This window comes from Musa acuminata, chromosome BXJ2-10 (genome assembly GCF_036884655.1).
Source record: "Musa acuminata AAA Group cultivar baxijiao chromosome BXJ2-10, Cavendish_Baxijiao_AAA, whole genome shotgun sequence".
Classification (NCBI taxonomy): domain Eukaryota; kingdom Viridiplantae; phylum Streptophyta; class Magnoliopsida; order Zingiberales; family Musaceae; genus Musa; species Musa acuminata.
The window spans coordinates 2,447,516-2,519,604 of NC_088347.1; the positions used below are offsets into that span (position 1 = coordinate 2,447,516).

A 72,089-nucleotide genomic window follows, 5' to 3' on the forward strand; every position below is an offset into this window, starting at 1 on the left:
TCAATTCATATTTTTCTCCCCCTTTGTCATCAACAAAAAGCATGATAGCATTATCAAGCATATAAAGGAAGTCATGACACATATATTTTGCTTGACGAAGGAAAGTCATTTTCCAAAGAGTTTTCATAAGAGTGTACGGGAACATCCCATTTTTAGCATACAACCTGAAAAATGAACTTCTTACATGCATTTGGTTAAAAATATTTGTCACATAATTTGCAACATGTTATTTGATCAAGCGTTGTCAAGGCATGTAATAGCATTCGAATAATTTTGATGTAGTAACACAATTATTTTAAGTGCAGCATTATATCATATTGCATAGCAGGATTTTTATTTCAGCAAGTGTAGCATTGCATCACATGGTAAGATATCAGCTCGTATGATGCAAATTTTTGTTTGATACATGGCCTGATAGCAAACATATTAGCAATAGCTACCATATCAATGTCATGCTGCTGACTTATCAACTTACATTGGTATGTTGCTTCATATTTTCAAGGCATAGGCTTTTAAACCTTTTTAGTTTCAGTAAAAAAGACGAGATAAACAACAAGAGATGTTTGCAAATATGCTTACATAGATAAAGATAACCATATCAGGGTAACATATGTACAGCATATCAGGTAACCATAAAGACAAAGTCCTTCATGAATAACATAAGGAGTTTACAACATGTCATATCAAAAACATCAGATGTTTATACAAGCTTATTCATGAGGTGGAAGATTAAAGTGCCTAAATAAAGAGTCAAATTGTCGATGGATTTGTTGTAGCTCGGTTAGGATTTGATCTTGTCGAAGTTCAAGCCGTTCTTGTCGTTGCTCAAATCGGTCCATCCGAATCCTGATATCTTCGATGGATGATGTGTGAGTTTGCTCAACCGGATGTGTTTCCTCAAAGGGACAGATCGGAGGAGAGTGGGTACTCCTAAAGACTGGGGTTTCCGGCTCTGGTTCAGGTTCAAGCTGAGGGGGATCAGTTCTTCTAGGCATTCTAACCCAGTTACCGTTTCTATAGTGACATCTCAGTCGGTGAAGTAGATTTTTGTTTATTATGCTGTATCTATCTGATTTCATTACTTCTTCTTCTGGTGGTATTTGAATGTCGTAAGCTTTCATTATTCTAGTAATAATTCCACCATATGGGAGCATCATATCTTTCGTAGATAATTCCAACATGTTTTGTTGGATCAGATAGCCAAGACAAATGTCACGTTCTTTCATAATTAGGTACATAATTCCTAATTCCAATTGACTCACTTCATCATGATGGTATTGCTTAGGAAGAATTATACTAGTCATGATATGATGAAGTATCTTAGTGTTAAAGGGCATTAGATGTTCACAACTTTTAGGAATAGATTCAACGTTAGGATTGGCAAGGATTGTTCCTAAGGCTTCAACGTAGGATGTTTCAATAGTTTTTTCATCCCATGATCCTTTGAAGTAAAGTCCTATGCTTTTCATGGGAATACCTATCATATCACAAATGAACCTATCAGTGATTGAAATGTGTTGTCCTAAGAGATAGGTTGATATCCTTTCTTCATCATCTTTTTGCATGTTGTTATAAAACAATCTAACTAGTCTAGGATAAATGGGTTCGTTGATCTGCAAGATGGGAAGTAGATTAAGGTTTGCAAACCAATGGATAGTCTCTACATTTCTTAGTTCATTCAGATCTACGTATTTTCCTTTATTGATGCTTCTTAGTTCGAAGGAGAGAAATTTTTCAGCATGGTTTTTGGAATCAAAAAGAGTGAGATCAAATTCTTCTACTACTCTCCTCTTTCCCTTGTCCCTTGAGGATCTTCTAGATCCCATTACTACTTTGTGAAATCTTCAAGAGAAGGAAGGATTCTTGATGTTTTGCTCCGAAATGGGAGGTATTTGGAAGGCTTAGAGGAGTGAGGTGGGAATGGAGGAGACTTGGAAGAGTAGAAGAGGAAATGGGGGTGAGTTGGGGTCGGTTTCTTAGCCGGCCCTAGCGTGATTTTAAGGGGCAGAGCTACTGGCGGTTGCACCTCTGGCTGGAGCGGTGCAACCTCTGGCAACCCGTGATGGCTGGAGGTGCAACCGCCAGCTGGAGAGGTGCCACCGCCTGCAGCAGGTGAGTACTTAGGATGATTTGATTTGGGAGAATTTGCCTTGAGGAGAGTTTCAGAGCAATTTATGTTTGTTACATGATTTCGTATGAGTTTTTATTTAAGGAAGAAGCTCTTTGTAGGATAGATCTTTTAACGTGCATACGAATGTTTGTTTGGTGTCCCTTTTAAGATCATGACATGTTTAGTTTCTACAAGAATTAATTCGTAGATGAACAGGTTTTGAAGATCAAGGGGGTATGTGAATTTGGATATCATAAGTTTCTAATCGTATCGTATTTGTGATTTCATAGTTTCCACTTGTTACTTAAGCGTTGCGAGTTCCTTTTTGATTCTTGGTTTATGATCATTGAGAGTTAAGGAGCAGAACATTATTTCTTGCTCCGGCCTAGACTTTTAATGTTTTTATAGGAACGGATGATCTTTAGGAACCCATTTGCTTTTGGGTGCCTCATAAACAGATCTATATTTTCTATCATGTTGCATAGAGTTTATCATGGTTCCTTTAGGAACCCAAACTAATTTGTTTGGACTTGTTTTCTTGAATGGACAACAATGTGTCTTGTGTCCAGATTTGCAACAAAAGTTGCACTTGGTTTGGTGTTGAACGTGTAAGATGGGGCCTCTTACAAAGGTAGTTGGATTTCGGTGAGGACTCCTCACAAATCCAATCCCACTTCTTTTGGGAGCATGACCCTTGTTTGTAAGGATCATGTTTAATGACTTGCTACCAACCTCGAATTTCTTCAAGGTGTCCTTAAGTAGCAAGTTTTCTTTTTGTAAAGTTTCTAAATCATGACATTTGATACATGAATTTAAATTATCATGATGTTCGACTTTTAACTTATCAAACTCACAAGTAAGATTATCATGTACCTTTTTTAGCAACTTGTATTTTCTATTTATAACTTTGCATTCATCAAATAAATCATGGAAGGCATTTAATAATTCATCGAAAGATAAATCAGCATCTAATAAATCCGTTACCTCCTCTTCGATGGCCATAAATGCGTAATGAGCAACTTGCTCGGTGTTGGATTCTTCTTCCTCAGATGCGCTCGAATCATCCCATGTTGCTTGGAGCGCCTTCTTCTTTGTTGTTCTTTTCTTGACTTGGGGACAATCACTTTTGTAATGTCCCGGCTTTTTACATTCATAGCAGATTACTTGGTCCTTCTTAGGTTCAAGTTTATTTTTCACATCGTTTTTAAACTTGTTTCTTTTGAAGAATTTTTTAAACTTTCTTGTCAAAAGTGCCAAGTCATCATCACAGTCCTCATCACTTGAGTTTTCTCTCAAGTGGCATTCAGAAGTTTTAAGTGCCATATCCTTCCTGTTCTTTGGAAGGATGTCTTCTTGCTCTTCATGAGCTTTGCATGTCATTTCGTAGGTCATTAATGACCCGATTAGTTCTTCAAGAGGAAAATTTCGCAGATCTTTTGCCTCTTGAATGGCGGTGACTTTAGGATCCCAACTCTTAGGAAGGGATCTTAGTATCTTATTAACAAGCTCAAAATCCGAAAAGCTCTTTCCGAGACCTTTTAAACCGTTGACGACATCCGTGAAACGGGTAAACATGTCGCCAATGGTTTCACTCGGTTTCATTCGAAAAAGTTCAAAAGAATGTAGCAACAAATTGATTTTTGACTCTTTCACTCTACTTGTGCCCTCGTGGGTCACTTCAAGTGTGTGCCAAATATCAAAAGCAGTTTCGCAAGTTGAAACACGATTAAATTCGTTTTTATCTAGTGCGCAAAATAAGGCATTCATAGCCTTTGCATTAAGAGCGAAAGCCTTCTTCTCCAAATCGTTCCAATCGATCATTGGAAGAGAAGATTTTGAAAATCCATTTTCAACAAGGTTCCATAGTTCAAAATCCATAGAAATAAGAAAGATCCTCATTCGGGTCTTCCAGTAAGTGTAGTCCGTTCCACTGAACATGGGTGGACGTGTAATCGAATGCCCCTCTTGGTTTCCGGCGTATGCCATCTCTCTTGGGTTTTAATCCTTTAGAGAGTTAACCAGGCTCTGATACCAATTGTTAGGATCGAGAGCACTAAGAGGGGGGGGGTGAATTAGTGCAGCGGAAATCTTATAATAATTTAAAAACCAAAAAGCTGCGTTCGTTCAAAAACTATTGTGATGCAAAAGCAAATTCTCAGTTTGTATCTAAGTGCAGTTTGCGTCTAAGTGCAGATTGCGTTTAAGCGCAGTTTTGCGTCTAAGCGCAGTTTTGCGTTTAAACTCAGATTTACGTCTAAATGCAGATTTACGTCTAAACGCAGATTTACGTCTAAACGCAGTTTTACGTCTAAACGCAGTTTTACGTCTAAACGTAGATTTACGTCCAAACGCAGTTTTACGTCTAAACGCAGATTTACGTCTAAACGCAGTTTTACGTCTAGACGCAGATTTACGTCTAAACTTTGAAACTCGTTTGTATACTAACTGAAAGCAGTATGCAGTTGAAATCAAGACGTAAACGTGAACTGAAATCTGATGATTGAGCGAGGAAAGCCGATTTACGTCTGAATGCAGTTTTACGTCTAAATGTTGAAACTCGTTCTTAAAATCGTAGAGGACAGATTGCAGTTATTAATAGGATTAAAATGTAAGCGTAAACTGCAAGGAAGCTCGTTCGTAAAAGCGCGGAAAACAGTTCTACAGAATCAATCGTAAACGTAAGCTGTAATGTATGAAAATATGAAGTTACGTCTGAATGCAGATTTGGAAGAACAGCTCTTAGAACTTGTTCGTGGAAGCGCAGAGAGCAGTAGTGATGAGGGAGGTTTGCAGTAATGATAAAGTACTCGAAATTAAACGCAAACCAGAGATTTAGAGTGGTTCGGTCAGCCTTGACCTACTCCACTTTTGGCTTCCTCCACCGATGAGGTTGCCGACGTCAACTAGGTGCCTTCCTTCAATGGGCGAAGGCCAAACTTCCCTCTTACAATTTCTCTCCTTTTGACAGGCTTAGGAGACAACCTTTACAGACCTTTCTCTCCTCACTTTACAATTGAAAACTTGAAGAACAGAAGGAGGAGACTTAAAGGCTTTACAACACTTTTGAGCTCTTTAGAATCACAGAAAAGATCACGATTTTGGTATGGGTCTGTTATCTTTTCAGTGCTGAATGGGTGGGGTATTTATAGGCCCCAACCCAATTCAAAATTCGAGCTCAAAACGATCAAATCGATCAAATCCCAGAATTCTGGGATCAGGCGGTTGCACCTCTCGACTGGAGAGGTGGCACCGCCTGGCAGAGCTCGAAGACTGAGCTCTGCCGATTGCTTCTCTCTGCCAGAGCTCGAAGACTGAGCTCGATGGTTGCATCACCTGGCAGAGCTCGAAGACTGAGCTTGGTGGTTGCATCACCTGGCAGAGCTCGAAATCTGAGCTTGGTGGTTGCATCACTTGGCAGAGCTCCAAACTGAGCTCAAGCTGATGCACCATTCTGCCAGAGCTCGAAGACTGAGCTTGGTGAATGCATCACCTGGCAAAGCTCGAGACTGAGCTCAGGCTGATGCACCACTCTGCCAGAGCTCGAAGACTGAGCTCGGTGGTTGCATCGCCTGGCAGAGCTCGGAACTTGAGCTCTGGCGGTGCAACCTCTTGGCTGGAGCGGTTGCACCTCCCAGCCTTGCAACCCTGGCGGTTGCACCTCCTGGCTGGGGCGGTTGCACCTCCCAGCCTTGCAACCCTGGCGGTTGCACCTCCTGGCTGGGGCGGTTGCACCTCTCAACCCCACAGCCCAGGCGGTTGCACCTCCTGGCTGGGGCGGTTGCACCTCCTGGTGCAATCAGGGTCCGAATGGTTCACTCCATTCGACCCACTTTGAATCTTTTCAGGGGCCCAATTGCCCCAAGATTAAGCTAATGGGATCACCTCCCATTTTCATGCTTAATCATCGTGCTAACTACGAATATCTCTAAGACAACTTCTGCAGCTTTGCTCCGATGCGTCAATCGCTTCTTCCGGCGAGTTTCCGGCCAACTTCCGTCGATCAACCGATAACCTTCGGTGATCCTTCTGCGGACATCCGGCATACTCCTGGACTTTGCGACGATCCACTTGGCGAGTTCCGACGAGCTTCGCTTGGCAAGCTTCTGGACTTCTCGGATCTGTTCTCTCTGAACCTCCGACGACCGTCCGAACTTCCGTCGAACTCTCGAACTCCCAACGTGATCATGATCTTGACTCCGGCGCAACTCCTGCTGCTTGTCTTACTCTCATCGTAGTTAATCCTGCACACTTATCTCAACACATAGATTAGATAACAAATGACAATTGACTTCATCATCAAAATCCGAGATTCAACAATCATATGGGAAGATATCAACTTTGTAAAATTACAAATTGAGCTCTAGATATCTTAACATTAATGTAAACATTTCAAGTGCATAGCAATCATAGTAATCATAGCAATTCTATCATCAATTTACCACATATTTCTCCCCGTTTGTCATCAACAAAAAGGAGAATGATTCAAGCGTATTGCAAGCATAGTAATAAGTGTAGTAAAGATTCATGTTATTTTTCAACCATAAGAGATCATTCATACAAATTATTTTTCAAGCAATCATGACATGGTATCATTCAAAAGTCCATTAAGGAGATAGCTTTCATTACTTCTTCCTTATTTGTCATTAACGTTTTGCATGAAGGAGGAAAGCCATTGTGAACTAACTTTGAATGAAGTTAAAAATGATAAGAGATTAAATCATGCTTCATTTTTACAAGAATCAAGATATACATGTGAAATTAAATTCTTGCATGTGTTCATTTAAAAAAAATCTTCCTTCATCAAGAAAGAATTCATATGAATGAATCATTTCATCAAATCCCTTTCTCGATTAAAAATTCAAAGATAAATCCATGAGAGATTAATTTTCATATGTCAAAAATCATGAAGCATTGATATGAAATAAACTTGATACATTGATATAAAATCATTTAGGCTCATGAAAGCTCCATTAAGTCTGGAAGAGAAATACAAAATCATTAATTAGGACAGTATTGTTAGGATCAAGAAAGTCCAAAAATGAAATTCATGCATTCAGACAAAGTTTTGCAATAGCTTTTCAAACACAATCATGGAGGTAAAACATGCTCATCATCATGGAAATTTTTGCATCCAAAACACACAATTTCCAACATGTTATTGAAGTATATACATAAAATTCATATGATGAGATTTAAATCATTAAGTGATTGATTCATAGAATCAAGAAAGTCAGAAAAGTAGATTCAACAAATTCATGCATTCGGACAAGGTTTTGTTATGGCTCTTCAATCATAATTATGAAGCAAAATTATTAGCATTTGTAGTACTCAAAGATTAAGAATCCAATGTATGAAATCATAATGAGAGTATAACATGCTCATCATGGAAACTTTTAGCACCAAGGCACAAAATTTTCATTTTTAAAGTAAGCACGTTATTCAATCATATCAACTTGGTATAAAATTTTTATCATGGAATTTAAGTGATTAAGGAAAATTCGAAAACGAGGTTCAATCAACATTAATGTCCCTTACTTTATAAATGCTCACCAAATAATACATTAAGTCATAGATACCAATGGTTAAACATATCAAAGCGAGTGGCATTGTGATCAAGGTGAGTAGCATAAAGAGTTTATAACAACATAATTTTACAACATAATTTTACAACATGACAAGAAGTAATTGTGTCCACATTTTCTAAGTACATACATATGCTCATTCAGGTGGTGAAAAATTAAATGCCTAAACAAAGAGTCAAATTATCGATGAATCTGTTGTAGTTCAGATAGGATTTGATCTTGGCGATGTTCGAGCCGATCTTGTCTTTGTTCAAAGCGATCCATCCGGATCCCTATGTCTTCGATAGATGATGAAGGAGCTTGCTCAATTGGATGTGATTCCTCAAAGGGACTAGTTGGAGGAGATTGATTACCCCTAAAGATTGGTGTTTCTGGTTCAGGTTCAGGTTGAGGGGGATTGGTTCATCTAGGCATTCTAACCCACATACCATTTCTAAATATACATCTCATTCGACGAAGTAGGTTTTTATTTATGATGCTAAATCTATTTAGCTTTATAACCTCTTCATCGGGTGGTATTGTAATATTGTAGGCATTAAGTATTCTAGTGATTATACCACCATATAGAAGCATCATGTCCTATTTAGATATTTCTATCATATTTTGTTGGATAAGATAACCAAAATAGTTGTTAAATCCTTTTATAATCCAGTACATGGTCCCTAGTTCTATTTGACTTACTTCATCATAATGGTATTGTTTAGGGAGAATGATACTAATTAGAATATGATGAAGTATTTTTATGTTTAATGGTAATAGATGTTCATAGCTTTTAGGAATTACCATTAAGTTGGGATTACCGAAAATTATTCTTAAGGCATCAATATATGTGGTCCCAACTGTTTCATCGTCCCATTGTTCTCTAAAATAATAACCTCTATCTTTTACAGGGATGCCTATTATGTTACAAAGGGATCTATCCGTAATAAATATATAATATCCTAGAAGATAGGTAGACACCCTTTCTTCTTCATCTATATGTAGATTGTAATAAAACAACCTAACAAGTCTTGGGTAGATGAGTTCACTTATTTGTAGGATTTGGAGAAGATCTAGATTTACAAACCATTGAATTGGCTCTAAATCACTTAGTTCATCTAAGTCAACATACTTTCTCTTATGAACATTTCTAAATTCTATGGAAGCAAATTTTTGGGCATGTAGATTTGAATCAAAAAGTGTGGAATCAAAGATTTCTTCTAATCTCCTCTTCCCTTTATCCCTAGAGGATCTTCTACAACCCATAAATATTGCTATTTAGGAAGATAAATAATGAGCAAGAGTAGATGATACAAAATAGAAATCAAAAGACCTCTTGGAGAACACTTTAGTTGAGATCTTCAAGAGGATGAAGGATTGATTCTTGATCTTGCTGGGAATAGGCAGTTTTGGGCAGCTAAAGGGGAGGAATGGAGTTGGAGGAGAGTTTAGAGCTGCAAGGAGGAGAAGAGAATGAGTTGGGGTCAGTTCTACTACCGGCCCTAGCTCGAGTTTAAAAGGGGTAGGTTGCGAACAATGGCACCACTGGCTGGGTGGTGCAACCGCCTGCCACTCGTGACAGCCGGCGGTTCTATCGCTAGCTGGGCGGTGCCACCGCCTACAGGCAGTGAGCACTGCATTCAGGGGTCTGTGGGCTGATGTGGGTGTTTTCAATTTGAAGGGAGTGTTTGTTTATGAAGCACACAACCATAATTACATAATCATGTAAAAATTCACATCACAAGATGAGAAAATTTGTGCGTTCATGATCAATCTTGTGAAATACATACTCTACTCAAATGTCATATAGAGCTTATATGTCTTTAATATGTTCATGACTTACATCATACAAATTTGTATACAAACTTGGCTTGCAAGACGACGTAAGTTCATGATCTTGTGAGATATAGTTGGATCCAGAAAAATTGAGGAAGGAAGGTATCTGATGAATTCAGAAAATCCGAAGGATATGTGAAGGGGAATCATGCATAAGAGTTTATAGATTTCAAAATTTTAGGGATTATCAAACTTAAGTGTTTATCACGCAAGATTGCATCATTAACATATGGTATATTAGTATCATTTTGTAATTGATTCTATTTATCCTCTTTTTGTCATTTTAGCTAGAGAGCGTTATGAGTCATTTTGGATCTCTGGTCAAAAACCTTGAGCACCCAAAAAGCAAGATATCATCTCTTGCTCCTAGCTTGTGATAGTATATATTTGTGAAAAGGATGATTTTTAGGTACCCATTTAATCTTAGGTGCCTCAAAAACCGATCTAAATTATTTGTCATCTTTCATGAAAGTCTTTATGGTTCCTTTTAGAACCCAAATTAATTTGTTAGGACTAATCTTCTTGAATAGACAATGATAAGTTTTATATCCATGTTAGCAATAAAAGTTACACTTGTTTTGGCCCAAAACATGCAAGATAGGGCCTTTAATGAAAGTGGTTGGATTTTGGTGAGGACTTCTCACAAATCCGATTCCACTTCTTTCAGGAACGTGACCCTTATTTGTAAGGATCATATTCAAAGACTTGTACCAACTGTAAATTTCTTCAAGGTGTCCTTAAGTAACAAGTTCTCCTTTTGGAGAATTTCTAAATTATGACATTTCGTACATGGAACTAAACTACCATTATGTTTAATTTTTAATTTATCGAAATTATTAACAAGAATATCATGCTCATTTTTTAACAATTTATTTTTGCTACTAATTATTTTACATTCATCAAATAAATCATGGAAAGCATTTAACAATTTATCAGAAGATAAATCTGCATCAGTTAAATTTGAGACCTCCTCTTCGATTGCCATGAGTGCATAATAAGCAACTTGCTCGGTGTTGGACTCCTCTTCTTCGGATGTGCTTGAGTCATCTCATGTTGTTTTGAGTGCCTTCTTCTTTGGTGTTCTCTTCTTAGCTTGGGGACAATCACTTTTATAATGTCCCAACTTCTTGCATTCGTAGCAAATAACTTGGCCCTTTTTGGGTTTAAATTTATTTTTAGTATCATTTTTAAATTTGTTTTTTTTAATAAATTTTTTAAATTTCCTTGTTAGAAGTACAAAGTCATTATCAAAGTCCTCATTACTTGAGTTTTCTCTCAAGTGGTGTTCTTGAGTTCTAAGTGTCATATCCTTCCTATTCTTTGGAAGGGTGTCCTCATGCTCTTCATGAGCTTTGCAAGTCATTTCGTATGTCATTAATGACCCGATTAATTCTTCAAGAGGAAAGTTGTTTAAATCTTTAGCCTCTTGAATAGTAGTGACTTTAGGGTCCTAACTCCTTAGTAGGGATCTTAGAATTTTCTTAACGAGCTCGAAATCCGAAAAACTTTTACCGAGTGCTTTTAGACCATTGACGACATCCGTAAAACAAGTGTACATATCACCTATGGTCTCATTCGGTTTCATTCGAAAAAGTTCATAAGAATGTACTAAAAGATTGATTTTTGACTCTTTCACTTTACTCGTGCCTTCGTAAGTCCCTTCAAGTGTATGCCAAATATCAAATGCAGTTTCACAAATCAAAACATAATTGAACTTGTTTTTATCAAGTGCATAAAATAAGGCATTCATAGCCTTTGCATTTAGAGTGAAAGTCTTCTTCTCCAATTCATTCCAATCGATCATTAGAAGAGAAGACTTTGAAAATCCATTTTCAACAATATTCCAAAGTTCAAAATCCATGAAAATAAGGAAGATCCTCATTCGGGTCTTCCAATAGGTGTAGTCCGTCCCATTGAACATGGGCAGACGTGTAATAGAGTGACCTTCTTAGTTTCCAGCATATGCCATCTCTCTTGGGTTTTAATCCAACTGAGAGTGAACCTACTCTAATACCAATTGTTAGGATTAAGAGCACTAAGAGGGGAGGGGTGAATTAGTACAGCGAAAAACTTTCGTCGGTTCAAAAATGACTTTCGTATGAAGAAATCTATTTTCGATGAAAACCATTTTGGAAAGAACTTTAACTTAAGATCGAAATGGAAGTATAGTTGATGTAAAGTAATTGAGGTAGTTTGTAGTTAAGATAAAGAGCAGAATGTAAATGCAAACCGTGATTTAGAGTGGTTCGATCAATCTTGACCTATATCTACTTTTGGCTTCCTCCTCCGACGAGGTCACCGACATCCACTAGAGGCTTTTCTTCAATAGGCGAAGGCCAACTACTCTTTTACAGCTTTTCTCCTTTTGACGAGCTTAGGAGACAACTCTTTCAGATTTTCACTCCTTTCTTGAATGATCAAAACTTAGAAGGAAAGAGGGAGAAGAACTTCTAGCCTTTTACAACACTTTTAAGCTCTCAAAGTCTCAAAATAAATGCAAGCTTTCAATTGCCCTTTCATACAGAAAGGGTAGGGTTTACATAGGCCCCAATCAGTTTGAATTTGGAGCTCAAAAGTGTCATCTCCTGGATTTTCGGGGTCCTGGTGGTACCACCGCTAGAGCTGGGTGATATTACTACCTGACATTTGACACTGAGCGGTACTACCGCTCAGTTTGGGTGGTACTATCGCCTGACATCGCTCGGAGACCGAGCTCAGGCGGTACCATCACTGGTAGTAATAACTACTGGTGGTACCACCGCTTGACAGGGGCGGTACTACCGCCTAGAATTCATGGGAGACCAAGTCTCTTGGGCGCTGGTACCACTTGGCAGGAATTTTAGGTCCAAATGGGCTGATCCATTCGGCCCAATTTGGGTCTGGTAAGGGCCCAATTGGCCCCAGATTAAGTTAATGGGATCACCTCCTAATCCTAACTTAATCTACATGCTAACTATTACAATTAAGACATTATAACTATAATTTATGTTCCGGTGCGTCAATCGCTTCTCCCGACGAGCTTCTAGCGAACTTTCGGCGAACATCCGACGAACCCTCAATGATGCTCCAGCGGACTCCCGGCAAACTCCTAGACTTGCGACGATCCTCTTAGTGAGTTCCGACGAGCTTCTTTGGTAAGCTCTTGGACTTCTCATATTGTTCCCGTAGAACCTCCAACGACCGTCCGGACTTCCAACGAACTCTCGAACCCCCAACATGATCTTGGTCTTAACTCCGACTCAACACCTGTTATATGTCTTACTGTCATCGTAATTAATCCTACACACTTATCTCAACATATAGATTAGATAAACAAATGACAATTGACTTCATCATCAAAATCCGTGATTCAACACAAAATCATTTTTATAGTCTAAGAGATTCACAAAAGCATAATATACATAGATTCATTAATCTTATATTGAAAAATCAATAAGATAGAGATGGAAAATGTATTCCTTTTTTATATGTTTTATTTGAAGTTGTTTGTTTAATATAAGCATGCCTTTATCTTTTTATGTTAAATAAAAACATGTATCAACGTTTATGATCGAAAAATAAATTTTATCATAAAAACTATCAAGACCAAAAAATATAATACATTAAACATAAGGCTTCTTCACACAAGAGATTTGATTCATCATTTTAATTCCAATGATAATATATTTTTCTTTTTATGTGTTTCATTTTATGTGATTGATTTCATATAAGTATACTCTTATCCTTTTTGTCAAATCAAAACATATATCATCATTTAAAATGAAAGTACACGATTTATCACAAAAATCATCATATATAACTTCAAAATAAAGTCATCAAGCATTGTACCAAAACTTTCAATAAAACAACAAGCATGATTTCAATTAGCATTTTCAATCAAAGTCGAAAATCATCAATTTATATGCATATTATTTTAAAAAAACATACATAGGATTAATTATTAGATTTAAATCTAACATTTTATTGTATTTTCATAAAATATGCAATTGTCATTATCATTATCAAAATTACTAGAAAAAGAAAATCATGATCCCCTTTTATTTATTTATTTATTTATTACATTTTATATACTAATTTAAAAACAACATATGAAATGTATGAAGTAATTTTAAAATAAAGTAAAGAGATTTTGGTTACCTCGTTGTTCTTCATCTTCAGATAGACTTGATTCATCTTAAGCCACTTTGAATATTTTCTTCTAACTTCTTCTTTTTAAGTTTATTTTTATTCTTTAATTCTTGGTTTAAGAATTTTTTAAGCTTTAATGATAAATTGAGTTTTTGCTTGAGTGGTCTTCATTTGTTCTAAGTATTAAATTTATTCTGTAATTTGGAAGATTGTTCTCAAGCTCTTCATAAGTCATACAACTCATTTGATAGGACATCAATGACATAATCAGTTCTTCAATAGAAAAATGATTCAAGTCTTTTGATTCTTGTAATGTCGTAATTTTAGGATCCCAACATTTTGGAAGGGATCTTAATATCTTGTTAACAAGTTCAAATTTTAAAAAACATTTGCCAAGAACTTTTAAACTATTAACGACATCCGTAAAACGAGTGTACATGTCAACAATAGTTTTGCTTGGCTTCATATGAAATAACTCAAAATTATGCATCAAAAGATTAACTTTAGAATCTTTTACTCTACTTGTGCTTTCGTATATGATTTCAAAAGTGTGCCAAATATCAAAAGTTGTTTCGCAAATAGAAACCTGATTGAATTTATTTTTGTCTAAAGCGTAAAATAAAGCGTTCATAGCTCTAGCATTTAAAGAAAAAAAATTTTCTCCAAATCATTCCATTCGTTTATTTGAGCATAAGCTTTTGAAAACTATTTTCAATAATATTCTATAAATTCAAATCTAAAGAAAGCAAAAAAACTTTTATTCGAGTTTTCTAATATGTATAATCCATCTCATTAAACATAGGAGGATGAATAATAGAAAAGTTCTCTTGAAAGCAAAAAAAAAATCATTTCTCTTATGTGTTAAACCAAATGAGAAATAACGAGGCTTTGACACCAACTATTAGGAAAGAGTCGGCACTAAGAGGGGGGGGGGTGTGAATTAGTGCAACGATAAAAATATCGATTTTAAGGAAAATGAAAAGGAAAGTAGAAAGGTCCATTAAGAAGGGAAAGGGCAAGGTCAAACCAGGTAAAGCAAAGGTTGCTAAGAAAGACCCAGCAAAGGACAAAGACCAGTGCTTCCACTGTGGTAAAGATGGGCACTAGAAGAGAAACTGCAAAGAGTACCTTGCAGAAAGGGCGAAACAAAAGCTTGATGAAGCTTCAGGTACATTCATGATCAGTCTCCATTTGTCAGACTCTTATGATAACATATGGGTATTGGATACCGGTAGTGCTTATCATATATAAAATTCGTTGCAGGTTCTGGCAAGGCCTAGGAGACTAGAGAGAGGCGAGATGAACCTAAAGATGGGTAATGGAGCAAAAGTTGCTGTAGTAGCTATTGGCGAGGTCGCCCTACATCTGCCTAGTGGAGCTTTTATTGCATTAGATGCATGTTATTTTGTTCCTTCTATTATCAAAAACATTATCTCCATTTCATGTTTAACAATTAGTAGATATAAATTTGTTTTTGAGAACAATGGTTGTTCGATATTATTAGATGATAAGATCATCATGAAAGGAACATTGCATAATGGTTTATTTATATTAGACACCACTCCACATATCATGAATGTAAATGTGTCCAAAAGAAAACGAGATGAGTTGAATAGTGCATACCTGTGGTATTATAGGCTAGGTCACATCCATGAAAGAAGGATTCAAAAGTTGCTAAATGATGGATATCTAGATCCATTCGACTATGTGTCATATGCAACTTGTGAGCCTTGCATTCGTGGAAAACTAACCAACTCTCCATTTAGTAGAACTGGAGAGAGAGCCGCTGAGTTGTTGGAACTCATACATAGTGATGTATATGGACCCATGTCAACTCATGCCATTGGAGGTTACTCCTACTTCATTACAATTACTGATGATTTCTCAAGGTATGGATATGTGTACTTAATGAAGTACAAGTCCGAGGCCTTTGAGAAATTCAGAGAGTATAAGAATGAGGTGGAAAACCAGACTAGAAAGAGTATCAAAACTCTTCAATCAGATCGAGGAGGTGAGTACTTAAGTACAGAGTTCACTCAGTTCCTCAAGGACCATGAGATATTATCCCAATGGACACCTCCTTATACACCTCAGCTCAATGGTGTCTCTGAAAGAAGAAATCGTACATTATTAGATATGGTACGGTCCATGATGAGTTTCGCTGACCTACCCATCTCATTATGGGGATATGCCCTAGAAACCGCAGCTTACCTTCTGAATAGAGTTCCAACTAAGTCGGTAGTGTCTACACCATATGAGATATGGAAAGGGAAGAAGCATGATCTTAAGGTTGTTAAGATTTGGGGCTGCCCTGCACATGTTAAAAGACACAACCCCGATAAGTTAGAATCAAGGACAGAGCGATGCAAATTTGTGGGATACCCCAAGGAAACTTATGGGTATTATTTCTATCATCTCGAGGACCAAAAGGTCTTTGTAGCTAAGAGAGTAGTGTTCCTTGAGAAGGAACACATTCTTCGCGGAGATTGTGGGAGAATGATAGAATTGAGCGAGGTTGGAGAACCAAGCTCAATCACCACTCTACAGCCCGAGTCTGTTCAGGTACCTAATACACAAGTTTCAACTTTACGCAGGTCTGATAGAGCATCCCATCCTCCTGAGAGATATGTGGGATATATTAGAGGAGAGGATGCAGAGGATATTGATCCTTAGACCTATGAGGAGGCTATTATGAGTATAGACTCCAAGAAGTTGCAAGAAGCCATGAATTCTGAGATGGATTCTATGTACTCTAATAAGGTTTGGAACCTAGTTGATGCGCCCGAAGGTATTGTACCCATCGGTTGCAAGTGGATCTTTAAGAAAAAGATCGGAGTAGATGGAAAGGTAGAGACCTATAAAGCAAGGCTAGTGGCTAAGGGGTATCGTCAAAGGCAAGGTGTTGACTATGACGAAACCTTCTCACCCGTAGCAATGCTAAAATCCATCAGAATTCTATTGGCTATTGCAGCACACTATGATTATGAGATCTGGCAGATGGATGTGAAAACTGCATTCCTCAATGGGAACCTCGAGGAGAAGGTGTATATGATGCAACCTGAGGGATACGTGTCTAAGAACTGTCCAAATAAGGTGTGTAGGTTGCTTAGATCCATTTATAGATTAAAGCAAGCTTCCCGAAGTTGGAACATAAGATTTGATGAGGCAATCATATCTTATGACTTCGTTAAGAACGAAGATGAGCCTTGTGTATACAGAAAGGTAAGTGGGAGCGCTATCACCTTTTTGGTGTTATATGTGCTAGTCATAGGTGCCCAGTGTTAGGATCGAGAGCACTAAGAGGGGGGGGGTGAATTAGTGCAGCGGAAATCTTTCAGCGATTTAAAAACGAAGGCTGCGTTCGTCCGATAAAAACGATTTCGATGTAAAGGCCGATTCTAAGATTACTTAAGATTGAGCGCAGTTTACGTCTAAGCACAGTTTACATCTAAATGCAGTTTGCATCTAAATACAGTTTACGTCTAAACGCAGTTTTGCGTCTAAACACAATTTTACGTATAAACGTAGTTTTGCGTCTAAACTCAGTTTACGTCTAAACGCAGTTTTACGTCTAAACGTAGTTTTACGTTTAAAAGAAGTTTACGTTTAAAACACAGTTTTATGTTTAAACACAGTTTGCGCAGTTTACGTTTAAACGCAGTTTTACGTCTAAATGCAGTTTGCGTCTAAACGCAGTTTTACGTCTAAACGCAGTTTTACGTCTAAACGTAGTTTGCGTCTAAAATAGTTTTAAATGGATCTAAACTTAGAAGCTAGTTCATAAAAGCGCAGAAGACAGTTTTGCAGAATCAAAACGCAAACGTAAGCTGATCGTACGAAAAACACAGATTTACGTCTGAATGCAGATTCGAAAAGATCAGCACTTAGAACTTGTTCGTAAAGGCGCAGAGAGCAGTAGTTATGTAGGAGGTTTGCAGTAATGATAAGGTACTCGAAATAAATGTAAACCAGAGATTTAGAGTGGTTCGGTCAGTCTTGACCTACTCCACTTTTGGCTTCCTCCTCCGACGAGGTCACCGACGTCAACTAGCTGCCTTCCTTCAATGGGCGAAGGCCAACTGCCCTTTTACAGTTTCACTCCTTTTGACGGGCTCAGGAGACAACCCTTACAGATCCTTTCTCTCATCTCTTTACAATTCAAAAGCTTGAAGAACAGAAGGAGGAGACTTAAAGGATTTACAACAATTTTGAGCTCTTAGAATCACAGAAAGAATCAAGATTTCGGTGTCGGTCTGTGTTCTTTCTGTGCTGAATGGGTGGGGTATTTATAGGCCCCAACCCAGTTCAAATTTGGAGCTCAAAACGATCAAATCCCGGAATTCCGGGATCAGGCGGTTGCACCTCTTGAGTGGAGAGGTTGCACCGCTTGGCAGAGCTTGAAGACTGAGCTCAAGCGATTGCACCTCTCTGTTAGGGAGGTTGCACCGCCCAGTCTAGCTCGAAGACTGATCTCGGGTGGTGCCACCTCTGTTAGGGGTAGTTGCACCTCTCTGCCAGAGCTCGAAGACTGAGCTCGGTGGTTGCACCGCCTGGCAGAGCTCGAAACTTGAGCTCTGGCGGTGCTACCTCTTGACAGAGGAGGTTGCACCGCCCAGTCTCGCTCGGAGACTGAGCCCTGGGCGGTTGCACCTCTTGGTTGGGGCGGTTGCACCGCCCAGTCTCGCTGGGAGACATAGCCTGGGCGGTTGCACCTCCTGCCTGGGGCGGTTGCACCTCTTTCACTATTTCAGCTCACTTGGTTTAGCTCCAAACTTGGCCCAAACCAGTCCGAACTTGAGACTAATTGGCCCCTACTTGGGTTATAGGATTAACACCTAATCCTAACCCTAATTAGCGTGCTAACTATGAATTTAAAGACATTTTCTAAGCTATTACAAAGTCCGCAAGTCAAGACTTCTTCTGGTGAGCTTCCGGCAAACTTCCGGCGGTCTTCCGATAAACTCTCGAAAACCATTCTGCGGACTCCCGGCAAGCTCCTAGACTTCATGATTTGATCTTAGCGAGTTCCAACGAGCTTCTTCGGCAAGCTCTAATCTTTCTCGGCGAGCTCCGCAAACTTCCAACGAACCTTCCGGCGAGCTTCCGAAAAACCCTTCGGTAAGCTCCCAACTCATTCTCGGCTAGTTCCGGTAGCATTCCCGACGAACCTTCGGACTTCCGTCGAACTCTCGAACTCGCAACAAATCCTTCGCGCTTGACTCCGACACTTTGTTTCGCTTTATGTCTTCATCGTTATCATAGTTAATCCTGCACAACAAAACAAAACTTCGATCGAGACAATTAATCCTAAGCAATTAACCAAGTTGTCCGACATGTCATTGGTCCCTCGACGCTTCGTCTGATTCTTCGGCGCATCATCCTCTCCTGCAGCCTATTGCCCAATCGGCCAGTTGACTCCGCAACTCCGATATCCTTGGCACAATACCCGCTCTTCTTGGCCTGATGCCCGATTCCACGGCCTGAAGCCTTCTGTCGATACGTTGACCGATCCACCGGCCCGACGTCCAATCTTTTGACATGTTCCTTCGGCACAACATGATTTTCCTACTTTAATTGTCTCATCCTGATCGAAGCATCCTGCGTCACTTAAACCGCAGATTAAATCATAAACATATATCAAGTAGTTTCATCATCAAAATACGAGATTCAATAATCTCCCCCTTTTTGATGATGACAACCACTTGATGACGGAGTTAAACTTAACTCCCGGAGTTTAAACAAACTCCCCCTATCAATATGCCATATTGATAGAACCTTGAATTCAAATTGAATTCAAGTCATTGCAATATTCATCATGAATACTTGCAACACGTCAACATGAACATATGCATAAACTTATGCATCACATGTCATGTCATCAACATACTTTCATCAACATACTTCTCCCCCTTTGTCATCAACAAAAAGGAGAAGTATCACAATCAATTGTTTGTGATATAGATTCAACTCATTGCATGAAAAAGATAGTATCAAGTTTTATCATCATGCAATCTTGGAGCTAGAAGATTTAGCAAGTATTACATCATGCTTAGAACATTCATACTATCAAGTTTTAGATATGCAAGTTTTATAGCATATAAGATAGCACTTTTGGTAATGTTCAAGATAGCAAGTTCTACATCATGTAAGCTAGCAAATTAGAGATGTTCAAGAAGGCAACTCTTGCTTCTTGAAAATTTTGCTCACTTTGCTAGATGCGCAAGTTAGCATTTTTGCCTCTTGAGATAGGCAAGATAGCACATTTGCTTCTTTTGAGATAGCAACTTTTTGCTTCTCTTTAGACCAACAAGCTAGCAATTTTTACGATATACAAGTTTCACAATATATAAGCTAGCAAAAATTTCGAAAGCAAATACAAGATAGCTTTCTTGTGTAAGCTCATGATTCTTGCTTCCTATTGCAATATACAAATTGCGAGTTTTGCTTCTTGAGATATTCAAGATAGTGATGTTCAAGAAGACAATTTTTCTTCTTGAAATAAGCAAGTTAGCAATCTTTGCTACTTAAGATAGGCAAGTTAGCAATCAAGTTTTTACATCTTCTTGACTTGTACAAGCTAGCTATCTCCCCCTTTGTCATTGTAAAAATGGAAGAGAGAATACAGTTTTGTAGTTCTTTTTTCCTTTTACAACGATTTCAAAATCATGACAAAGGATGAATAATCAAGTTATGAATGTCAAGACAATTTTTCATCATGAATATTTTATCATTGCATGCATCATTATCATAAGTTGAAGTATTACATGCATGATATCATATCACCATTCATAATTACATTAATGTTTCAATATAGAAATTTTTTTCTCAAAATGTGTAACTTGGCACTCATAGCATTTTAAATCATGATTCACATCATATGCAATACATCACATCATAATTAGAAAGCACAAGTATTGCATGCATAATTGCACATCATAAATGTTTCATATCATGATGGTATCAATTTTGTCAAATTATATCCTACCATGCATGATCAAAACTTCTCCCCATTTTATCATTGAAAACAAGAAGGTAGGGGGAAGAGCATAAAAGTGTTAAATATTTCAATCATTTCAAGGCATTTATATCATAGATCAAGTCATGATTCGTAATTCATCATAAAGCAGGTTAGTTTTCAATCATCACATAAGGCATTTAAGGAATTTTTGAAACATAGGAGAATGATTAATTTAAGCATACAATGTTTCAATCCAATTCAAGTCATGAATATCAATGCTTTCATATTGTGAGTATCAATTCATGAATACCACAAGATATTATTTGTGACTTCAATTTTGCAAGATCAAGATTATGATTTAGATAAAACTTATTCAAATCAAATTACTAATTTGAAATTCATAATCTAGTCATTAAAATTAATTTCGAGATTCACAAAATATCATGAAATCATTAATCTCGATCAGATGGGAAAAGCATTTTTTAAGAGATTCTTTTCCATCTAAGCATGCCTTAGTCTTTATATGCCAAATTAAGATAAGCATTAAAGTTCAAGACATAAGGCAAAGAAATCTTGTATTATGAAATATATGATATCAAGGCTCATGATTCATTCGAAAAGATATAGTACAAAGAGCAACTTGAAACATTCTTATCAAGATCACATTTTAAAATATTCCAAGTTTCAAGATATCAATATGACACTTCATTGAATTGCATTTCATTTGAAGAACTCCTTTTTGATAAATGTAGGGATCATAATGAACGATCTTGATTTATAAAGAGCTTCATGTTATCAAGATCATGATTTTAATAATTATTCTCTTTAGCAAAGAATCACAAAAGCACTTTATTTTTGCATAAGAAATCACATTGTATTATGATTTATAAATTCTTTTTCTGCACACGAATCATAGGAGATATGAATGTGAAACAAATCTTTGCAAGCAAAAACACTATCATTCATATTTCAAGATGGAGTTTATAAGCATGAATCATTTCATCAAATCCATTTTAGAAAAATATTTTTCATAAGTGTATGAGAAAATCCGATTGTTAGGATACCAATTGTTAAGTGAATCCGAAAATGAAATTAACACTTTCATATATTCAAACATGATTTTTGCTATAGATCTTGAAATTAAGTCAAGAAGATCAAACAAGCTCATGATCATGGATAACTTAAAATCACATGCATAAAATTGTTAATAACCATTTCATATTACATCTTTATGCATTACTTTAAATCAAACGTGATTTCATTCAACAATGTTAATCAAACATGATACACATTATTACTTCTTAACCATGATCAAAATCATTTTGTTTGTTTATCATAAAATATGCAATATTATTTTCGAAATTATCAGCATGATCATAATTTTTGTATTTTTATTTTTAAACATGTAATTTTCAAGAAAATTAATTCTAAACTAAAAAAGAAAATATATCATGAAAGCATCAAGTAATTTCAAAATAAACCAAAGGCATTTTAATTACCCCAACGTCGTAGGCTGGTAAGGCGTAGTTTGTCGCCTCGCTTTTGTTGACTTTCTCGTCTTCGGAGGAGCTCGATTCATCCCAATTTTCGTTCTTCTTCTTGCGTTTAAAGCAAGTAGTTCCATTCTTTTTGCTTTTTAATTTTCGTTTCATTTGTAGTTTAAGTTCACCATCACTTGAGCTTATGCTCGAGTGGTCTTCAAATGTTCTATGTCCCAAATCCTTCCTGTTCTTTGGAAGGTTGGTTTGTTCATCATTGTCCTCATCACTTGAGTCATCGCTCAATTGGCATTCATTTGTCCAGAGTTCCAAATCCTTCCTGTTCTTTAGAAGGTGATTGTGTTCAACATGTTCATCATGTGCATTGTGCACCATTTCATATGTCATCAATGAACCAATTAGTTCTTCAAGTGGTAAGTTGTTTAGATTTTTAGCTTCTTGTATTGCAGTTACTTTTGAATCCCACTTTTTAGAAAGAGAACGCAAAATCTTGTTTACGAGTTCAAAATCTGAAAAACATTTTCCAAGAGCTCTTAAACTATTGACGACATCCGTGAAACGGGTGTACATGTCGTCTATAGTCTTGCTTGGTTGCATTTGAAAAATCTCAAAATCATGCAATAAAAAGTTAACTTTCGAGTCTTTGACTCTACTAGTTCCCTCATGCGTGATTTCAAGTGTTCGCCAAATGTCAAAAGCTGTTTCGCACATAGAAATCCGATTGAACTCATTTTTGTCCAAAGCGCAAAATAAGGCATTCATAACCTTTGCGTTTAAAGAAAAATACTTCTTCTCCAAATCCGACCATTCGTTCGTCGGTTTAGAGGGAAGTTGAAAACTGTTTTCAATGATATTCCATAAATCCAAATTCGTAGAAATCAAGAAAACTCTCATTCGAGTTTTCCAATAAGTGTAGTCCAATCCGTTAAACAAAGGTGGACGAAAGACCGAAAAGCCCTCTTGAAAGCTATGAAGAGCCATTTCTCTCGGGTGTAAATCCGAAATGAGAAAAACCAGGCTTTGATACCAATTGTTAGGATCAAGAGCACTAAGAGGGAGGGGGGTGAATTAGTGCAGCGGAAATCTTTCAGCGATTTAAAAACGATGGTTGCGTTCGTCCGATAAAAACGATTTCGATGTAAAGGCCGATTCTAAGATTACTTAAGATTGAGCGCAGTTTATGTCTAAGCACAGTTTACATCTAAACGCAGTTTGCGTCAAAATACAGTTTGCGTCTAAACGCAGTTTTGCGTCAAAACACAGTTTTACGTCTAAACGCAGTTTTGCGTCTAAACTCAGTTTACGTCTAAACGCAATTTTACGTCTAAACGTAGTTTTACGTTTAAAAGAAGTTTACGTTTAAAACATAGTTTTATGTTTAAACACAGTTTGCGCAGTTTACGTTTAAACGCAGTTTTACGTCTAAACGCAGTTTGCGTCTAAATTCAGTTTTACGTCTAAACGTAGTTTTACGTCTAAACGTAGTTTGCGTCTAAAACAGTTTTAAAGGGATCTAAACTTAGAAGCTAGTTCATAAAAGCGCAGAAGACAGTTTTGCAGAATCAAAACGCAAACGTAAGCTGATCGTACGAAAAACACAGATTTACGTCTGAATGCATATTCGAAAAGATCAGCACTTAGAACTTGTTCGTAAAGGCGCAGAGAGCAGTAGTTATGTAGGAGGTTTGCAGTAATGATAAGGTACTCGAAATAAACGCAAACCAGAGATTTAGAGTGGTTCGGTCAGTCTTGACCTACTCCACTTTTGGCTTCCTCCTCCGACGAGGTCACCGACGTCAACTAGCTGCCTTCCTTCAATGGGCGAAGGCCAACTGCCCATTTACAGTTTCACTCCTTTTGACGGGCTCAGGAGACAACCCTTACAGATCCTTTCTCTCCTCTCTTTACAATTCAAAAGCTTGAAGAACAGAAGGAGGAGACTTAAAGGATTTACAACAATTTTGAGCTCTTAGAATCACAGAAAGAATCAAGATTTCGGTGTAGGTCTGTGTTCTTTCTGTGCTGAATGGGTGGGGTATTTATAGGCCCCAACCCAGTTCAAATTTGGAGCTCAAAACGATCAAATCCCGGAATTTCGGGATCAGGCGGTTGCACCTCTTGAGTGGAGAGGTTGCACCGCCTGGCAGAGCTCGAAGACTGAGCTCAGGCGGTGCCACCTCTGTCAGGTCTAGTTGCACCTCTCTGCCAGAGCTCGAAGACTGAGCTCGGTGGTTGCACCGCCTGGCAGAGCTCGAAACTTGAGCTCTGGCGGTGCTACCTCTTGACAGAGGAGGTTGCACCGCCTAGTCTCGCTCGAAGACTGAGCCCTGGGCGGTTGCACCTCTTGGCTGGGGCGGTTGCACCGCCCAGTCTCGCTGGGAGACATAGCCTGGGCAGTTGCACCTCCTGCCTGGGGCGGTTGCACCTCTTTCACTATTTCAGCTCACTTGGTTTGGCTCCAAACTTGGCCCAAACCAGTCTGAACTTGAGCCTAATTGGCCCCTACTTGGGTTATAGGATTAACACATAATCCTAACCCTAATTAGCGTGCTAACTATGAATTTAAAGACATTTTCTAAGCTATTACAAAGTCCGCAAGTCAAGACTTCTTCTGGCGAGCTTCCAGCAAACTTCCGACGGTCTTCCGATAAACTCTCGGAAACCATTCTGCGGACTCCCGGCATGCTCCTAGACTTCACGATTTGATCTTAGCGAGTTCCAACGCGCTTCTTCGGCAAGCTCCGATCTTTCTCGGCGAGCTCCGCAAACTTCCAACGAACCTTCCGGCGAGCTTCCGAAAAACCCTTCAGCAAGCTCCCAACTCATTCTTGGCTAGTTCCGGTAGCATTCCCGACGAACCTTCGGACTTCCGTCGAACTCTCGAACTCACAACAAATCCTTCGCGCTTGACTCCGACACTTTGTTTCGCTTTATGTCTTCATCGTTATCATAGTTAATCCTGCACAACAAAACAAAACTTCGATCGAGACAATTAATCCTAAGCAATTAACCAAGTTGTCCGACATGTCATTGGTCCCTCGACGCTTCGTCCGATTCTTCGGCGCATCATCCTCTCCTGCAGCCTATTGCCCAATCGGCCAGTTGACTCTGCAACTCCGATATCCTTGGCACAATACCCGCTCTTCTTGGCCTGATGCCCGATTCCACGGCCCGAAGCCTTCTGTCGATACGTCGACCGATCCACCGGCCCGACGTCCAATCTTCTGACATGTTCCTTCGGCACAACATGATTTTCCTGCTTTAATTGTCTCATCCTGATCGAAGCATCCTGCGTCACTCAAACCGCAGATTAAATCATAAACATATATCAAGAAGTTTCATCATCAAAATATGAGATTCAACACCCAGCAAGCCAATCACGTGAGTGATGGCACGTGTGACTTAATATATAATCTTTTTGATTATTATATTTTGGCATTCGTTTATTTGAGCATAAGCTTTTGAAAACTATTTTCAATAATATTTTATAAATTCAAATCTAAAGAAAGCAAAAAAACTTTCATTCGAGTTTTCTAATATGTATAGTCCATCTCATTAAATATAGGAGGATGAATAATAAAAAAGTTCTCTTGAAAGCAAAAAAAAAAATCAATTCTCTAATGTGTTAAACCAAATGAGAAATAACGAGGCTTTAACACCAACTATTAGAAAAGAGTCGGCACTAAGAGGGGGGGGTGTGAATTAGTGCAACAGTAAAAATATCGATTTTAAAAAATATTTCTTTTTGATTAAACCTGTTTCGTAAAGATGCTTAAATTGAAAACGTATGGAAGAGTATAGCCAGTAAGGTAGTTTGAAATAAAGGTAAATTGTATAGAAGGAAATGCAAACCAATTTTGTAGTGGTTCGGTCATTGTAACCTATAACCACTCCCGATTCTTCTTCCGTCGAGGCCATCGATATCCACTAACGGTCTTCCTTCAATGGGCGAAGTGCTAGTCATAGGTGCCCTTGCAAGCCAATCACGTGAGTGATGGCACGTGTGACTTAATATAGAATCTTTTTGCTTATTATATTTTGGTATATATCACTTTATAACTATTGCATAAATGCATACATATATTGTGATGTCCTTGGATTTGTGTAATGGGAATCGGATCGTGATGAGATCATGATAGTGAGATTGATTCACCTTTAAACACATATCCTAAATAATCCCGGTCATAGGTTACTCGAGAGGGATATCGTAATAACTGGATAGACTGGTGTGTTATATACCCGTCCATATGATGGATGCAGCTGGTCTCATAGCTGCTTGTGTAGGGACACTAGGGATACAGTACAGGTGCTCATTGGAGAATGAGTTCACTGATTGATCCGCTTACAGAATGCTGGATGGTTGATGATGCCTTATTGTCAAACAGCGATTCCGTAGTCCTAGTGGTGTATCTGGTCCTTAGACTTGAGACACCAAGGATTGTTAGGATCGAGAGCACTAAGAGGGGGGGGGGTGAATTAGTGCAGCGGAAATCTTACAGCGATTAAAAACCAAAAGCTGCGTTCGTTCAAAAACTATTACGATGCAAAAGCAAATTCTCAGTTTGTATCTAAGTGCAGTTTGCGTCTAAGCGCAGATTGCGTCTAAGCGCAGTTTTGCGTCTAAGCTCAGTTTACGTCTAAACTCAGATTTACGTCTAAACGTAGTTTTACGTCTAAACGCAGATTTACGTCTAAACGCAGATTTACGTCTAAACGCAGTTTTACGTCTAAACGCAGATTTACGTCTAAACTCAGATTTACGTCTTAAACTCAGATTTACGTCTAAACGCATATTTACGTCTAGACGCAGATTTACGTCTAAACTTTGAAACTCGTTTGTATACTCGCAGAAGGCAGTATGCAGTTGAAATCAAGACGTAAACGTGAACTGAGAACTGATGATTGAGCGAGGAAAGCCGATTTACGTTTGAATGCAGTTTTACGTCTAAATGTAAAAACTCGTTCGTAAAATTGTGGAGGACAGTTTGCAGTTATCAATAGGATCAAAATGTAAGTGTAAACTGCAAAGAAGCTCGTTCGTAAAAGCACGGAAGACAGTTCTGCAGAATCAAACGTAAACGTAAACTGCAATGTACGAAAATACGAATTTACGTCTGAATGCAGATTCGGAAGAACAGCACTTAGAACTTGTTCGTGAAAGTGCAGAGAGCAGTAGTAATGAAGGAGGTTTGCAGTAATGATAAAGTGCTCGAAAATAAACGCAAACCAGAGATTTAGAGTGGTTCGGTCAGCCTTGACCTACTCCACTTTTGGCTTCCTCCACCGACGAGGTTGCCGACGTCAACTAGGGGCCTTCCTTCAATAGGCGAAGGCCAAACTGCCCTTTTACAATTTCTCTCCTTTTGACAGGCTCAGGAGACAACCTTTACAGACCTTTCTCTCCTCACTTTACAACTGAAAACTTAAAGAACAGAAGGAGGAGACTTAAAGGCTTTACAACACTTTTGAGCTCTTAGAATCACAGAAAAGATCAAGATTTCGGTGTAGGTCTGTATCTTTTCAGTGCTGAATGGGTGGGGTATTTATAGGCCCCAACCCAATTCAAAATTCGAGCTCAAAACCATCAAATCCCGGAATTCCGGGATCAGGCGGTTGCACCTCTTGACTGGAGAGGTTGCACCGCCTGGCAGAGCTCGAAGACTGAGCTCAGGCGGATGCACCTCTCTGTCAGGGGTGGTTGCACCTTTCTGCCAGAGCTCGAAGACCGAGCTCAGGTGATGCATCACCTGTCCAAGGAGGTTGCATCACTCTGCCAGAGCTCGAAGACCGAGCTCGGTGGTTGCACCTCTCGGTAGAGCTCGGAACTTGAGCTCTGGCGGTGCTACCTCTTGACAGAGGAGGTTGCACCGCCCAGTCTCACTTGGAGACTGAGTCGTGGGCGGTTGCACCTCCTGGCTGGAGTGGTTGCACCGCCCAGTCTCGCTGGGAGACTTAGCCTGGGCGGTTGCACCTCCCTGCCTGGGCGGTTGCACCTCCCACAGCTACTTGGGTTCGAATGGGTTGAACCATTCGACCCAACTTGAGTTCTTCAGGGGCCCAATTGCCCCAGGATTAAGCTAATGGGATCACTTCCCATTTCTAACTTAATCACCGTGCTAACTACGATTAAATCTAAGACAAATTCTGCAGCTCTGCTTCGGTACGTCAATCGCATCTTCCGGCGAGTTTCCGGCGAACTTCCGTCGATCATCCGATGAACCCTCGGTGATGCTTCTGCGGACTTCCGGCAAACTCCTGGACTTTGCGACGATCCACTTGGCGAGTTCCGACGAGCTTCGCTTGGCAAGCTTCTGGACTTCTCGGATCTGTTCTCGCTGAACCTCCGACGACCGTCCGAACTTCCGTCGAACTCTAGAACTCCCAACGTGATCATGATCTTGACTCCGGCGCAACACCTGCTGCTTGTCTAACTTTCATCGTAGTTAATCCTGCACAACAAAACAAAAACTTCGATCGAGACAATTAGTTCTAAGCAATTAACCAAGTTGTCCGGCATGTCATTGGTCCCTCGACGCTTCGTCCGATTCTTCGGCGCATCGTCTTTTCCTGTGGCCTATTACCCAATCGGTCAGTTGACTCCGCAACTCCGATATCCTTGGCACAATACCCGCTCTTCTTGGCCCGATGCCCGAGTCCACGACCCGAAGCCATCTGTCGATACGTCGACCGATCCACCGGCCCGACGTCCAATCTTCTGACATGTTCCTCCGGCACAACATGATGTTCCTGCTTTAATTGTCTCATCCTGATCGAAGCATCCTGCGTCACTCAAAACGCAGATTAAATTATAAACATATATCAAGTGGTTTCATCATCAAAATACGAGATTCAACAATCTCCCCCTTTTTGATGATGACAACCACTTGATGACGGAGTTAAGCTTAACTCCCGGAGTTTAAACAAACTCCCCCTATCAATATGCCATATTGATAGAACCTTGAATTCAAACTGAATTCAAGTCATTGCAATATTCATCATGAATACTTGCAACACGTCAACATGAACTTATGCATAAACTTATGCATCACATGTCATGTCATCAACATACTTCTCCCCCTTTGTCATCAACAAAAAGGAGAAGTACTACAATCAAGTGTGTGTGTTATTGGTTCAACTCATTGCATGAAAATCATAATGTCAAGTTTTATCATCATACAAGTTTGCTAATATCAAATACCAACATGAAAAATTGCGATGTAAGCTTTTGATATCATAATGCAAACATTTCAAGTGTTTATCAATTATAGCATTTCATCACATGGTATAATACAAGTTTGGCAATCATAGCATCAATTCATATATTTCTCATCATGGCAGTGTTTATCAATTCATATGTTTCTCCCCCTTTGTTATCAACAAAAGGCATAGTAACTATGATACCAGAAAATAATAATAGCAAGCTTATAGAGGAATTTTACATAGATTGCTTTAAATACTTCTTCCCCTTTGTGTTATAATCCATTGTAAAGATTTTGCAAGATGGAATACATACACATGAATCACTTCATCAAATCTATTTCAGAAACTCAATTTTCATGAAGGTGTACGAGAAAATCTGTTTCATAAATAAGATGCATTCGGACAAGATTTTGTTGCAGATTTTCACATATAATCATGGAAATCAAGTGATTTGATCATACAACATAGTCCGAAAAATTTTTTTTAACAAATTTATCTGTTCGGACATATCAACATTCCTAGTTTTCTTCGAATTAAAACACAAGATTTTCAGAACTTTTAGTTTCAAAGCACAACATTCTTAATTTGGACACATTACAAACAGTAATGATAAGAAGTGAGTATCACAAACAGTAACTTTTACCATAATAGATGTTTACAGCCAGTTCATCAGAAGTGAGTATCATAAGAAGTTTACAACAACAACAGGTGTTCAATAAGTTCATTGATGCGGTGGAAAATTAAAGTGCCTAAACAAAGAGTCAAATTGACTATGAATTTGCTGCAGCTCAGATAGGATTTGATCTTGTCTTTGTTCAATCCGTTCTTGTCTCTGTTCGAATCGATCCATACGAATCCCAATTTCTTCGATGGATGTATGAGTTTGCTTAGCTGGATGTGTTTCCTCAAGGGGAAGGATCGGAGGAGATTGGGTACTCCTAAAGACTGGGGTTTCCGGCTCTGATTCAGGTTCAGGTTCAGGCTGAGGGGGATCTGTCCTTCTAGGGAGTCTAACCCAGTTACCGTTTCTATAGTAGCATCTTAGTCGGTGAAGTAGATTTTTGTTTATTATGCTGTATCGATCTACTTTCATTACTTCTTCTTCTGGTGATATTAGAATGTCGTAAGCTTTTATTATTCTAGTGATTATACCACCATATGGGAGCATCATATCTTTCTTAGATAATTCTAACATATTTTGTTGAATAAGATAGCCAAGACAGATGTCATGTCCCTTCAAGATAGAGTACATAGTTCCTAATTCTAGTTGACTTATTTCATCATGATGGTATTGTTTAGGAAGAATTATACTAGTCATGATATAATGAAGTATCTTAGTGTTCAAAGGCAATAGATGTTCACAACTTTTAGGAACCAATGCTATGTTAGGATTGGCAAAGATTGTTCCTAAGGCTTCAACATAGGATGTTCCAATACTTTCATCATCTCATGATCCTCTAAAGTAGAGTCCTATGCTTTTTATGGGAATGCCTATCATATCACAAATGAATTTATCAGTGATTGAGATGTGTTGTCCCAAAAGATAGGTGGACATTCTTCCTTCATCATCTATTTGTATGTTATTGTAAAATAATCTAACAAGCCTAGGATAGATGGGTTCATTAATCTGCAAGATTGGAAGTAGATCTAGGTTCGCAAACCATTGGATGGTCTCTAAGTTTCTTAGTTCATTTAGATCTACGTATTTTCCCTTAGTAATACATCTAAGTTCGAAAGAGGGAAATTTTTCAGCATGGTATTTTGAATCGAAAAGAGTGAAATCAAACTCTTCTACTAATCTCCTCTTTCCCTTGTCCCTTGAGGATCTTCTAGATCCCATAACTACTGCTGTTTAGAGGGATGATGATAAGCTAAAGTAAATGAAGAACAAAACAGAATTTAAGAGCTTCTTAGAGAGTACCTTTGTGAAATCTTCAAGAGAAGGAAGGATTCTTGATGTTTTGCTCCGAAATGGGAGGTATTTGGAAGGCTTAGAGGAGTGAAATGGGAATGGAGGAGACTTGGAAGAGTAGAGGAGGAAATGGGGGTGAGTTGGGGTCGGTTCCTTAGCCGGCCCTAGTATGGGTTTAAAGGGCAGAGCTACTGGCGGTTGCACCTCTGGCTGGAGCGGTGCAACCTCTGGCAACCCGTGATAGCTGGAGGTGTCACCGCCAGCTGGAGAGGTGCCACCGCCTGCAGCCAGTGAGCACCTAATATGATTTGATTAGGGAGCCTTTGCCTTGAGGAGAGTTTCAGAGCAATTAATGTTTGTTAGATGATTTCGTATGAGTTTTTATTTAAGGAAGAAGCTCTTGTACGATCAAGATAGATCTTTTAACGTGCATACGTATGTTTGTTTGGTATCCCTTTTAAGATCATGACATATTTGGATATCATACGTTTCTAATAAGGTTGTATCGTATTTGTGATTTCACAACTTCCACTTGTTGCGAGTTCCTTTTTGATTCTTGGTTTATGACCATTGAGAGTCAAGGAGCAGAATATAATTTCTTGCTCCGGCCTAGACTTTTAATGTTTTTATAGGAAGGGATGATCTTTAGGAACCCATTTGCTTTTGGGTGCCTCATAAATAGATCTACATTTTCTATCATGTTGCATAGAGTTTATCATGGTTCCTTTAGGAACCCAAATTAATTTGTTTGGACTTATTTTCTTGAAAGGACAACAATGTGTCTTGTGTCCAGACTTGCAACAAAAGTTGCACTTGGTTTGGTGTTGAACATATAAGATGGGACCTTTTACAAAGGTAGTTGGATTTCGGTGAGGACTCCTCACAAATCCAATCCCACTTCTTTTGGGAGCATGACCCTTGTTTGTAAGGATCATGTTTAATGACTTGCTACCAACCTCGAATTTCTTCAAGGTGTCCTTAAGTAGCAAGTTTTCTTTTTGTATGGTTTCTAAATCATGACATTTGATACATGAATTTAAACTATCATGATGTTCGACTTTTAACTTATCAAACTCACAAGTAAGATTATCATGTACCCTTTTTAGCAACTTGTATTTTCTATTTATAACTTTGCATTCATCAAATAAATCATGGAAGGCATTTAATAATTCATCGAAAGATAAATCAGCATCTAATAAATCCGTTACCTCCTCTTCGATGGCCATAAGGGCGTAATGAGCAACTTGCTCGGTGTTGGACTCTTCTTCTTCAGATGCGCTTGCGTCATCCCATGTTGCTTGAAGAGCCTTCTTCTTTGATATTCTTCTATTGACTTGGGGACAATCATTCTTGTAGTGTCCCGGCTTTTTACATTCGTAGCAGATCACTTGGTCCTTCTTGGGTTCAAGTTTATTGTTTTTAAACTTGTTTCTTTTGAAGAATTTCTTAAACTTTCTTGTCAAAAGTGCCAAGTCATCATCACAGTCCTCATCACTTGAGTTTTCTCTCAAGTGGCATTCAGAAGTTTTAAGTGCCATATCCTTCCTGTTCTTTGGAAGGACGTCTTCTTGCTCTTCATGAGCTTTGCAAGTCATTTCGTAGGTCATTAATGACCCGATTAGTTCTTCAAGAGGGAAGTTGCGCAGATCCTTTGCCTCTTGAATGGCAGTGATTTTAGGATCCCAACTTTTAGGAAGGGATCTTAGTATTTTATTTACGAGTTCAAAATCCGAAAAACTTTTTCCGAGTCCTTTTAGACCGTTGACGACATCCGTGAAACGGGTAAACATGTCGCCAATGGTTTCACTTGGTTTCATTCGGAAAAGTTCAAAAGAATGCAGCAACAGATTGATTTTTGACTCTTTCACTCTACTTGTGCCCTCATGGGTCACTTCAAGTGTGTGCCAAATATCAAAAGCAGTTTCGCAAGTTGAAACACGATTAAACTCGTTTTTATCAAGTGCGCAAAATAAGGCATTCATAGCCTTTGCATTAAGAGCGAAAGCCTTTTTTTCCAACTCATTCCAATCGATCATTGGAAGAGAAGACTTTGAAAATCCGTTTTCAACAAGGTTCCACAGTTCAAAATCCATAGAAATAAGAAAGATCCTCATTCGGGTCTTCGAGTAAGTGTAGTCCGTTCCACTGAACATGGGTGGACGTATAATCGAATGCCCCTCTTGGTTTCCGGCGTATGCCATCTCTCTTGGGTTTTAATCCTTTAGAGAGTTAACCTTGCTCTGATACCAATTGTTAGGATCGAGAGCACTAAGAGGGGGGGGGGTGAATTAGTGCAGCGGAAATCTTACAGCGATTAAAAACCAAAAGCTGCGTTCGTTCAAAAACTATTACGATGCAAAAGCAAATTCTCAGTTTGTATCTAAGTGCAGTTTGCGTCTAAGCGCAAATTGCGTCTAAGCGCAATTTTGCGTCTAAGCTCAGTTTACGTCTAAACTCAGATTTACGTCTAAACGCAGTTTTACGTCTAAACGCAGATTTACGTCTAAACGCAGATTTATGTCTAAACGCAGATTTACGTCTAAACGCAATTTTACGTCTAAACGCAGATTTACGTCTAAACTCAGATTTACGTCTTAAACTCAGATTTACGTCTAAACGCAGATTTACGTCTAAACGCAGTTTTACGTCTAGACGCAGATTTACGTCTAAACTTTGAAACTCGTTTGTATACTCGCAGAAGGCAGTATGCAGTTGAAATCAAGACGTAAACGTGAACTGAGAACTGATGATTGAGCGAGGAAAGCCGATTTACGTCTGAATGCAGTTTTACGTCTAAATGTAAAAACTCGTTCGTAAAATTGTGGAGGACAGTTTGCAGTTATCAATAGGATCAAAATGTAAGTGTAAACTGCAAAGAAGCTCGTTCGTAAAACCACGGAAGACAGTTCTGCAGAATCAAACGTAAACGTAAACTGCAATGTACGAAAATACGAATTTACGTCTGAATGAAGATTCGGAAGAACAGCACTTAGAACTTGTTCGTGAAAGTGCAGAGAGCAGTAGTAATGAAGGAGGTTTGCAGTAATGATAAAGTGCTCGAAAATAAACGCAAACCAGAGATTTAGAGTGGTTCGGTCAGCCTTGACCTACTCCACTTTTGGCTTCCTCCACCGACGAGGTTGCCGACGTCAACTAGGGGCCTTCCTTCAATAGGCGAAGGCCAAACTGCCCTTTTACAATTTCTCTCCTTTTGACAGGCTCAGGAGACAACCTTTACAGACCTTTCTCTCCTCACTTTACAACTGAAAACTTAAAGAACAGAAGGAGGAGACTTAAAGGCTTTACAACACTTTTGAGCTCTTAGAATCACAGAAAAGATCAAGATTTCGGTGTAGGTCTGTATCTTTTCAGTGCTGAATGGGTGGGGTATTTATAGGCCCCAACCCAATTCAAAATTCGAGCTCAAAACCATCAAATCCCGGAATTCCGGGATCAGGCGGTTGCACCTCTTGACTGGAGAGGTTGCACCGCCTGGCAGAGCTCGAAGACTGAGCTCAGGCAGATGCACCTCTCTGTTAGGGGTGGTTGCACCTTTCTGCCAGAGCTCGAAGACCGAGCTCAGGCGATGCATCACCTGTCCAAGGAGGTTGCATCACTCTGCCAGAGCTCGAAGACCGAGCTCGGTGGTTGCACCTCTCGGCAGAGCTCGGAACTTGAGCTCTGGCGGTGCTACCTCTTGACAGAGGAGGTTGCACTGCCCAGTCTCACTTGGAGACTGAGCCGTGGGCGATTGCACCTCCTGGCTGGAGCGGTTGCACCGCCCAGTCTCGCTGGGAGACTTAGCCTGGGCGGTTGCACCTCCCACAGCTACTTGGGTTCGAATGGGTTGAACCATTCGACCCAACTTGAGTTCTTCAGGGGCCCAATTGCCCCAGGATTAAGCTAATGGGATCACTTCCCATTTCTAACTTAATCACCGTGCTAACTACGATTAAATCTAAGACAAATTCTGCAGCTCTGCTTCGGTACGTCAATCGCTTCTTCCGGCGAGTTTCCGGCGAACTTCCGTCGATCATCCGATGAACCCTCGGTGATGCTTCTGCGGACTTCCGGCAAACTCCTGGACTTTGCGACGATCCACTTGGCGAGTTCCGACGAGCTTCGCTTGGCAAGCTTCTGGACTTCTCGGATCTGTTCTCGCTGAACCTCCGACGACCGTCCGAACTTCCGTCGAACTCTAGAACTCCCAACGTGATCATGATCTTGACTCCGGCGCAACACCTGCTGCTTGTCTAACTTTCATCGTAGTTAATCCTGCACAACAAAACAAAAACTTCGATCGAGACAATTAGTTCTAAGCAATTAACCAAGTTGTCCGGCATGTCATTGGTCCCTCGACGCTTCGTCCGATTCTTCGGCGCATCGTCTTTTCCTGTGGCCTATTGCCCAATCGGTCAGTTGACTCCGCAACTCCGATATCCTTGGCACAATACCCGCTCTTCTTGGCCCGATGCCCGAGTCCACGACCCGAAGCCATCTGTCGATACGTCGACCGATCCACCGGCCCGACGTCCAATCTTCTGACATGTTCCTCCGGCACAACATGATGTTCCTGCTTTAATTGTCTCATCCTGATCGAAGCATCCCGCGTCACTCAAAACGCAGATTAAATCATAAACATATATCAAGTGGTTTCATCATCAAAATACGAGATTCAACAAGGATGTCCTGTATGAGTGCTCCACTCTTTGATACCAGACTTATAGGTTTGGCTGTCCCAGATCTAGTACAGCTGGTCATTGGGAGTGGTAGTCGACTTTACGAGGGCTATTGAGTGTCGATAGAGGATCATCCACTCTCGGCGTCATGAGAGGAATATCCCATGTGTTCTTGCTCAAACAAATCCCTGACTAGGGTCATTCGAGTTGAGAGAGAAAGAGTTCTCCGGGAGAATCCGATTAGAGCGAGACTCGAGAAGAAACCGTGTGGGTCTGACAACACCATGCTCGATATACGGTCTCTGGTATATTAGATAGATGAGGGACTATAGGTACACGGTAACTGAGGACAGATAGATCCAATGGATTGGATTCCCTTGTATCGTTTGGGGACTACGGCGTAGTGGCCTAGTACGTCCGTAGTCGATGAGTCGAGTGAATTATTACAGAAATAATAATTCACTGAGTTAGAAGGAGTTCTGACAGGTATGACTCACGGCCAGCTCAATATTGGGCTTAGAGGGTCACACACATATGGTAGGCATTGCGATGAATAGAGGTTCGGATATGAGATATCCGACGGAGTCCTTGTCTTATTGGATGCAGATCCAATACCCACTAGGGGAGGACCCATTAGGGTTTGATAGGGGACCTCTATAAATAGGAGGGATTCAGAGCCCCATGGGCTAGAGAGCTTTTGTTTGTCTTTTCCTATTCTCCTCTCCATCTCCACCTCAGAGTAGGTCTGGAGTTTTGAGGAGCGTCGTCGCAACCCTACTGTGTGGATCACCGCTAGAGAGGAGGACGCTTGACCTCCTTCACCCTCTCCTAAGGATCTGCAAGGAAACAGGGATATACGATCTCTCTAGGTAACACAATCTACTCTATACGTAGTTTCATGTTTCGCGGATTTTTGTGTACCAATCTTCGCACGACGACGAACATCTCTTTGGGAATTAGAGATTTTGTTTTTTCTTGTTCTTCCGCTATGCATATGATGTCGCCCCCAAGGATTTCCCAACACGAAGACCAACTACCATGTTACACCCTTCTTCTCATTTTCACAGGTTTATGAGATAATATTTTACAAGCACTCACTCCTCTCTAAACAAAATTCTAAACTTAAGCTCGAGGAGGGGATCTCTTAAGTAATTATTACAACGTTTTCTCACTTTTAAGTTCTTTGTGCTTATATATGTTAACCAGAAATAAGAGGAGTATTTATAGGTCTCAAGTGGATTCAAACTTTGAGCCTAAAAATGCCTCATCCTGGGTCCTCCAAGTACTGGTGATACCACCGCCTGTGTTGGGCGGTATCATCGCCTATAACACTGACACCCTGCCATTGGGCAGTACCATTGTCTAATCTAACGGTACCATTGCCTAAGAGTCTCTTAGAGACTATGTTTGGGTGGTACCATCACCCAAACTAGCGGTACCACCGCCTATGAATATCGATTTAAAAAAATATCGATATCGAAAAATATTTTATTTCGATTAAACCTGTTTCGTAAAGATGCTTAAATTGAAAGCATACATAGGAAGAGTATAGCAAGTAAGGTAGTTTGAAATAAAGGTAAATTACTTAAAAGGAAATGCAAACCGATTTTATAGTGGTTCGGTTATCGTGACCTACAACCACTCCTGATTCTTCTTCCGTCGAGGCCATCGGTATCCACTAACGGTCTTCCTTCAATAGGTGAAGACCAACTACCCTTTTACACCCTTCTTCTCATTTTCACAGGTTTATGAGACAACATTTTACAAGCACTAACTCCTTTCTAAACAGAATTCTAAATTTAAGCTCGAGGAGGGGATCTCTTAAGTAATTGCAATATCGTTTTCTCACTTTTAGGTTATTTGTGCTTATTTATGTTAACCAGGAATAAGAGTTGTATTTATAGCCCTCAAGTGAATTCAAACTTTGATCTTAAAAATGCCTCATCCTAGGTCCTCCAGGTATTGGTGATACCACCGCCTATGTTGGGCTGTATCACCTTTTGTAGCACTGATACCCTATCATTAGGTGGTACCACTGCCATTGGATAGTAACATTGCCCAATCTGACGGTACCACCGCCTAAGCATCTCTCGGAGACTATGTCTATGCGGTATCACTACTTGACATAATCTCGGAGACTGTGCCACGACGGTGCCACATATTGGGTTATTGTTTGGACCTTTCACTTGGCCCAACATAACCCAAACTTGGGCCCAATTGGCCCATAATTGAGTTGGTCTAATTACATTCTAAACCGACTCAATTAGACTATTACTCGATCTAGACATAATTAATTACAAGCGAATCATTTATTGTCCGACATGTCATTAGTTCATCGGCGCTTCGTCCAATCCTTCGATGCATCATCCTTTATTGCGGCCTTTTGTCTAATTGACATGTTGACCTCCGCAACTTCGATCTTCTTAGCGCAATGTCTACTCTTCTTAGCTCGATACCCGAACTCATGGCACGAAGCTTTCTACCGATACGTCGTCCGATCCTCCGGCCCGACGTCCAATCTTTTGACATGATCACTCTAGTCCAACGTCCGATTTCTATTGCTTTAATCAATTTACCTCTCATTAATTGAAGTTATTCCTGCATCACTTAAACGTATATTAAATCATAAACATTTCACGTATAGAAGTGTGATGTAGGTAAATATGGTCACATATCGATGATGATTGAAGAGCAAAAATTCTCATCGTTCTTCAATGGCAACTGATAATAGGGGTTAATTCACTAAATTTCACGTAGAAGGATATACTTGATATTTTGATGCTTTAAGGGATAAAATTCATATTCAAGAATTTACAGGGAGGCACAAAAAAATTTCCGCTAAAAATTTCTTTTGAGAATAATCACGTGCAACTCACCTGTTAAATATGCCCAGCGTGATACGACAATATCTTCCAATCGACTCTCTCGCCCATTCGTGTCGGTTGAGTCGTCGCCTCCGAACACACCCCGGCCATCTAAGACTCGTATCAAGTGGGATAGATGCGTTTCCACAGAGAAGGGGATTGCTCGGACATCTTGAGAGAGAAACTAACAGATACGACCAAGGAGCGGGCCATGGTGAAGAGGCGGTGGAAGGTGAGCGTCGCGGCTGCGGCGGCAGCTTCTTTCTCTGCGGCTGCTTCCCCCATCCATAGCCTCGACGACGGATGCCTTATGCACATCTTTAGCTTCCTCACGCCCATACCAGGTTCTCATCTTCTATATCTCTAGTCCTAAGATTACGTCTCCTTTACTCGTTCCGGAATTTTAGGGCTTCCAGATCTGATGCTGGCATGAGCAAAAAGGGGTCTTGGAGATACTTGGCCACCTGCTTTGGGCCTTTTTGATTTTATAGATTGAATGTGAAGCTTTGTTGAAAATTTTTCTGTTGAACAGATTTCCCAATTATATAGAGTAACAGGTGGTATGTTTAAAGTTTTCTTGCTTTATTATTCACTTTTTCTTTAATTCTATGATCTTTGTGCACAGAAAAATGATCGAAACATGCCAAGAAAGGCTGTGACGGAAGTAAAAGGGTTGTCTGAAGATGATTAGGACGATAGTTTAGAGTTTGGAAAGGTTCAATTTTTTTAAAATCAAAATTGGTTGAATCTATTATCAAAACTAAACATGGGGTCTTGTGTAGGCAATCACCGAATATTTTACCTCTTTTCTGTTCAATCTTGTTGTGTCTTATCTTCTCTTCATTAGCAGATTTTCCCCTTGGTCGTTTAGTCTATATGTTTTTGTTTGTTTATATCTATTAATTAAAAAAAAGAACTCTCCCCTAGAGACGGTGCTCATTGAGTACCTGACTTGAAATAATATTGGAAAAACATTTCTGTTGAAGTTTCTAAACTAATTCACGTGATGCAGGAGAGTTTTGTACTCCTCGATAATTGTTAGACCAGTCACCATGATGTTTACTTGTTGATGTTATGTTGCTTATATCAATTGAGAAATATCTTTTTATGGAGCTGTAATTTTTAATTTATCTATTGAGTTATTTAAAGTGTGACCGGTCTCACCATCTATTTTCTTCCAAATATTGTTCTACTCGTTCATACTTAGCTCATGCTTATGTTATCTGGATTAGTCTATGCATAGGACATTATGTTGCAATAACATAACTTCTCTGCCAAGACTGTTAGTCCTATGCTGTCTGATGGGTTCTTTTCTTTTATTTTTGTTTTCCATGGTACATGATGGAACCACTGTCATTGGTCAAGTCACCCTTTCATACTATGTTATTAACAAATAGATACTGTCTAGTATAATTGATATGGCATGTTGGAGTCCTGAAGGTTCCTTTTTCTTTGTTGTGACTATAATTTAGTTCTTAGTTTAATCTTAGGTCTGGATGGCAAATAAGTTATTCATGGAGAACCAAGTTCACATGTCTGGAAACTGAAGTGATATCACTTTTACAATAAATTAGCATGGGATATCTAGTAAGTGAATTGGTTACTATAATATTTCACAAGACTACTGAATGCCTGTATAATTGTCCCAAATATTGGTTAAAAAATATGAAGGAAATCATTTGAGTAGCTTTATATAAATAAATTAGCTTTACACCAAATTGTATGAAATTGAGAGCAAATAATGTCAGATCCAAAGTCTCAGTGGAGCTGAAAATTAGGTCTGAACTATGATTCTTAAAAGTTGGTCACTAACTTACAAATTCACCAGTGGAAACCCTGTTTTTATATTCGACCAAGAGGACCGATTCTGATTACTAGGACGTCATGGCATATGAAGGCAGCATCAGAAAGGACACAACTTTCAGCAAAATGTTTGCAGTAGACAGCAAAGAGTATGGAGCTAAAGGCTTTGCAAGTGAAAGATGAAAGAATGGAGATGGTAAAAATTGTAACGACAAGTACAAAATAGATCATTTGAAGCTAGAGAAAAGAAGTGAACAGTCTACACTACTTCAAATGTTATTGAAGTAGCTAGATCCTCCCTTTTCTTCAGTTAATTATTTTTTATACTGTGGGCTTTAGAAGATTACAATCAGGGGCATGCAAGTGGTTTTTAGAATCAAATTTGGACTGGAGAACAGGGGTATAGTTTATTCTTTTATGGCTGCATAAGTTCCAGCTGTTTTGAATGAATGACATGATCTTTGATATTGTAACCATGGGTGATTGGAAGTGCTACTGTTATTCTTGCTGCCTTGGTAGGCAACTGTTGTCGTTGTGACTTCTGCTGGCAGTGGCTACTCATATGGTGAATGCTTGGCAAGTTGCAGAACACCTAGATGGTGGACAGCTTCCTAGCTGTCTCTCACCACCTTCCTAAAATTTTTCTAAATCTTGGTTTTAATAATTGCAAAATCAAAATCCTTTTATTGAATTAGTTCTCTTTTTAAGGATTAAATTATCATCTGATAATTGATGACTTAGAGGTCGATGACTATGCATGGTATGTTATAAATTATCTATGTGATCTTGTTAATTACTGTGGCTATCTACACCTAAGTGCTCGTCTTAAGAACTCCTTTGACTCAATTGAACAAGTATCAATGAGGAAGAGAATCTGTAAAAGTCTTATTTGTGGAAGCTTTTGTTTTTGGCTGTCAGTAAACGATCAGTAGCCATTTGGATGTGATTTTCAAAGCTTTCTCAGATCTAGCTATGATTTAAGTGAAAGGCATCATGGATTTCTGATATCTTGAAAATTCTACAGCTAACATAATCCTTTTCTAAGGCACTGTTGCAAAGTTGTAGTTTGTAAATATTAGTACAAGCTACTGCTTTTAACTATCATTAACTTCTATGTGGTTTGTGCTTGATTGACAGACAATTGCTACTATTAAGTTCCTTATGGTTGTTAAGAAGTGGCATCGACGTTTAGAGCTGCTTTACTATGTGTGTTTTTTTCTCTTGCAATGTTCTGAAATGTACTGTGCATGTCTTGTTGTTACTACAGTTTGCTTCTCTTCTGTTCTAATTCCAGAAAATGATTATCATGTGAGATTTTGCATATATTATATCTGCATTAAATATTGTTGGCTTGAATATATCATGCTTTTTCTATTTGAAAAGGACATACTACACAAAAATGACACCATGTTTGGAGTTACAATTGCTTCCATGTGTACTTCAGTGGATAATGTTGATACAACTTGATTATGTTTATGATTTCGATAGATATGGGCCTTTATCTTATAGATTCCTGCATTTAGTTTGTATAGCTCCTATTATTTGCTTTAGCACCTTTTTTCTTGGTTTGCAGATCGCTACAGTATCGCCCTTGTTTGCCACAGGTGGCGCTGCCTGGTGTGTCATCCCCGACTATGGTTGCGAGTGGAAAATTCTATTAGAAACATGGGTGAGCCTGGAGTTTTTCCCAATCTTGAGGCTGCAATTTCTGCTGCAAGGTTTGTTAGTTGAATTTCCTTGGAGAAAGCAGAGAATATTTATATAATGATTTTTGTGTCCGATGTAGGCCTGGTGATACCATTCTGATTGCTCCTGGTTTGGATCACGTTGCTTGTAATATCCAGATCAAAAAGCCTCTTTGCCTAGTAAGTTGACTCATTACCATTGATGTTGCTTCATTCTCTTCTCAGATTCATTTTTAAAATCCACTAGTGCAATGGCTCATCTGTTAGATCAGTGTTATTTCCTGACAGCCTTATCATTACCTAAATCACTAATAATGAATTGCTAGTCTGCATGTCATTCATATAACTGAAGACAATCAAATTGAATCTATTTGCTCTCAATAACAGAAATGATAGCATATCTGTCACTTTGCGTTGCAATTGTACATGTTGCAGAGATGCATCAAAGCTGATGAAGTGTTTTGAGCAGACCTTGAATTTATCTTAAATTATAGTAGTAGCAACTTTTTTCTACAATTTCTGCAGTTGCATATTAAGCCATGTTCTTTTCTCCTGATTTCTACAGATCGGTGGGGGTGAACTTCCGGATGATACTGTATTGACTTGTTCTCGTGGCTCTGAAAGGTTTGATCATCTCATTGGTGTGTTAGTTATCATCTTTGATTATAGACCCGTCATATGTGACAGCAGCCATCTATACTGGATATGTTTCTTCATCCCATTTTTGGAGAATGTTTGATTCTGACTTTCTAGCATCAGATAGAACTGGCAGTTTGACTGAGACAATTTATAGTTCATTTGTTAGCATGCGATGTCTTCTTTGGTACCTTTATTCCATTTGTTTCCACCAGCTGGAATTCCTCATGTCAAAATATCTTCACAGCGCATTGGAGTTTCTTTCCACCTGCAAGATAACTAATTTGATGATCAGAGCAGAGCTAGGATGTTGCTTGCTTCACCGGAGCGGGAGATTAACAATTGAAGGGTGCATTCTTCAGTGTGAAGAAAACCCATTAGATTATCTCTCCTTTCCAATAATGAGCACAGCCAATGGATGCCATGCATTTCCACAGCCGGTAAAGGGACATGGAGATGGTGTCACGGTTGCTCGGACAAGAATTGAAGGTGGTGCCAAGGCTGTTTGGACCAGTGGCAATTTGGTGTTGCAACGTGTACGAGCCATTTACTCGCGAACTTCCATCTTTTTCTGGTTTGAAGTCGCGGAGCAGTAGGCTTCAGCTGTGTGGTGGCAGCAAGTATATGTTTTTATTAGTCTAGATTAGTTATAAGTTATTACTTGAAAGTTGAATGATCTCTATGCAATGTACACTGTTTACATTCGTGACGAATCAATGAATCTGTTTGCATAGCATTAACTTATGGTTAAAATGCATGTAATGACAACTAGAACAAGTCTGCCTGTGCATATCTTTTAGTTTTAATCAATAAACTTTCAGCTTTTGGCATGGAACAAATTGGTCATATACAAATTATTGTTTTTGTATCTTTCATACATGCACGAGTCTGTATCATGCAACTGGTATCTTGTATCATTATCGCAGTGGAACCTCGCTTGTGTGCTCCGCAAAGCAGCCTGTGGAATTGGGTTTTATGCTGACTGTCATTATTCACCTAGACCGGTATTAAATGGGTGGCATGCACCACCCGAGCATAAATCGATACATAGATTATTCTCGTTTCAGATGATCAGATCTGATCAATAAAAAAATAATTTAATTGGTTAGGGCTGGCCTCCACAGGCCTTCTTTTTCAACGAACGTGAGGCCTCTTTCTCAACATGCATCTGTGTTGGTGTCGATGCTTGTGGCCTGCTATCGTATTTCCTTTTTTTCTACTTTCTCAGTCTTCTCTGTTTCGTTCCTCTTCTTCTTTCCTCCTCTTCCTTCGTTATTATACGTTTTATTATGCCTATACTCATTAGACTACTGATCATACATACTAATCAGATGATGTGATCGGCTAGCACAAGATGTGTTTTTTCACTGTTTTTGGTGCGAATCTATCCTTTCAGGCCTTGGTTTGGAATCTGTTTACATGCTTGAATCAATGGTTTTTAATATTGGAAAAGATTTCTAGTGAATAGACAGAAGGTTTATGTGTCAGAACTAAATCAAATGCAGCTGCTAAAGCTGCTGCAAAATATTAATGTCATTTTAACTTTTTTTTTTAATAAAAAATTAAGTGATAAGAACGGGATTTAAATCCGAAATCTTATGATGATATATGAAGATTCTTAGCTATTAACATCTTTAAAATATATTGAATAATATTTCAAATCCTCCACCTTTGGTGAGTCATACACAATCATCTAGTCAATATTTAAGATATAAAATATATCAGATGAAGTTTTGACCTATCAATTTTTGATAAGTAAATCTCGTACATTACAATTTGATTAATATTTAAAATATAAAAATATATGGAATGACATGCTATTTAGATATTAATTTTTCTTTTGGTTGGTGGATGTAATCTTCGTTCAAGCTTATAATGTCACTGTTCGACTTGCAAACTAATTCTGTTATCAGAGATCTACAATGCTGTATTTCCCGAGCTTCAGTTGCAGATGACCCCGAAACCGAAGTTGGTTGACATTCTAAAGCATCCATTTTAAACGTCGGAACTACACTAGGAGATGGATGGACAAATTCGTGAGAGCGTTGGTTTGAAGAATGCTCATGGAAAATGAACTGGGAAGACTAACGGGAAGGATGCAGGGAAGTGGAACTCATAATCCTTCTTAAAATGAAAATTGCTAAACCTGTAAGCGATGCAAATCAAGGTTGCAATACTGTCATATAGTTTGATATAAACGATATTTGATGATCCAACAGCCTACCCATACACAACTCAAGGTAAATTTTTTTTTTTGGCACCGGATGGATACGGGATCTATCTAGTATAGGGCTTCTATTACCAGGTACAGTAATTTTTTTGTTTTTTTAATTTTAGATTCTTTTTAGAACCCGATATGTTGTCGACCTTGAACTATCATATTCTCAAATCTACTTACTTCTTTATCATTTTGATAATCTTCTCTAAATATGCTCGAGCAATATATATGTCTTAATATTATTTCTTTGCATAGTGATATGCTAATGGGCTACACCTAATATAAGAAATTACTAAAGTATGAGAAGTTGTTGATTACTATTCGGTAATGATTTCGAAAGATTTCTTGTTGGATATAGAGTTCTGCTTAAGTTGTAGGAGTATTGAGCTATGTCTAATAGTTTTACCCAATGTTATTAGTTGACACTCATATATTACTGAAGATATTACTGAAATAACGAGTTTATTCATTCAATTTGGCCAATCATTTGAGTGGAGATTTATGGAGAAGTATAGTTTGGATCCCAATAGCTTCAACAACTCGATCCAAACTATGTCTTTTAGTCACTAATAATGCTATTTGAAATTCTCTAATATTTCAACACATTCTTCATCATTAGTTTGGCCACCTTCTCCATTGAATTTTAAAAACTAATCTATTACCACAAGTATCTATCTAAGAGTCCCAACTAGTAGCAAGCTTAATATAAAGTTTAAGAAAATACTCTCCCATATTCTCTCTAGTACAAACAAGGGCTCTAAAATACCCATCCGTTTATGTTGCTCCACCTTGTCTTATTAGTATGTGAAGCACATTCAAACATATTTTTACACATCAATTCTCATCTATGGCAAATAAAAGACCCTCTTCATAAGATCTATAATTTTGTGAATGCTAAGATGTCCCACTCAAACACTCTCGAGAGTTCATGCCTCAAATTATTCACTTAGGGAATATAAACTCTATTCCCTTTTGTGTAAATGAATCTCTCCTGAACGTAAAATTATTGTTTTAACTTTTTTAATCAATTGCATCAAGGTTACTACTTTTGGATCACTATATATTTCATCGTTGAACTTGAAAAGAAAGTTGGATTACAATTTACTCGCTTGGCCTCTACCCACCACTTGGGAGTTTAGTTGTAAATGATAATGTCATCTAGATAGACAACTATGAATTTGTCTAAATACTTCCTAAATATTTGGTTTATTAGAATATAGAATATAGAATATAGTTGGAATATTGGTTAAGCCTTTTGCATCACTAAGAATTCGAATACTTCATATTTGGTTATATGTAGTCTTCACTTTATCACTTTTAGCTATCCACACCGACTAGTATCCATTGGGTCTAGCCCATAGGTGAGCCGATTGATTTAAGCATTGAGCCCAAATCTAATTTATTTTAAAAAATAAATAAATAAAAGGGAAACAATGGAGATGTGCACAGCAAGGGATGCACCAACAGGTATGAACTGTGAAAGAAACTAAGACGGCATAGAAAAAGAATAAAGAGAGAAGAGGAGAGAGAAAGTTAAGGTTTTAAAACTTTTGCTAGATGATCAAGTGATTAAACTTTATCGATTTTAGCCTAAATTTTATATGAAGAATCCTTACAATAAGCTTTTCAATCTTAATAATATCGATCTACAGCTTATCATCTCTAAAATTCTTTTCTTCTATACCCATTTGGTGAGACCTAAAATTTTTTTTTCATGAAATCTCTCTATGGTGATGATGATATGTTATTGTTAAGCCAAGATTTGTATTCTTGATATTATTATTATTGAATCTCATATTTTGATGATGAAACTAATTGATAAAGTTATAATCTAATATGCATTTAAGTGATGTAGGACTAGCTTCAATCAAAGAAAGATAAATCGATTAAAATAGTGGAATTAGAGGTTAGGCCAGAGTGAACATGTCAGAAGATTGGACGTCGAGCTGGAGGATCGGTCGACGTGCTGGCAGAAGTTCTTCATGCCATGAGTTAAGGGCATCGGGCGGAAGGATTAGACATTGCGCCTAGGAGATTAGATGTTGTGGAAGGTCAACATGCCAATTGACTAATACGTCGATGGGGACGAAGATACACCGAAGGATCGAATGAAGTGTCGGATAAACCAATGATATGCTGGACAACAAAGGATCCATTCTTTATAATAATTTGTCTAGATTGAAGTAGTTTAAAGGGCTAATTGAGTTGGTATCACGTGTAACCATATTAACTCAATTAAGAGCCAATTGGGCCTAAGTTGGGGCTATTTCAAACCAAATGGAAGGCCTATTCAGTGACCCTTAGCTAGCCCAAGTGATGGCATCGCTAAGGTTGGTGGTGGCAACACCTAAAGCTCAACCTCCCAAGTTGTCTAGGCGGTTGTACTACCTAAATTAGCGGTGACATCGCTAGAGCCCAACCTTCGAGGCTTTGTTAGGTGATGGTACCATCAGATTGGGTAGTAGTACTACCTAGTGTCAATGTCAAACTGAGCGTTGGTACCATCCGATACTAGCGACGGTACTGCCAGTACCCCAAAAATTTGAGATGAGATTGTTTTAGCTCTAAATTTAAATCCATTTGAGCCCTATAAATACTCTAATCTTTCCTACTTGACATAGCAAGAAAAAGAGACTGAAAATAGGGTTTAGAGTGTGAAAACTCTATGAGAAAGTTGAGTCCCTCCTCCTTGAGCTTAGAGGTTATTCTAAGAGAGGTGTGTGAGGGATACCTTATAAAAGTGGGGTGTAAAGATGTTGAATCTCAGATTTTGATGATTGAAGCAATTGATATATTTAAGATCTGATATACGTTTTGAGTAATATAGGAAGCTTCGATCAGGAAGATACAATTAAAGTAGGAAGAATCATGTTGGGTCGAAGTGGAATATGTCAGAAGATTGGACCTCGAGCCAGAGGATCGATCGACGTATCGGCAGAAGACTTCGGGTCATGGGTTCGAGCATCAGGCCAAGAAGAGCAAAAATTACACGAAGAAAATCGGAGTTCCAAAGGTCAATTGGCCAATTAGGCAATGTTAGGATCAAGAGCGATTGACACTAAAAGGGGGGTGAATTAGTGCAGCGGTAAAATCACGTCAGTTTTAAAACTTCATTTCAGTAAAACTGGTTTTCGATTTAAAACTGTTTTATAAATATCTTAACTTGAAACAAATTTATAAATGTATTGAAAGTAGTGAGCTATTAAAGAGGTTTGTAGTAAAGGTAAATTGCTCAAAGAAATGCAAACAAGATTTTAGAGTGCTTCGGTCGTCGTGACCTACATCCACTTCACCGATTCCTCTTCCGTCGAGGCCACCGGCAACCACTATCGGTCTTCCTTCAATAGGCAAAGACCAACCACCTTTTACACCCCTCTTCTCCTTTTACCGGGTTTAGGAGATAACCCTTACAAGCACACACACTCCTCTCTAAACAAAAATCTAAGTTTAACTAGAGGAGGGAATTCACTTGTGATCGCAACAGTGTTTTCTCTCTTTTGATCTCTCTGTGGTTGTGTGTTTTAACCAAAGATGAAAGGGGCATTTATAAGCTTCATGTTGATTCAAACTTGGAGCCTAAAACATTCCCATCCTGGGTTCCCCAAGCACGGGCGGTACCATCGCCTATGCTGGGCGGTACCACGGCCAACGTCTAACGGTACCACCATTTGGGGCGTAGTGCTAGGCTGTGTTAGGATCAGAGCGGCACTAAGAGGGGGGGGTGAATTAGTGCAGCGGATTGAAACTTGTAAGTTTGAAATCAATTTCATAAATGTGTAGAGATTTCGATTCGACGAAGGATGACTTAGTAAAAATAGCTTGAGTAAAGGAAGGAGATGAAAACTGAAAGTTTGCTGCTAAGTAAATAAATGTTTCAGAAAGTTAAACACTCACACATTCAAGGAACACCAAAATTTAAAGTGGTTCGTTCAAATGACCTACATTCACTTGCGAAGCCTTCTTCAATGAGGCTCCCAATTTCCACTAGCAAATCACTTTGAAGGGAAAGGACCAAATACCCCTCTTACAACCTTTTTACAAGTGGTTCACACTCTTACAGATTTTTCAAAGAGAAAGAGGGAGGTGAACACTTAAGCTATTGAAAATAAGACTTTGCCAAAGCTTTTTCTCAATTTGTAACTTCTTAAGAAGGTGTCTTCTTTGCTAAGAATTGAGGGGTATTTATAGACCCCAAGAGAATTCAAATTTGGGCTCCAAATTTTGAATTCCTTTGGGTTCTCGGAGATGGCGTTGCCACCGCCTATCGGTGGCGGTGCTATCGCCTGTCAATGTCACATTGATCGTTTACTAGCGGTGCCACCGCCCAGCCCAGTGGTACCACCGTCCGATCCTTCGAGTTTTGGGTAGTGCCACCGCCCGTCCTTACGGGTCATTGGTTGGGCTCCAAATTTGGCCCAAACCAGTTCATATTAGGGCCTAGTTGGCCCCTAACTAGGTTATAGGATTAACTCTTAATCTTAACTAAAATTACATGTAAACTACGAAATTAATACATAGTCTTAAGTAGGTTTTTAATTGGCAATGTCGAGTTTCCTTCCGACGAGCTTTCCGGTGAACTTACGGCGGACTTCCGATACACCCTCGGATTTCTTTCAGTGGACTCCCAACAGGCTCCTGGTCTTGTGGTGAGTTCAACAAGTCTTTGGCAAGTAGTCAAACCTTCTCGGTGATCTCCGCGAACCTCCGACGATCTTTCCGGTGGACTTCCGAATACTTCGACAGGTCCCCGATTCCTTCTTGAACACCCATCGAACACGACTCCAATAAACTTGTTTTATGTCTTCAAGCTATTGTAGTTAATCCTATACACTTAAAACAAAACTTTGATCGAGACAATTAATCCTAAACAATTAATCAAGTTGTATGGCATGTCATTGGTCCCTCAATGCTTCGTCCGATTCTTCGGCACATCGTCCTCTCTTGCGGCCTATTGTCGAATTGGCCAGTTGACTTCGCAACTCCGATATCCTTGGCATAATCTCCATTCTTCTTGGCCCGATGCCCGAATCCACGGCTTGAAGCCTTTTGTTGATACGTCGATCGATCCACCGGCTTGACGTCCAATCTTCTGACATGTTCCTCCGGTACAATATGATTTTCCTGCTTTAAATGTCTCATCCTGATTGAAGTATCCTATGTCACTCAAAACACAGATTAAATTAGAAACACATATCAAGTGGTTTCATCATCAAAATACGAGATTCAACAATCTCCCCCTTTTTGATGATGACAACCATTTGATGATGGAGTTAACCTTAACTCCCGGAGTTTAAACAAACTCCCCCTATCAATTTGGCTTATTGATAGAAACTCTTGGATTCAAAACTCCAAGCAACATGTCATCATACTTCTCCCCCTTTGTCATCAACAAAAAGGAGAAGTTCCAACTCTTATGTGTTTAGAGATAAAAAGTTCAAACCATTGCATAATAAACATAATATCAAATTTTATCATCATGCAATCTAGCAATTAAAGATGTGCAAGTTTAGCAACTGTTTGTTTCTCTTTAGGCTACAAGCTAGTAATTTTTATGATATGCAAGTTTTGCTACATACAAGCTAGCAAAAATTTCGAAAGTAAATGCATGATAGCTTTCTTGTGTAAGCTCATGATTCTTGCTTCCTATTGCAATGTGCAAGTTGCAAGTTTTGCTTCTTGAGATAGACAAGATAGCACTTTTACAATTTTTGTTTCTTAAGATAGGCAAGCTTATGATGTTCAAGATAGCAAGCTCTTTCTTCTCTTTTGAGAAGTATCATTTTTGCTTCTTTAGAAAAATGCCAAACTAGCAAGAGACAATGTTTTACACTAGGCAAGCAAACAATTTGGCAAGTGTTACATTTGCATCTTCTCTTTAGATGTGAAAGAAGGTAAGCAAGTTTTTGTATTTTCTTGACTTGTGCAAGCTAGCTAATTTCTCTTTGAGATGACCCTTTACATCAATTCAAGATAGCACATTAGCAACTCTTTCTCCCCCTTTGTCATTGGCAAAAAGAAAGGAAGACCCTTTACATCAATTTTTAAATCATGATAAAGGTAAGTATCAATCTTATTTGTGCATCATTATGTTTTCAAATTAAAATATACACAATTTCAAAACTTTACATTTGTATCCTTACTTCATGCATTATACAAATAAATTAATCACTATGGGCATATCATAATACATCATTTTGGTAACAAATCATAGATTTACGTCTAAACTCAGATTTACGTCTAAACGCAGTTTTAGGTCTAAACGCAGATTTACGTCTAAACGCAGATTTACGTCTAAACGCAGTTTTACGTCTAAACGCAGATTTACGTCTAAACTCAGATTTACGTTTTAAACTCAGATTTACGTCTAAACGCAGATTTACGTCTAAACGTAGTTTTACGTCTAGACGCAGATTTACGTCTAAACTTTGAAACTCGTTTGTATACTCGCAGAAGGCAGTATGTAGTTGAAATCAAGACGTAAACATGAACTGAGATCTGATGATTGAGCGAGGAAAGCCGATTTACCTCTGAATGCAGTTTTACGTCTAAATGTTAAAACTCGTTCGTAAAATTGTAGAGGACAGTTTGCAGTTATCAATAGGATCAAAATGTAAGTGTAAACTGCAAAGAAGCTCGTTCATAAAAGCACGGAAGACAGTTCTGCAGAATCAAACGTAAACGTAAACTGTAATGTATGAAAATGCGAATTTACGTCTGAATGCAGATTCGGAAGAACAGCACTTAGAACTTGTTCGTGAAGGCGCAGAGAGCAGTAGTAATGAAGGAGGTTTGCAGTAATGATAAAGTGCTCGAAAATAAACGCAAACCAGAGATTTAGAGTGGTTCGGTCAGCCTTGACCTACTCCACTTTTGGCTTCCTCCACCGACGAGGTTGCCGACGTCAACTAGGGGCCTTCCTTCAATAGGCGAAGGCCAAACTGCCCTTTTACAATTTCTCTCCTTTTGACAGGCTCAGGAGACAACCTTTACAGACCTTTCTCTCCTCACTTTACAACTGAAAACTTGAAGAACAGAAGGAGGAGACTTAAAGGCTTTACAACACTTTTGAGCTCTTAGAATCACAGAAAAGATCAAGATTTCGGTGTAGGTCTGTATCTTTTCAGTGCTGAATGGGTGGGGTATTTATAGGCCCCAACCCAATTCAAAATTCGAGCTCAAAACCATCAAATCCCGGAATTCCGGGATCAGGCGGTTGCACCTCTTGACTGGAGAGGTTGCACCGCCTGGCAGAGCTCGAAGACTGAGCTCAGGCGGATGCACCTCTCTGTCAGGGGTGGTTGCACCTTTCTGCCAGAGCTCGAAGACCGAGCTCAGGCGATGCATCACCTGTCCAAGGAGGTTGCACCTCTCTGCCAGAGCTCGAAGACCGAGCTCGGTGGTTGCACCTCTCGGCCGAGCTCGGAACTTGAGCTCTGGCGGTGCTACCTCTTGACAAAGGAGGTTGCACCGCCCAGTCTCACTTGGAGACTGAGCCGTGGGCTGTTGCACCGCCTGGCTGGAGCGGTTGCACCGCCCAGTCTCGCTGGGAGACTTAGCCTGGGCGGTTGCACCTCCCTGCCTGGGCGGTTGCACCTCCCACAGCTACTTGGGTTCGAATGGGTTGAACCATTCGACCCAACTTGAGTTCTTCAGGGGCCCAATTGCCCCAGGATTAAGCTAATGGGATCACCTCCCATTTCTAACTTAATCACCGTGCTAACTATGATTAAATCTAAGACAATTTCTACAGCTTTGCTTCGGTACGTCAATCGCTTCTTCCGGCGAGTTTCCGGCGAACTTCCGTCGATCATCCGATGAACCCTCGGTGATGCTTCTGCGGACTTCCGACAAACTCCTGGACTTTGCGACGATCCACTTGGCGAGTTCCGACGAGCTTCGCTTGGCAAGCTTCTGGACTTCTCGGATCTGTTCTCGCTGAACCTCCGACGACCGTCCGAACTTCCGTCGAACTCTAGAACTCCCAACGTGATCATGATCTTCACTCCGGCGCAACACCTGCTGCTTGTCTAACTTTCATCGTAGTTAATCCTGCACACTTATCTCAACACATAGATTAGATAACAAATGACAATTGACTTCATCATCAAAATCCCAGATTCAACAATATCCCCCTTTTTGATGATGACAATCAATTGATAAAGGAGTTGTCCTTAACTCCCCCTATCTATATGCCATAGTTGAGATAAGTCAACCTTGAATTCAAGACCTAAGAATTCAAGTGACGTATTGATAAGTTAGATCAGTTAAACTTATCAATGCTCCCATCATGTTGCCCATCATGATGTATCTCTTCAAGAATGATGTCAAGGCATGACATACATCATCAAGTTTGTATGATAGTGTTTGTAACTATTCATCATGTAATCATATAAAGCTACGAAGGACTTTTTACATGATGCACACATTTGAGATTTTCTAGCAAGTTTGCATTTTCTTCACAATATAGAATATCAAATCAAGACATGATGCAAACTATAGTGCATGTTCACATATCTCTTGGTGATGCAAGGATGGCATAACTATAACATTGTTTATAGCATCACCCAAGTATTTGCAACTATGACATAGACATGATTATGGCAGTTCAGCTATGACATAGTGTTTATCAATTCATATGTTTCTCCCCCTTTGTCATCAACAAAAAGCATGATAGCATTATCAAGTACATAAAGGAAGTCATGACACATATAATTCTTTGAATATCTCTTTATTGTTTGTTGCTTGAAGGAGAAAAGTCATTTTTCAAAAAGTTTTCATAAGAGTGTACAGGAACATCCCATTTTTAGCATACAAACCGAAAAATGAACTTCTTACATGCATTTGGTTAAAATATTTGTCACATGATTTGCAACATGTAATAAACTAGTTTAAGTATTCGGACACATCAACATTCCTAATTCTCTTCTTATGTAATCAAATTGTTCTTCACATAGTGGTTTTGTAAAGATATCAGCTAGTTGATGTTTGGTATCAATAAACTCTATGGTTACATCATGATTAGTGACATGATCTCGTATAAAGTGATGTCTAATATCAATGTGTTTTGTTCTTGAGTGTTGTATAGAATTTTTAGTTAAGCATATTGCACTCGTGTTATCACATTTAATGGGAATATCTTTAAGATTCACTTTGTAATCTTCTAAAGTGTTTTTCATCCATACAACTTGTGCACAGCATGCACTTGCTGCAATGTATTCAGCTTCGGTTGTTGATAGGGCAACCGAGTTTTGTTTCTTAGATGACCAGGATACAAGGGCATGTCCTAAAAATTGACATGATCCTGATGTGCTTTTTCTGTCTAATCTACAGCCAGCGAAGTCCGCATCAGCATAAGCTGTTAATTCAAAATTTTCTGATTTTGGGTACCATAATCCTAGATTGGTAGTTCCATTAAGATATCTGAGTATTCTTTTGACTGCTTTGAGATGAGATATCTTAGGGTCTGATTGAAATCTAGCACAAAGTCCTACACTGAACATGATGTCTGGTCTGGTGGCAGTGAGGTAAAGTAAACTTTCTATCATACCCCTATAGGTTTTTTGATCGAAGCTTTCTCCATTCTCATCAATTTCTAACTTAGTGGAGGTGCTCATAGGAGTGTCAATGGCTTTTGAATTATTCATTTTGAACTTCTTTAGCAAACTCACAGCATATTTGGTTTGACTAATAAAGATGTCATTGCTTAGTTGTTTGATTTGTAGGCCTAAGAAGAATGTTAACTCTCCCATTAGACTCATTTCGAATTCATGACTCATAGTTTTCGCAAAGGATTCACAAAGAGATTCATTTGTAGAACCAAAGATAATATCATCAACATAAATCTGAACAATGAGAAAATTATTTTCAAAATTCTTGATAAACAATGTAGTATCAACCTTGCCTTTTATGAAATTATTTTCAATGAGAAAAGAGCTAAGTCTCTCATACCAAGCCCTTGGGGCTTGTTTTAAACCATAGAGAGCTTTAGTTAATCTAAACACATGATTAGGGTAGCCATTATTTTCAAATCCAGGAGATTGTTCAACATAAACTTCTTCGGAAATGAAACCATTTAGAAAAGCGCTTTTAACATCCATTTGAAATAACTTAAAATTATTGCAACTAGCGTAGGCAAGGAGCATCCTTATGGCTTCCAATCGAGCTACAGGTGCGAAGGTTTCTTCGTAATCGATACCTTCTTCTTGGTTGAAACCTTTGGCCACTAATCTAGCCTTGTTTCTAACTACGATACCATTTTCATCTTGCTTGTTTCTAAAGACCCATTTAGTACCAATTACTAAATGGTCATTTGGCCTAGGAACAAGCATCCATACCTCATTTCTCTCAAATTGATTTAATTCATCTTGCATTGCGATAATCCATGAATCATCTTTCATGGCTTCATCAACACATTTGGGTTCAATTTGGGAGAGAAAAGCGGCGTTGGCACAAAAGTTTTTAAAAGAAGATCTTGTTTGAACCCCCTTTGATGTGTCTCCTAGGATTAGCTCCTTAGGATGAGCATCTATATACTTCCAATCCTTGGGTAAGGATGTTTCGGAAGTGGATGCATCCAAGTTGCTAGTTGGAGACGGGGTTTCGTTTAAATTCAAGGAATCAAAATTAACATCATCATCAAGATCATTTTTCTTAATTTCTGAAATCTCATTGAAAACAACATGGATGGATTCTTCAATAATTAAGGTTCTTTTATTGAAGATGCGAAAAGCTTTAGAAACCGAAGAATAACCAAGAAAGATTCCTTCATCAGATTTAGCATCGAATTTTCCTAAGTTATCCTTTTCATTCAAGATAAAACACTTACACCCAAAGACTTTAAAATATGAGACATTGGGTTTTTTGTTATTCCACAATTCATAAGGAGTTTTGGTGAGTAAGGGTCTTACTAGGACTCTATTTAAAATATAGCATGCAGTGTTTACAGCTTCGGCCCAAAAATATTTGGGTAGGCTATGTTCATTCAACATGGTTCTTGCCATTTCTTGTAAATTTCGATTTTTTCTTTCTACTACCCCATTTTGTTGAGGATTTCTTGGAGTAGAGAAATTATGGTTGTATCCGTTGAGTTCACAGAATTCTTGGAAGTCATGGTTTTGAAATTCTCCACCATGATCACTTCTAATTGACGAAATCATAGATTCCTTCTCATTTTGAACAAGTTTACAAAACTTGGTAAAATATCTAAAGCATTCATTTTTTTGTTTTAAGAAGTAGGTCCATGTATATCTGCTGTAGTCATCAATAATGACAAAGGCGTATTTACTACCTCCTAGACTCGATGTAGAGATTGGTCCGAACAAGTCCATATGGATCAATTGTAAGGGTCTAGAGGTGCTTATTTGATTCTTAGCTTTGAAGCTACCCCTAATTTGCTTACCTAATTGGCAAGCATCACATACATTATCTTTGATGAACTTGATATGAGGAATTCCTCTTACAAGTTTTCTAGATGATACTTGAGTGATTAGTTTCATGCTAGCATGACCTAATCTTCTATGCCATAGCCAAGCATCCTCATTCATAACGGCAAAGCACATTTCATCACATAAGTCATTGATGTCAATAGTGTATACGTTGTTTTGTTTTAATGCAATCATAGATATATTTTTGTGTGGTTTTTCAATGATGCAAGCATTAGATTCAAATCTTATAATATATCCTTTATCACATAATTGACTAATGCTCAAGAGGTTATGTTTTAAACCATCAACTAGTAAAACATCTTCAATAGAGAGGTTGGATTTGTTACCTATGGTTCCTTTGCCAATGATTTTACCCTTGTTGTTGTCTCCGAAGGTGACATATCCTTCGTCTATGCTAGTGAGCTTAGAGAATTGAGATGGATCTTCGGTCATATGCCTTGAGCATCCACTATCAAGGTACCATTTCTTGCTCCTAGCTTGCGATTGTTTAGTTTTCTACAAGAAAGGATGATGTTTAGGTACCCATTTCCTTTTGGGTGCCTCATAAATAGATCTACATTTTCTAACATGTTGCATAGAGTTTATCATGGTTCCTTTAGGAACCCAAATTAATTTGTTTGGACTTATTTTCTTGAATGGACAACAATGTGTCTTGTGTCCCGATTTGCAACAAAAGTTGCACTTGGTTTGGTGTTGAACATGTAAGATGGAGCCTTTTATGAAGGTGGTTGGATTTTGATGAGGATTTCTCACAAATCCAATCCCGCTCCTTTTTGGAATGTGACCCTTGTTTGCAAGGATCATGTTTAATGACTTGCTACCAACCTCGAATTTCTTCAAGGTGTCCTTGAGTAGCAGATTTTCTTTTTGCATAGTTTCTAAATCATGACATTTGATACATGAATTTATACTATCATGATGTTCGACTTTTAACTTATCAAACTCACAAGTAAGATTATCATGCATCTTTTTCAGCAATTTATATTTTCTACTTACACTCTTGCATTCGTCAAATAAGTCATTGAAGGCATTTAATAATTCATCGAAAGATAAATCAGCATCTATTGAATTTGTTACCTCGTCTTCGATGGCCATTAAGGCGTAATGAGCAACTTGCTCGGTGTTGGACTCCTCTTCCTCAGATGCGCTCGAATCATCCCATGTTGCTTGGAGCGCCTTCTTCTTTGTTGTTCTTTTCTTGACTTGGGGACAATCACTCTTGTAGTGTCCCGGCTTTTTACATTCGTAGCAGATCACTTGGTCCTTCTTGGGTTCAAGTTTATTTTTCACATCGTTTTTAAACTTGTTTCTTTTGAAGAATTTCTTAAACTTTCTTGTCAAAAGTGCCAAGTCATCATCACAGTCCTCATCACTTGAGTTTTCTCTCAAGTGGCATTCAGAAGTTTTAAGTGCTATATCCTTCCTATTCTTTGGAAGGATGTCTTCTTGCTCTTCATGAGCTTTGCAAGTCATTTCGTAGGTCATTAATGACCCGATTAGTTCTTCAAGAGGGAAATTTCGCAGATCTTTTGCCTCTTGAATAGCGGTGACTTTAGGATCCCAACTCTTAGGAAGGGATCTTAGTATCTTATTAACAAGCTCAAAATCCGAAAAGCTCTTTCCGAGTCCTTTTAGACCGTTGACGACATCCGTGAAATGGGTAAACATGTCGCCAATGGTTTCACTCGATTTCATCCGAAAGAGTTCGAAAGAGTGTAACAGCAAATTGATTTTTGACTCTTTTACTCTACTTGTGCCCTCATGGGTCACTTCAAGTGTGTGCCAAATATCAAATGCAGTTTCACAAGTTAAAACACGGTTAAACTCGTTTTTATCGAGTGCACAAAATAAGGCATTCATAGCCTTTGCATTTAGAGCGAAAGCCTTCTTCTCCAAATCATTCCAATCGATCATTGGAAGAGAAGACTTTAAAAAACCATTCTCGACAAGATTCCATAATTCAAAATCCATAGAAATAAGAAAGATCCTCATTCGGGTCTTCCAGTAGGTGTAGTCCATCCCATTAAACATGGGTGGACGTGTAATAGAATGACCCTCTTGATTTCCGGCGTAAGTCATCTCTCTTGGATTTTAATCCTTTTGAGAGTTAACCGGGCTCTGATACCAATTGTTAGGATCGAGAGCACTAAGAGGGGGGGGGTGAATTAGTGCAGCGGAAATCTTACAGCGATTAAAAACCAAAAGCTGCATTCGTTCAAAAACTATTATGATGCAAAAGCAAATTCTCAGTTTGTATCTAAGTGCAGTTTGCGTCTAAGCGCAGATTGCGTCTAAGCGTAGTTTTGCGTCTAAGCGCAGTTTACGTCTAAACTCAGATTTACGTCTAAACGCAGTTTTACGTCTAAACGCAGATTTACGTCTAAACGCAGATTTACGTCTAAACGTAGATTTACGTCTAAACGCAGTTTTACGTCTAAACGCAGATTTACGTCTAAACTCAGATTTACGTCTTAAACTCAGATTTACGTCTAAACGTAGATTTACGTCTAAACGCAGTTTTACGTCTAGACGCAGATTTACGTCTAAACTTTGAAACTCGTTTGTATACTCGCAGAAGGCAGTATGCAGTTGAAATCAAGACGTAAACGTGAACTGAGATCTGATGATTGAGCGAGGAAAGCCGATTTACGTCTGAATGCAGTTTTACGTCTAAATGTTAAAACTCGTTCGTAAAATTGTAGAGGACAGTTTGCAGTTATCAATAGGATCAAAATGTAAGTGTAAACTGCAAAGAAGCTCGTTCGTAAAAGCACGGAAGACAGTTCTGCAGAATCAAACGTAAACGTAAACTGTAATGTATGAAAATACGAATTTACGTCTGAATGCAGATTCGGAAGAACAACACTTAGAACTTGTTCGTGAAGGCGCAGAGAGCAGTAGTAATGAAGGAGGTTTGCAGTAATGATAAAGTGCTCGAAAATAAACGCAAACCAGAGATTTAGAGTGGTTCGGTCAGCCTTGACCTACTCCACTTTTGGCTTCCTCCACCGACGAGGTTGCCGACGTCAACTAGGGGCCTTCCTTCAATAGGCGAAGGCCAAACTGCCCGTTTACAATTTCTCTCCTTTTGACAGGCTCAGGAGACAACCTTTACAGACCTTTCTCTCCTCACTTTACAACTGAAAACTTGAAGAACAAAAGGAGGAGACTTAAAGGCTTTACAACACTTTTGAGCTCTTAGAATCACAGAAAAGATCAAGATTTCGGTGTAGGTCTGTATCTTTTCAGTGCTGAATGGGTGGGGTATTTATAGGCCCCAACCCAATTCAAAATTCGAGCTCAAAACCATCAAATCCCGGAATTCCGGGATCAGGCAGTTGCACCTCTTGACTGGAGAGGTTGCACCGCCTGGTAGAGCTCGAAGACTAAGCTCAGGCGGATGCACCTCTCTGTCAGGGGTGGTTGCACCTTTCTGCCAGAGCTCGAAGACCGAGCTCAGGCGATGCATCACCTGTCCAAGGAGGTTGCACCTCTCTGCCAGAGCTCGAAGACCGAGCTCGGTGGTTGCACCTCTCGGCAGAGCTCGGAACATGAGCTCTGGCGGTGCTACCTCTTGACAGAGGAGGTTGCACCGCCCAGTCTCACTTGGAGACTGAGCCGTGGGCGGTTACACCGCCTGGCTGGAGCGGTTGCACCGCCCAGTCTCGCTGGGAGACTTAGCCTGGGCGGTTGCACCTCCCTGCCTGGGCGGTTGCACCTCCCACAGCTACTTGGGTTCGAATGGGTTGAACCATTCGACCCAACTTGAGTTCTTCAGGGGCCCAATTGCCCCAGGATTAAGCTAATGGGATCACCTCCCATTTCTAACTTAATCACCGTGCTAACTACGATTAAATCTAAGACAATTTCTGCAGCTTTGCTTCGGTACGTCAATCGCTTCTTCCGGCGAGTTTCCGGCGAACTTCCGTCGATCATCCGATGAACCCTCGGTGATGCTTCTGCGGACTTCCGGCAAACTCCTGGACTTTGCGACGATCCACTTGGCGAGTTCCGACGAGCTTCGCTTGGCAAGCTTCTGGACTTCTCGGATCTGTTCTCGCTGAACCTCCGACGACCGTCCGAACTTCCGTCGAACTCTAGAACTCCCAACGTGATCATGATCTTCACTCCGGCGCAACACCTGCTGCTTGTCTAACTTTCATCGTAGTTAATCCTGCACACTTATCTCAACACATAGATTAGATAATAAATGACAATTGACTTCATCATCAAAATCCGAGATTCAACAAAATATTCAATCATCAAAATCATGATTCATCTAGAAAATTCTCCTCTTTAAATATTCAAAGAGAGAATCATGATGAACAATCTTGATTTATATAAAGTTTCAAAACATAATTATCAAGATCATGAATACTAAAAGACCATAAAACATTTCGACAAATCTCCTTTTAAATAGAAAACAATCTTGATTTATTCAATTGAAAATTTAAATTATAATTACGAGAAATCAAGATCATGAATTCAATAAAACCCATTAAATTCAAATCATTTTCTTAATCCATGAGATTCATAAAAATAATACAAATGGATTCATCAAAGTCAATAAGATAGAGAAAAAGAATTTTCAAGAAAAATACTTTTCTCTATTTAGTTGTTCCGTACAAGCATGCCTTTGTCCTTTTGGTGCAAAAAAAAAAAAATCATATATATATATCATCAATCATTTAAGATCAAAAAATAATTTTTTTAATAAAAACCATCAAGATTCTAATCATTATTTCAATCTACACATCATGAGAACAATAAATTTACACTATAGACAATCTCATATTTTATCGTTCAAGCTAGCATATATTTTTGCAATTAGCAAGCTAACAATTTCCTTTTTCTTTTATAATAGTGATTCAATTATATCATGCAATAAACATATCATAATTACAAAAGAGTATTGAATCATAAAGAAAATCAATTTATGCATAAAATGTTCCAAGCATCAAGGTACATTTTCTAAAATTGTGGGTATCGAAAAATCAAGAGAAAATAGCTTAATTATTCATTTTGAAAAATGTTCTCTTTGATAAAATGAGATAATCATGATTAAAAATCTTGATTTATAAAATAAATACTCAAGTTATAATTCTAAAAAATCAAAAGAAACCGTGATTCATTTTAACAAATCTCCTCTTAAATAAATAATGTAAAAAATTCTTAGGAAATCATGAAAAATATAGAATTCATTCAATCTTGTAATAGAACAAGACATTAATTCATGCATATAGAATCTTAACTTAAGCATAAGAAATCTTAATTTATAAATTTTAAAAAATCAAGATAAAGCTCATTTAAATCATCAAATCAAGATCATTTTCAAGAGATTCACAAAAGTGATACAAATAGATTCATTAATTTCCCTTTTTGAAAAATCGATAAAGTCAGAAAAATAAATTTTTTAAGAAGAAACCTTTCCACTTTTTAGTTGTTTTAATTCATGTGATTTATTTCATACATGCATGTTATTTTCTTTTATGGCAAATAAAAACATGCTTCAATGTTTAGGATTAAAAAAAAAAATCACAAAAATCATCATGTATAACTTTTAAAATCTCATGCATAAAATAATCAATCATGGTATCAAAACATTTAATATTTTCATTACATCATTATGTATTGGTTTCATTGAACATAATTTTGAATGATTCTTATAGATAACTAAAACTTCTTTAGTTTTAATTTATGTGATTGACTTTATATTAGCATGCTCAAATTTTTTTCTTGTGTCAAAACTATACATCATGTTTGAAAACTAAAGACAAGGTTCATAAAAAAATTATCAAGCTTTCCATACAAAAGCCATGCATCGTCATTGAAAATCAATATGGAAATCATCAAAATACATAATTTTGTTTCTCAAGCACATACATAAGATTAATCTTACTAGGTGTACAAGCATTAGATTTATATCTAACATTTTATTGCATTAACATAAAATATGTAATTTTTATTATCATTTTCAAAATTACGAGCATGATCATATTTTTGCATTTTCATTTTTAAATATTTAATTTTTAAGAAACTTGATTCAAAACTAAATTACAAAAAAAAAGTGCATTATGAAAAGTATTATTTAATTTTGAAGTAAATTAGGGGGATTTTGATTACCTCATTATTGAAAGTGGTTAAGATGTAGTTTGCCACCTCGTCTTTGTTGATTTTCTCCTCGTCTTTAGAGGAGCTTGATTCATCCCAATTTGTGTTTTTCTTCTTGTGTTCAAAACAAGTAGTTCCATTCTATTTATTCTTTAATTTTTGTTTCATTAACTTTTTAAATTTCTTTGCAAGTTCAAATTCACCTGAGCTTATGCTCAAGTGGTCTTCATGTGTTCTATGTCCCAAATCCTTCCTGTTCTTTGGAAGGTTGTTTTATTCATCATATTCATCTTGTGTATTGTGCACAATTTCATATGTCATTAACGAACCAATTAGTTCTTCAAGTGGTAAGTTGTTTAAGTTTTTAGCTTCTTGTATCGTAATTACTTTTGAATTCTAATTTTTAGAAAGAGAATGTAAAATCTTGTTTACAAGTTCAAAATCTGAAAAACTTCTACTAAGTACTTTTAAACCATTGACGACATCCGTAAAATGGGTATATATGTCAACAATAGTTTCGCTTGGTTTCATTTGAAAGAGTTCAAAATCGTGTAATAAAAGATTGACTTTTGATACCTTAAGACTACTTGTGCTTTTATGTGTGGTTTCAAGAAAGTACCAAATATCGAAAGTTGTTTCGCACAAAGAAACCCGATTAAACTCCATTTTATCTAAGGCGCAAAATAGAGCATTTATAGCTTAGCATTTAAAGAAAAAAACTTCTTCCCCAAATCATTCCAATCTTTCATTGGAAGAGAAGACCTTTTAAAGCCGGATTCGATAATATGCCATAAATTCAAATCTAAAGAAAGTAAGAAAACTCTCATTCGAGTTTTCCAATAAGTGTAGTCCATCTCATTGAAAAAGGGTGGATGAATAAGAGAGTAACCATCTTGAAAGTCGAAAAGAGCCATTTCTATTTAGGTGTTAAACCAAAGTAGAAAACTGTAGCTCTGATACCAATTGTTAGGATCGAAGCGGCACTAAGAGTGGGGGGTGAATTAGTACAGTGGATTGAAACTTGTAAGTTTGAAATCGATTTCGTAAATATGTAGAGATTTTGATTCGATGAAGGATGACTTAGTAAAAATAGCTCGAATAAAGGAAGGAGATGAAAATCGAAAGTTTGCTACTAAGTAAATAAATGTTTCAGAAAGCTAAACACTCACACATTCAAGGAACACCGTAATTTAAAGTGGTTCAGTCAAATGACCTACATCCACTTACGAAGCCTTCTTCGATGAGGCTCCTAACTTCCACTAGCAAATCACTTTGAAGGGAAAGGACCAAATACCCCTCTTACAACCTTTTTACATATGGTTTACACTCTTACAGATTTTTCAAAGAGAAAGAGGGAGGTGAACACTTAAGCTATTGAAAACAAGACTTTGCTAAAGCTTTTTCTTAATTTCTAACTTCTCAAAAAAGTGCCTTCTCTATTGAGAATTGAGGGGTATTTATAGACCCCAAGAGGATTCAAATTTGGGCTCCAAATTTTGAATTCCTTTTGGGTTCCTGGAGCTGTCGGTGCCATCGCTTATCGGTGCCACCGCCCGACCTTTCGGGTGTTGGGTGGTGCCACCGCCCAGTCTGGCGGTAGCACCGCCCGATCCTTCGGGTTCTAGGTAGTGCCACTGCTTAGTCTGGCAGTGCCACCGCCCGTCCTTATGGGTCACTGGTTGGGCTCCAAATTTGGCCCAAACCAGTTGGGCAGTGCCACCGCCCAGTCCGACGGTAGCACCGCCCGATCCTTCGGGTTCTGGGTAGTGCCTCTGCCTAGTCTGGTAGTGCCACCGTCCGTCCTTATGGGTCACTGGTTGGGCTCCAAATTTGGCCTAAACCAGTTCATATTAGGGCCCAATTGGCCCATAATCAGGTTATAAGATTAACTCTTAATCCTAACCCAAATTACATGTAAACTATAAAATTAAGACATAGTCCTAAGCTAGTTTTTAACCGGTAACGTCGAATTTTGTTCCGGCGAACTTCTGGCAGAATTTCGATACACCCTCGGATTTCTTCCGGCGAACTCCCAATAGGCTCCCGGTCTTGTGGCGAGTTCAACGAGTCTTTGGCAAGTAGCCAAACCTTCTCGATGATCTCCACGAATCTCCGACAATCTTTCCGACGGACTTCCGAAAACTTCGGCAAGTCCCTGATTCCTTCTTGGTTGGTTCCGGCAATACTTCCGATGATTCTTCAGACTTTCGATGAACTCTCGAACACCCATCGAACTTGACTCTAGTAGACTTTCTTTATGTCTTCAAGCTATCATAGTTAATCGTGCACACTTAAAATAAAATTTCGATCGAGACAATTAATCCTAAGCAATTAATTAAGTTGTCCGACATGTCATTGGTCCCTCGACGTTTTGTCTGATTCTTTGGCACATCGTCCTCTCTTGCGGCCTATTGCCCAATCGGCCAGTTGACTATGCAACTCTGATATCCTTGGCACAATCTCCATTCTTCGTAGTCTGATGCTCGAATCCACGACTTGAAGCCTTCTATTGATATGTCGACCGTTCCACCGATTCGACGTCTAATCTTCTAACATGTTTTCCTCGGCACAATTTGATTTTTCCTGTTTTAATTATCTCATCCTGATCGAAGCATCCTGTATCACTGGAAACGCAGATTAAATCATAAACACATATCAATTGGTTTCATCATCAAAATATGAGATTCAACAAGCAATAGGCCACAAGAGAGGACGATGCGCCAAAGAATCGAATTAGGCATCGATGAACCAATGATATGCTGGACAACATTTGATTGACTTTGTAATAATTATCTAAATCAAAGTAGGTTTTAGGCATAATTGGTTTGGAATTGGGTCAACTCAATTAGGGGCCAGTTGGATCCAAGTTTAGGATGTGTTGGGCCAAGTGAAAGGCCCAAACAGTGACCCAATAGGTGGAACTATCATGGCACTATCTCCAAAACTATGTCAAGCAGTGGTATCGCTAGATTGGGTAGTGGTATCACCTAGACACAATCTCCAAGAGGCAGTGGTACCACCAGATTGGGCGGTGGTACCGCTAGTACCCTGAAAACTAAGGACGAGACTCTTTTAGGCTCTAAGCTCGAATCGACTTGAGACCTATAAATACCCCTCTCATCCCTAGTTAACACACATAAGAATTGAGAGCAAAAAAGGAAGAAAATAATATTTTAATCTTGTGTGAACTCCTCTCAAACTCTAAGTGTTAGTGAAGTCTAAAATAGGAGGTTGTGGGTGTGTAAAGGTTCTCTCCTGAGCCTATTAAAAAAATAATAGAGTTATAAGAAGGTTGTTAGTCTTCACCTATTGAAGGAAGACCATTAGTTGATGTGATGGTCTTGATGGAAGAGGAATCAGGAGTGGATATAGGTCACGATGACCAAACCACTATAAAAATATTGTTTATATTTATTTATTATTATTTACCTTTATTTTAAATTGAATCTTTACTTACACTATGTTTCTCTACTCATTCAAGAAAAATGAAACGGTTTTCGTTGGAATTAAATTTTTATCATATAAAGATTTTCAAATTGATGTAATTTTTTCGTTGCACTAATTCACCCCCTCTCTTACTACCAACTCAATCCTAACAGTTAGTATCAGAGCGAGGTCACTCTTATTTTGGTTTGAAAACTAAGAGAGATGATGTTTACAAGCAATTTAGAGGGTTACTCAATCACACGTCCACCCATGTTCAATGGGACGAATTACACCTATTAGAAAATTAGGATGAGGATTTTTCTAATTTTTATGGATTTTGAGTTATGAAATATTGTATAAAATAGTTTTGAAAAGTCTTCTCTTCCAATGAACAATTAGAATGAGTTGGAAAAGAAGACTTTCTCTTTAAATGCCAAGGCTATGAATGCCTTATTTTACACTTTAGATAAAAATAAGTTCAATTGAGTATCTATTTATGAAACGACTTTCGAGATTTGGTACTTAGAACTTAAGAAGACCACTCGAGCGAAAGCTCAAGTGATGATCACATAGAACTCCTCACAAGTAAATTTATAAAATTTATAAAACATGAAACTATGAATAAAAATAAATTTAAAAAGAAAAAGTTGCCAATGAACAAGAAAACACTCAAGATAGCTTGAGACGAATCAAGTTCATCCGAAGATGAAGAACAAACCAATAAAGGCGAGGGGGCAAACTACGCCTTAATGACTTTCAACGACGAGGTAACCAAAACCCCTTTGCTTTATTTTGAAATTACTTAATGCTTTTCTTGAGTTATTTTTAATTAGTTAGTAAAAAATAAAAAAAAGAATTATTGGGATCATGCTAGTAATTTTGAAAATGATAATGACAATTATATGTTTTATGAAAATACAACAAATTGTTAGATATAAATCTAATGCTTGTACACCAAATAAGATTAATCTTATGTATTTTCTTAAGAAGCAACAATGTGTATTTTGATGATTTCGTATAGCTTTTCAATTTTGATTAAAGATGCCTTATATTCAATGAAACCATGCTTCATGATCTAATAATGCATAATGATCATGCTTAATGAGTTTATATTTCGAATTATGCATGATGATTCTTATGATTTAAGGATTATTAATCTTTGCCATAATAAAAGTTCTTTTTCGGTTTTAAATGTTGAAATATGTTTTTATTTGGCATAAAAATTTGGGCATGCTTATATGAAATCAATCATATGAATTGAAACACTAAAAAGAGGAAAGCTTTCTCCTTGAAAAATTTCATTTTCTCTACTTTATCGATTTTTCAAAAATGAGATTAATGAATCTATTTATGTTATTTTATAAATCTCTTGAACTATTAAAGTGATGACTTAGATTTCAATGAGTTATTAATCCAAATCATGATCTTGATTTCTCGATATTTGATACTTGAAATCTTTCTATGAATTGAGATCATTTTCTCCTTGTTTCTTTTTTATATTCACTAAAGAAAATATTTATCAAAATGAATCATGTCTTTTGGTATTCACATGATCTTATCTTTATTTTTATAATCCCTTGTATTCATGAAGTATATATATCATCACCCAATTAAATTTTCTTGATATTCTTCATGTGATAATATGAAATTATATATGAAATACTCATGATATTATATTGATGCATACAAATGAGAAGTTATGATCATGCATGCATGGTAGGATATAATATAATTTGACATTTTGATACCATCATGATTTGAAATATTTATGATTTGGAATGATGCATGCAATACTATTATTTTTATAATCCCTTGTATTCACGAAGTATATATCTCATCACCTAATTAATTTTTCTTGATATTCTTCATGTGATGATATGAAATTATGCATGAAATACTCATGATATTATGTTGATGTATACAAATGAGAAGTTATGATCATACATGGTAGGATGTAATGTAATTTGACATTTTGATACTATCATGATTTGAAATATTTATGATTTGGAATGATGCATCAATACTATGATGTTTTTTTTATAAAATGATGTATCATGAATGCTTGAGTATCATGGATGATATGCCCATAGTGATAATTGATTTATTTTTGGTATCATGCATGAAGTAAGGATTAAATGTAAGGTTTTAAAATTATGCATATTTTAATTTGAAACTATAATGATGCACAAACATATTGAAATAAGAATGATACTTTATCTTTGTCATGATTTAGAAATTGATGTAAAGGGAAAAGAATTATAAAATTATATTTTTCTCTTCTTTTTGACAATGACAAAGGGGGAGATAAAATTTGCTAGCTTATACAATTCACGAAGAAGCAAATCACGCTAGCTTGCACATCGCAAAGAAAAGTAAATTTGCTAGCTTGCATATTCTAAAATGATGCATTGCTATCTTGCTAGCTTACAATCTCAAGCAAAAGTTCTATCTTGCCCGTCTCAAGAAGCAAACTTGCAACTTGCACATTGCAAAAGGAAGTAAGAATTGCTAGCTTGCACACTTCAACAAGAGACAAAAATGCTATCTTGCACATCTCTAAAACTTGTAAAGCTTGCATGTTTTATAATGAAGTAGAACTTGCATGTTTCAAAAATTGCTAGTAAGACTCTAAAGTTTTATCGTAGGCTCTGATACCAAATGATAAGACCCTAAAGTCTTATCATAAAAAAGAAGAAGAGAAAGGTGATGATAATGATCGCTTCGAGGGGATCGGCCTCCTTGATCGCTTCGAGGGGATCGGCCCTCCTTGATCACTTCGAGGGGATCGGCCTCCTAGGGTTTGTCAAAAGACAGAATAGTATTTTTCATAGATTCCTAAACAGAAGCAGTTATATCCCTATTTATAGAGTTCCACCTAGAGTCCATTAAGACTTGAACTCTAATAATAAATAAATATTAAATAAACCTCTGCTTGACTCTAACTGAACCAAACCGATTCAATAAACAACTGGACTAAACAGACTCAATAAACATTATTCAAAAGCTCAGAAAAAGGTTCCTAACAGTTCCTCCCTCTTCAAATCAGCCTTGTCCTCAAGGCTGAGCAACATCAATCTCGGGGAGCTTCTCTTTCAGCACTTTAGCCATAGACTATCTGCAACGTATCACAACCCGTTGATCAAGTAAGTATGGTCTCCAGTTTTTTATAGTGTAAGCAATAGATCGGTCTTTCAGTGTAGTAATCGTTTCATGAAACTATTGGCCCTGTATAATCAATTTTATCTTTGAACCTTTACTATCATAAGTGAAAATTCGTCCATCAATGATCTTTACTTCAAATCTGGCATAGTCTTCAATGTGGTGGGCCAATCGGTCAACAGTCTCACTGTCCATAAAATTGTTAATGCTACCAATATCAATCAAAACTATAACAGGCTATTATTCCAGAGTTTCGCCAACTTCCATAGTTTGCGGGTTAGAGTAGTCGGCTAATGCATGCATTGTATATATGGTAGGTCCTATTGAATCTCGGATTTTGATGATAAAGTCAATTGTCATTTGTTGTCTAATCTATGTGTTGAGATAAGTGTGCAGGATTAACTACGATGAAAGTTAGACAAGTAGCAGGAGTTGCGCCGGAGTCAAGATCATGATCACGATGGGAGTTCGAGAGTTCGACGGAAGTTCGGACGGTCGTCGGAAGTTCTGAGAGAACAGATCCGAGAAGTCCAGAAGCTTGCCAAGCGAAGCTCATCGAAACTCGCCAAGTGGATCGTCACAAAGTCCAGGAGTTTGCCGGAAGTCCGCAGAAGCATCACCGAGGGTTCATCGGATGATCGACGGAAGTTCGTCAGAAACTCGCCGGAAGAAGCGATTGACGCACCGGAGCAAAGCTGCAGAAATTGTCTTAGATTTAATCATAGTTAGCTGATTAAGTTGGAAAATGGGAGGTGATCCCATTAGCTTAATCTTGGGGCAATTGGGCCCCTGAAAAGATTGAAATTGGGCCGAATGGAGCTAACCATTCGGGCCCTGATTGCACTAGGAGGTGCAACCGCCTAGGCCAGGAGATGGCACCGCCTAGGCTAAGTCTCCCAGCGAGACTGGGCGGTGCAACCGCCCCAGCCAGGAGGTGCAACCGCCCGAGCTCAGTCTTCGAGCTAGACTGGGCGGTGCAACCTCCCTGACAGAGAGGTGGCACCGCTTGAGCTCGGTCTTCGAGCTCTGGCATAGAGGTGCAACCGCCTCAGTCAAGAGGTGGCACCGCCTGGGGCTCCGTCTCTGAGCCAAACTCGGGCGGTGCAACCGCCCCTAACAGAGAGGTGCAACCGCCTGAGCTTAGTCTTCGAGCTCTGCCAGGCGGTGCAACCTCTCCAGTCAAGAGGTGCAACCGCCTGATCCCGGAATTCCGGGATTTGATCGTTTTGAGCTCCAAATTTAAACTGGGTTGGGGCCTATAAATACCCCACCCATTCAGCACAGAAAGAACACAGACCTACACCGAAATCTTGATTCTTTCTGTGATTCTAAAAGCTCAAAATTGTTGTAAAGCCTTTAAGTCTCCTCCTTCTGTTCTTCAAGCTTTTGAATTGTAAAGTGAGGAGAGAAAGGTTCTGTAAGGGTTATCTCCTGAGTCCATCGAAAGGAGTGAAACTGTAAAAGGGCATTTGGCCTTCGCCCATTGAAGGAAGGCAGCTAGTTGACATCGGTGACCTCGTCGGAGGAGGAAGCCAAAAGTGGAGTAGGTCAAGACTGACCGAACCACTCTAAATCTCTGGTTTGCGTTTATTTCGAGTACTTTATCATTACTGCAAATCTCCTACATAAATACTGCTCTCTGCGCCTTTACGAACAAGTTCTAAGTGCTGATCTTTTCGAATCTACATTCAGACGTAAATCTATGTTTTTCGTACGATCAACTTACGTTTGCGTTTTGATTCTTTAAAACTGTCTTCTGCGCTTTTACGAACTAGCTTCCAAGTTTAGATCCCTTTGAAACTGTTTTAGACGCAAACTACGTTTAGACGTAAAACTGCATTTAGACGTAAAACTGCGTTTAGACGCAAACTGCGTTTAGACGTAAAACTGCGTTTAATCGTAAACTGCGCAAACTGTGTTTAAACATAAAACTGTGTTTTAAACGTAAAATTCTTTTAAACGTAAAACTACTTTTAGACGTAAAACTGCGTTTAGACGCAAACTGCGTTTAGACGTAAAACTGCGTTTAGACGTAAATTGAGTTTATACGCAAAACTGTGTTTAGACGTAAACTGTGCAAACTGTGTTTAGACATAAAACTATGTTTTAGATGTAAACTACTTTTAGACGCAAACTGCGTTTAGACATAAAACTGCGTTTAGACGTAAACTAAGTTTAGACGCAAAACTGCGTTTAGACGTAAAACTGTGTTTAGACGCAAAACTGCGTTTAAACGCAAACTGTATTTAGACGCAAATTGCGTTGAGACGTAAACTGTGCTTAGACGTAAACTGCGCTTAATCTCAAGTAATCTTAGAATCGGCTTTTACATCGAAATCGTTTTTATCGGACGAACGCAGCTTTTGTTTTTAAATCGCTGAAAGATTTCCGCTGCATTAATTCACCCCCCCCCCCCCTCTTAGTGCTCTCGATCCTAACAATTGGTATCAGAGCAAGGTTAACTCTCTAACGGATTAAAACCCAAGAGAGATGGCATACGCCGGAAACCAAGAGGGGCATTCTATTACACGTCCACCCATGTTCAGTGGGACGGACTACACCTACTGGAAGACCCGAATGAGGATCTTTCTTATTTCTATGGATTTTGAACTGTGGAACCTTGTTGAAAACGGATTTTCAAAGTCTTCTCTTCCAATGATCGATTGGAATGAATTGGAGAAGAAGGCTTTCGCTCTTAATGCAAAGGCTATGAATGCCTTATTTTGCGCACTTGATAAAAACGAGTTTAATCGTGTTTAAACTTGCGAAACTGCATTTGATATTTGGCACACACTCGAAGTGACCCACGAGGGCACAAGTAGAGTGAAAGAGTCAAAAATCAATCTGTTGTTGCATTCTT

At 38.5% G+C, this 72,089-nt stretch overlaps 1 protein-coding gene across 1 annotated transcript; it reads left to right on the plus strand.

Moving 5' to 3' along the window:
* The first annotated feature begins 38,811 nt into the window (after nt 1-38,811).
* Nucleotides 38,812-43,611, plus strand: LOC135624251 (F-box protein SKIP5-like). Its single transcript, XM_065127676.1, has 5 exons — nt 38,812-39,091; nt 42,124-42,268; nt 42,337-42,415; nt 42,801-42,859; nt 43,119-43,611. The coding sequence occupies exons 1-5, from the start codon at nt 38,884-38,886 to the stop codon at nt 43,465-43,467; spliced, it is 840 nt and encodes a 279-aa protein (XP_064983748.1). The 5' UTR covers nt 38,812-38,883; the 3' UTR covers nt 43,468-43,611.
* Nucleotides 43,612-72,089: the final 28,478 nt, after the last annotated feature.

What these genes read in the sequence shown, in the direction of transcription:
- LOC135624251 (XM_065127676.1), top strand. Translation starts at nt 38,884, where the DNA reads ATGCGTTTCCACAGAGAAGGGGATTGCTCGGACATCTTGAGAGAGAAA. An exon ending in TCAAAAAGCCTCTTTGCCTA is followed by an intron (nt 42,416 to 42,800) that starts GTAAGTTGACTC and finishes TGATTTCTACAG; the next exon opens with ATCGGTGGGGGTGAACTTCC. An exon ending in TGTTCTCGTGGCTCTGAAAG is followed by an intron (nt 42,860 to 43,118) that starts GTTTGATCATCT and finishes ATATCTTCACAG; the next exon opens with CGCATTGGAGTTTCTTTCCA.